This window comes from Salmo salar, chromosome 21 (genome assembly GCF_965601325.2).
Source record: "Salmo salar chromosome 21, fSalSal1, whole genome shotgun sequence".
Lineage (NCBI taxonomy): Eukaryota > Metazoa > Chordata > Actinopteri > Salmoniformes > Salmonidae > Salmo > Salmo salar.
In genome coordinates this window covers 15,180,315-15,241,262 of record NC_138311.1, presented here as the reverse complement: position 1 = coordinate 15,241,262, position 60,948 = coordinate 15,180,315, and the positions used below count along the sequence as shown (strand labels likewise).

Below are 60,948 nucleotides of genomic sequence, written 5' to 3'. Positions count from 1 at the left end.
TGCACCATTGAGAGCATCCTGACCAGACGTCCGAGCGCACCACTGGGGGCAAGCTCCCAGCCATCCAGGATGTACATGCCAGGCGGTGTATGAAAAAGGCCCGAAAAATTCCCAAAGACTCCAGCCACCTGAGACATGGACTGTTCTCCATGTTCCCGTCCAGCAGGCGGTACCAGTGCATCAAGGCTCAGACTAACAGACTCCTAAACAGCTTCTATCCCCTGGCCATAAGCCTGTTAAATGGCTACCCACTGGGCACAAACTGGTTGAATCAACAAAAATTTCAACCACAGGATTAGGTCCTCATTGTAACCAATTTTCAACATAGAAAATTATGTTGAATTTGTACCTTTTTTTTGAAACGATATCAGATCTTCAACATTATATCCACTATCAGAAAAAAAACAGTCTTGTCTGGACCTCCTACTGGACAGTTGATCTATCTATATTTATTAATTTGGTCTGCCATCCAGCCCTGCTTATCTTCGATATTTGTCACACACTACTACCAATGTTCTATCATGAGAATGATTCTCGAGAGCTCTTTTAATAACTACATATATTTACTGTTGCTATCAAAATGTAACCATACTTTTTATAAGTCGTATATCATCAGTGAGTCTATTTAGGCCTCTAAAGTATAGCATTTGCAAAGTCATCATCAGCTATTGTTTCAATTCAACCCAGGGTTCAACAACAAATAGGCAATTGTCAAAGGTGTCGTAAGAATTGGACTAAGGTGCAGCGGCAACGTGTATGCACATGTTCTTTACTAAATAAAAAGAAGGAAAAACAAACAAAACACGTATACAAACGCAACGAACGACACTAACAGACCTGTCAGGCGAACAGACACTAAACAGGCGACAACTACCCACAAATCCCAATACAAAAACACCCCTATACATAGGACCTTCAATCAGAGGCAACAAGGAACAGCTGCCTCCAATTGAAAGTCCATCAAAACCCTAAACATAGAACTAAAAGGACTAGACTAGAACATAGAAATAACTAACATAGAACATAAACCAACAAACCCCGGAACACATAAACCAAACACCCCTCTACCTAAATACATAGCCCGAACCACATAAAACAAACACCCCCTGCCACGTCCTGAGCAAACTACAATAACAAATAACCCCTTTACTGGTCAGGACGTGACAGCAATACACATAGGCCTAGGATTTCAAGCTTTGGTTGTCTTCAAGTTAATCATTAATGTTGGATTCACGTCTCCATCTCAACTAATAATTGAATTTAAAGAATAGGACTTTAAATAAAGTGCATTTAAAGTTTGTGGGGTTTTTTTTCTTCGATTTTTGGTTGATAGAGACGTGAATCTAACATACAGTTGATGTCGAAGTTTACATACACCTTAGCCAAAAACATTTAAACTCAGTTTTTCACAATTCCTGGTGTAACTGAGTCAGGTTTGTAGGCCTCCTTGCTCGCACATGCTTTTTCAGTTCTGCCCACAAATTTTCTATAGGATTGAGGTCAGGACTTTGTGATGGCCACTCCAATACCTTGACTTTGTTGTCCTTAAGCCACTTTGCCACAACTTTGGAAGTATGCTTGGGGTCATTGTCCATTTGGAAGAACCAGTTGCGACCAAGCTTTAACTTCCTGACTGATGTCTTGATGTTGCTTTAATATATCCAGATAATTTTCCATCCTCATGATGCCATCTATTTTGTGAAGTGCACCAGTCCCTCCTGCAGCAAAGCACCACCACAACATGATGCTGCCACCCCATGCTTCACTGTTTGGATGGTGTTCTTCGGCTTCCAAGCCTCCCCCTTTTTCCTTCAAACATAACAATGGTCATTATGGCCAAACAGTTCTATTTTTGTTTAATCAGACCAGAGGACATTTCTCCAAAAAGTACGATCTTTGTCCCCATGTGCAGTTGCAAACTGTAGTCTGGCTTTTTTTATGGCGGTTTTGGAGCAGTGGCTTCTTCCTTGCTGAGCGGCCTTTCAGGTTATGTCTATAGGACTCGCTTTACTGTGGATATAGATACTTTTGTACCTGTTTCCTCCAGCATCTTCACAAGGTCCTTTGCTGCTGTTCTGGGATTGATTTGTACTTTTCTCACCAAAGTGCGTTCATCTCTAGGAGACAGAACGCGTCTCCTTCCTGAGCGGTATGAGGGCTGTGTGGTCCCATGGTGTTTATACTTGCGTACTATTGTTTGTACAGATGAATGTGGTACCTTCAGGCGTTTGAAAATTGCTCCCAAGGATGAACCAGACTTGTGGAGGGCTACAATTTTTTTTCTGATGTCTTGGATGATTTCTTTCGGTTTTCCAATGATGTCAAGCAAAGAAGCACTGAGTTTGAAGGTAGGCCTTGAAATACATCCACAGGTACACCTCCAATTGACTGAAATGATGTCAATTAGCCTATCAGAAGCTTCTGAAGCCATGACATCATTTTCCAGATTTTTCCAAGCTGTTTAAAGGCACAGTCAACTTAGTGTATGTAAACTTCTGACCTACTGGAATTGTGATACAGTGAATTATAAGTGAAAGTATGTCTGTAAACAATTGTTGGAAAAATGACTTGTCATGCACAAAGTAGATGTCCTAACCGACTTTCCAAAACTATAGTTTGTTAACAAGAAATTTGTGGAGTGGTTTAATGAAGTGAGTTTTAATGAATCCAACATAAGTGTATGTAAACTTCCAACTTCAACTGTATAAATTATTAATTTTGTAGATAAACTGGATTTAATTGTTTGGTTGTCAATGCAACTACTGTAAATATCAACATTTGAAAGAGATGCATCTCCTGCTTGGATAGTTCCATCTGTGCCACTGAATTAGTCTGGCTTTAATTCCAGTTTGTCAGTCTGGCTTTAATTCCAGTTTGTCTACAAATTAATAAATTATATTTTGGATTCATGTCTTCATCTCAACCAAAAATATATTTAAGTTAAAGACTAGAACTTTGCAAATCTAATCTAATAAAACCTTAAATGCACTTTCAACAAAGTTTGATTTCGTCCTACTCTTTAACTTTGTTTCTTGGTTGAGATGAAGACGTGAATCCAACATGTCAATGATTAATTTGTAGACAAACTGGAATTAAAGCCGGACTAGGTCAGTGGCATAAAAGCTACATCTCCTTCATGCTAATATTTGGTTTCACCAAACACCATTCAATATCACTTTTGGAATACAGTAAATAGCCTATTAACTTGTCTACAAGTTAGCAAATATGTTGGATTCATGTCTCCATCTAAACCAAAAATACAAGTTAAACAATACGATTAAGCCAATGGTTCAAATGAAACTGTCCAAGCATGAGAGATCCTTTTAAATGTTGATATTTGGTTGCTTTGTCAACCAAACAATTCAAAATTACTTTTTAAATACAGTAAATAGCCTATTTTACAAACGAATGTAACCGTATTTATTCAACCTTAAAATGAGTTGCATATCCATGGCCACATTTTGAGGTTACTGTAACTATAAATGTCTTATGTAATCATAAAGCGTGCATGTTCAAGAGCATGCAAAGGTCACAGGTCTGAGATCTTCACAATTGCAAAAATAATCTGCACAGAATCTTGTACAGCATTGATCACTTACACCGTGTACTTTTAATGTAATCTCAACTGCAATCCAAGTCATCTGGTTGTGCTTTAACACGTTTAAATTTCATTTTGTTATATAAATGGTTGAAAGCGAAGTGATAACACATCGGGAATTCAACACAAACTTCTGGCTGTCTTTATGAGTGGGTGAATAAAGGTTGAAATCTCATTGATCGTCTCAACCAAATATTACACCGATTTCCACATTGAAATGAGGGGGTGTGCCCGGTGGGTGACAGCTACTGCTCTCCCTCTCCCACAGACTATCCTCACTGATTCTATGCACATCCACAGGTTTGTACCCAATTAGACACAACCTACGCTGTTGCTAAAATGATTATTTATTTGATGTATTATTCAATGTGTTATTATCAATACACACAGTCACTTCAAAGATACAGGTGTCCGTCCTAATTCAATTGCCGGAGAGGCCAATACTGGCTTGAAAACAGTTAGTCTAATGGCTGTGATAGGAGAAAAATTAGGATGGGTCAACAACATTGTAGTTACTCCACAATGCTAACTTAAATGACAGAGTAAAAAGAAGGAAGCCTGTACAGAATACAAATATTCCAAAATATGCATCCTGTTTGCAATAAGGCACAAGTAAAACTGCAAACAATGTGGCAAAGATATGAACTTTGTTCTAAATACAAAGTGTTATGTTTGGGGCAAATCTAACACAACACTTCACTGAGTGCCAAATCAAAATCAAATCAAAGGTATTGATATAGCCCTTCTTACATCAGCTGATATCTCAAAGTGCTGAACAGAAACCCAGCCTAAAATCCCAAACAGCAAGCAATGCAGGTGTAGAAGCACGGTGGCTAGGAAAAACTCCCTAGAAAGGCCAAAACCTAGAGAGGAACCAGGCTATGAGGGGTGGCCAGTCCTCTTCTGGCTGTGCCGGGTGGAGATTATAACAGCACATGGCCAAGATGTTCAAATGTTCATAAATGACCAGCATTGTCAAATAATAATAATCATAGTAGTTGTCGAGGGTGCAACAAGTCAGTAACACAAGAGTAAGTGTCAGTTGGCTTTTTCATAGCCAATCTTTGAGAGTATCTCTACCGCTCCTGCTGTCTCTAGAGAGTTGAAAACAGCAGGTCTGGGACAGATAGCACGTCCGGTGAACAGGTCAGGGTTCCACTTCATATTTTCAAGCATGGTGGTAGCTGCATCATGTTATGGGTATGCTTGTCATCGGCAAGGACTGGGGAGTTTTTTCAGGATAAAAAAGAAACGGAATGGAGCTAAGCACAGGCAAAATCCTAGAGGAAAACCTGGTTCAGTCTGCTTTCCACCACACTGGGAGACAAATCCACCTTTCAGTAGGACAATAACCTAAAACACAAGGCCAAATATACACTGGAGTTGCTTACCAAGATGACATTGAATGTTCCTGAGTGGCCTAGTTACTTAAATCGGCTTGAAAATCGTTGGCAATACTTGAAAATGGCTGTCTAGCCATGATCAACAACCAACTTGACAGAGCTTAATTTTTTTTTAAAGAACAGTGTGCAAATATTGTAGAATCCAGATGTGCAAAGCTCTGTCAATAATCGCGTCTATAATCGCTGCCAAAAGTCATTCTAACATGTATTGATTGACACAGGGGTGTGAATAGTTATGTACATTTTATTTTCTGTATTACATTTTCAATAAATTAGATTTTTCTGGTCTAAAAATATGTTTTCACTTTGTCATTATGGAGTATTGTGTGTAGATGGGTGAGAAATGTTTTTTCATTTTGAATTCAGATTGCAACACAACAAAACATGGAATAAGTGAAGAGGTATGAATACTTTCTGAAAGCACTGTATATCCTTCTACCAGTTACTTTTTGTATGTCTATACCCACCTCAGGCACTCCAGTACCCCTGCACATTGAATGAGGTACTGGCACTGACCTGTATATACTTGCATTCTCATGTTTCTAACTTGCATCATAGTTCTTGTGTGGTTTTTATTATATTTATCACTGCATTGTTTGGAAAGAGCTCTCAAGCTAAGAATATCACTGTGCTGTTGTGCACCTGTTGTGTACTGTGCACGTGGGGCGGCACGGGCACAAAAAAATTGTGACATTTGCGCAATCGGTTTTCTATTGCTCACTTGCTCGTCACATCAGTGATATCACATCACCGTGTGGGACTGTGGGTCAATTAACTTTGTCGAAGTGGGCGCCCTGATTCTAGTTTGTGAGTTAGGCAGGCTACTACCTGGGAAGGTCTCCCACTCAGAAGTACGAGATGGGGAGGGGGGCGGGGGTAGGTTGACCTCAGGTCTCCCCACTGGAAGCCCGAGGGAGCAGGGGAATCGATCAAATAGCACACATCTAACTTTGTACAGTACTAATGCGATTAGTAAAATCAGTCACACTACGAAATGCTACCAAATAAACCACAATTAATTCATAGAACTGGTGCATTTTTTTCTAGTTTTTTTGCAAAATCGTTAAGAATAACATATAACCAGTCTGCACACCACCAAGGTGAATTGGTTTAGTCTTGACTGTTGGCAGTGTTGGGGGATGGGTAATGTATTGATGCTCGAGTGCCAAATCAACACACATGGATTAATTCGCTTCCATTCGCTTCCACTTGTCCCCAGCAGGATTCTTCAGGTGTGTTTGTGTGCATCCCTGCATAACATAAACAAAATAAATAATTTCCCTTTTGCAAAGTTTTAAGTTTCCATATTGTAGGTAACAATGATGATTTTATTATTACTGGGTATGTACAGTGGGGGGAAAAAGTATTTGATCCCCTGCTGATTTTGTAAGTTTGCCCACTTACAAAGAAATGATCAGTCTATAATTTTAATAGTAGGTTTATTTGAACAGTGAGAGACAGAATAACAACAACAAAAATACAGAAAAACGCATGTCAATAATGTTATAAAAGGATTTGCATTTTAATGAGGGAAATAAGTATTTGACCCCTCTGCAAAACATGACTTAGTACTTGGTGGCAAAACCCTTGTTGGCAATCACAGAGGTCAGACGTTTCTTGTAGTTGGCCACCAGGTTTGCACACATCTCAAGAGGGATTTTGTCCCACTCCTCTTTGCAGATCTTCTCCAAGTCATTAAGGTTTCGAGGCTGACGTTTGGCAACTCGAACTTTCAGCTCCCTCCACACATTATCTATGGGATTAAGGTCTGGAGACTGGCTAGGCCACTCCAGGACCTTAATGTGCTTCTTCTTGAGCCACTCCTTTGTTGCCTTGGCCGTGTGTTTTGGGTCATTGTCATGCTGGAATACCCATCCATGACCCATTTTCAATGCCCTGGCTGAGAGGTTCTCACCCAAGATTTGACTGTACATGGCCCCGTCCATCGTCCCTTTGATGCGGTGAAGTTGTCCTGTCCCCTTAGCAGAAAAACACCCCCAAAGCATAATGTTTCCACCTCCATGTTTGACGGTGGAGATGGTGTTCTTGGGGTCATAGGCAGCATTCCTCCTCCTCCAAACACGGCGAGTTGAGTTGATGTCAAAGAGCTCCATTTAGGTCTCATCTGACCGCAACACTTTTACCAGTTGTCCTCTGAGTCATTCAGATGTTCATTGGCAAACTTCAGACGGGCATGTATATGTATTCTTGAGCAGGGGGACCTTGCGGGCGCTGCAGGATTTCAGTCCTTCATGGAGTAGTGTGTTACCAATTGTTTTCTTGGTGACAATGGTCCCAGCTGCCTTGAGATCATTGACAAGATCCTCCCATGTAGTTCTGGGCTGATTCCTCACCGTTCTCATGATCATTGCAACTCCACGAGGTGAGATCTTGCATGGAGCCCCAGGCCGAGGGATATTGACAGTTCTTTTGTGTTTCTTCCATTTGCGAATAATCGCACCAAATGTTGTCACCTTCTCACCAAGCTGCTTGGCGATGGTCTTGTAGCCCATTCCAGCCTTGTGTAGGTCTACAATCTTGTCCCTGACATCCTTGGAGAGCTCTTTGGTCTTGGCCATGGTGGAGAGTTAGGAATCTGATTGATTGATTGCTTCTGTGGACAGGTATCTTTTTACAGGTAACAAGCTGCGGTTAGGAGTACTCCCTTTAAGAGTGTGCCCCTAATCTCAGCTCGTTACCTGTATAAAAGACACCTTGGAGCCAGAAATCTTTCTGAATGAGAGGGAGTCAAATATTTATTTCCTTCATTTAAAATGCAAATCAATTTCTAACATTTTTGACATGCGTTTTTTTTCTGGATATTTTTGTTGTTATTCTGTCTCTCACTGTTCAAATAAACTTACCATTAATTATAGACTGATCCTTTCTTTGTTAGTGGGCAAACGTACAAAATCAGCAGGGGATCAAACACTTTTTTTCCCCCCACTGTATGTGGGATGTTCCACCACTACAAATGCTGTGAATAACGTGTGTAAACTAATGCCCATGTGCTCTCCATTAAAAATGCCTGTACTGTAGCAGCATCCCCACCAAATCCTGCTGCTGAGGATGAACCACTGTCTACAGACACTGTCTACAGACCCTGCTGACTGGGCTTCAGTTCTGACTGATTCGGACACAACTAGTTTGCAGAGGACCAAGTGAGCTACCCCTAACTTTGTTTTCCCAAGGAATGAGAGTGATGGAAGAAGTTGCCACCACCAGTATTTCAGGAAGACGTTGGTGAGAGGTGAAAAAATCCCTAGAAGTTGGTTGGTGTATTCTGAAAGAAACAACAGCCTCTTCTGCTGCAAACTCTTTTCTAAGAAGAAAATGAATTTAGCAAACTCAGGACTGATAGACTGGAAACATGCATGTTCTTTGCTGACTTCACACGACAACAGTCCAGAACACCAAAACTGCATGAAAACATGGAAAGAACTGGCAATGAGGATCAAAAAAGGGGAATCAATTGATAAGCATGAGCTGGCACTTATGGAGGCTGAGAGGACAAGATCGAGAGAGGTGTTGACACGTCTGACTGCTATTGTACAGTCTCTGGCAATTATAAATCTGGCACTAAGGGGACACACAAACACTGTACTCTCCGTCAAATGGAAATTTCCTCAGAGGTTGAACTGATGGCACAATTTGATCCAGTCATGAAAGAGCACCTTAACCGTGTCCAAAAGGGGACCTCGAGTCACACCACCAGCTACCTTGGCCACCAAATACAGAAAGAACTCATTGATTTGTTGAGTAGCAAGGTCATTTCAATAATGGTGAGTAATATCAAGCTGACAATTATTCTCTATCATTCTAGATTGCACCTCAGATGTCAGCCACACTGAACAGTTGTCAGTAGTGATTAGAATTGTCTCACTGAAGGAGGAGCCCCACATAAAGTAAAATGTCTCTGGGGTTTTTGGAGGCAGAGGAGTCCACGGGCCAATATTTGGCATCCCTGATTCTCAAAAGATTAGAGGAGCTAAAAATTAATTTTGGGGACTGCAGAAGACAGTCTTTTGATAATGGGGCCAAGCCAGACTCCTGGAAATGAATCCAAGAGCTCTATTTGTGCGATGTGTGGCTCGCACGTTGAACCTGGTTGTGGCGGATGCTGCTAAAAGTTCTGTCGATGCCACTTTGGCATCTTACCCAAACTGTACACCTTGTTCTCAGCCTCCACACAGGGATGAGCCATCCTGAAAAAACATGTGGACATCACTTTGAAGATGTGGACTGAAACAAGGTGGGAGAGTAACGTTAAGTGTCGAGCCACTGAGGTATCAGGCAGCAGCGGTGAGAGAGGCACTGATTGAGGTGAGGGATCAAACCAAAGACCCTGTGATGAAGATTGAGGCCCAGTCCTTGTCAGAGGAGGTGGTATCATACCGCTTCAGCATCTGTACAGTGGTGTGGTATGACATCTGGAGCCAGATCCAACATGTGAGCAAGCTGATGCAGTCTCCCAGTATGCATGTGGATGTTGCAGTCAGTCTTCTCAGAAAGACAGAGAGAGGTCTCAGTAACTACAGTTACTATAGTGTAATAATCAGTTTCTCTTCTTTGTAAGTGTGTTATTCTATTATTTGTGTGATAGGATTTGTGCAATTTCGTTTTATTTGTGTTTTTTTGTTAGCAATAGGGTAATAGTGTAATTCAATTCTCTTAATTTATTTATATGCTATTTTTTTCTTTCTTTATTTCTTTTTTATATTTATGAGTCTTATTTTTGTATATATTTTTTATAGTTTTAAATGTTATGATACATTTTGGTGGGGGGGTTCGCCCAGGGAGCCATACACGCTTTTTTTTTATATAGGCTTTTATCTTCGATGTTTGACTGGTGACAATATTGCTGTACTGCAGCAAGGCAATATTGTCTTCTGAAATACCCAAATAGGTAAATGAGAATGCAGCTGATTGTGGTGCCAGATGCAAAGGTGGGTCATCAGTCCTCACAAACATGTTTTAAATGTACTGCTATGATTTTTTGGGGGGAAAACCTTAACCCAAGCACAGGACAATTTATAAATGGTAAACTTATTGAATGTAGGCGCCAATTTTGGTTTATGACAGACAAGTGTGCTCCACGATTAAATGGTTGCTATTGACATAGGCTATAGAGGACAATTTATCAGACATTCGACAGTTAAGGGGCGTTCGTATCTCATTCGCATGTCTTTATCAGTGGGCTGGAGCGTTAATCCCTTTAAATTCCAGTCGACAGAGGCGGAGCAAATCACCCTACTGCGTATTCAGTTCTCTCTCTCTGGTTATTTAGAGTGGAGCAATGCGAAGTGTACACATGACGGATTTACCACGAAAGTAATGATTTACTCTAGAAAAACGGTATAGACAGGCGTCCGCGAACCAAGCAGATGGTGCTCCTCCGGCCATGACTCGTACCAGGCTCCCCACGGTTGAAGCGGCATTGATATTTATATCTGTCGCACAGCTGTGCACAGGTAGGCTATATGACAAACGTTCTCTGGGTTTCTTATTTAAACTGTGCGACCACTGCGTGTATCATGGGTTGTTTAGGCGGTAATTGTAGGCTCCTTTGCTGTGTCCTATGCTCAGTGCTTGACGGGCAGGAGCTCACCGGAGTACTGGCATCTCAAACGTTATACTGCTCGAGCTCCTGTTCCTTTTATAGAATATTAGCTCAAAAGCATTGTGCCACCCCTGCAACTAAATATAAACCGTACCGGCACCCAAAATTATCACCGGGGCCTATTTCAGTCCAAGTCGAGTACTGCTTATGCTTGTAACGTTCGTTATTTGGACTTCAAATGTACAGCCTGACAGTTTGAGTAGACTTAGTCATTTTGATGACGGCCGTTCATGTATGATAACAGTTCGCTACATATCTTTTTGTGAAAAAATGTTGTGCCCTGAACGTTATGCAATATCTACACTGTGTAATCATCTGAAAAATAGCTCGTGTCAAAAGATCAGTCTAAAACTTGGTTTATTTTGAATCAACGTGATAGACGTTCACAGGTTCATGTGCAAAATGACTTGTGTCCGTTGTAGGCTGCTATGTCATAAACCGAATTTACTCTATAGTGTTAAAATGAATTGTATTTTCCCGAGGCTCAATTTGTCCCACCTTTTGTAAAATGAACCAAACACAAATGCCAATTTGTAAGTCGCTCTGGATAAGAGCGTCTGCTAAATGACTTAAATGTAAATGTTAATAACTTTTACATGTTTATTTATTATTATTTTGTTGCTTTTAAAACGTTTTATTTACAGTACTATGATGAAAGTATATTTTCTATGAATGGGTAGATGTAATTTTAACTGTAATGTTTACATAAAACAGTTAGATATTACGCATTCATCTTCACTCATTTTCAAATACCAAACATTTTCAAAGGTTTTGGTTGGACCATATCCTACCACAATGTTGTATGGTCGGTGCCTTGATGGTGCCGACTGTTTAAGAGACTTTACAGAAGCTATGTCATATTATAGTGTAATATGATCTAAAAATCCAGGCATTGGCACTTATTCTGCTGATGGCTTTTTCGAAGAAGGGTCTACTTGAGTAAAAGACATCACGGTGTTTACGTGAAGATGTTTCTGAACACGTTTACATTTGTGTGGATGCTATCATCATGAACGATGAGAGGGTAAGAGGGACAAAGGTTAGCATGTTTGGTTGTAGCCTCTGTAACTTTCTCACTCATCATTATTAATGAATTATTCATAATTTTTCTTAATCATGGCATCCCCCATATAGCCTAACACTCACATATTTAGTTTTTCTTTTTTTGTGATTACTGATACTTTTTTTTACATTTATAATTAGTAGGTTTTATCTGTTTTAACAAACCATTTTTATTTTTGTACTTACATATTGAATATTGCACTGGAGGCTGATGAGGGGAGGACGGCTCATAATAATGGCTGGAACAGAGCAAACAGAATGGCATCAAACACATGGAAACCATGTGTTTGATGTATTTGATACCATTACACTTATTCTGCTCCAGTCATTACCACGAGCCTGTCCTTCCCAATTAAGGTACCACCAACCTCCTGTGGTATATATTTTTTTTTTTTGTGGTGTGGTTTTCATATAAACCCTTGGGCTTCCAACCACACCTTCACACTGTTAAAAAAAAATAATAATAATGTTTTGTCTGTTGTTTTATAACTTGTTTTCTTTTGTGCAAATAAGTTAAACTTAAAGTAAATACTAAACTTTTGACTACTTTAATACACTATAAGTGAATTTTGTCCAAATATACTTATATCTAGTCCCCCTATTTGAAGAAGTCATAAGTGCTTTCATTTCTAAACAGTAAAACAGATATGAATGAAAATACCCTCAAATAATAAATAAAATTACGTGTTTTGATCATTTTAGTATTTTTGTCTTCAAAATTATTCTTAATTGTTTCAATTACAATTTATATCAAATGTTTGGTCAGTGTCAGGTAGCCAGACCCATTTGATGCCTACTTCTGCAACAAAAAGCTTGCTTGCGCCCATTCCTGACAAAGCAATCTGGGAAACGGGCTCAAAGACTTTTGTGACAGTGTGTGTATATATATACATTTTTTATTTATTCATACTCTTATTAAAAAGTGAAATTCCAACTTAGTGATGGAGGAAGTCACCCAGGAATCTTGTAAAGGCATATGTAAAATATGGACACAACATGCATTTGGAATGGATTAGTCTATTCATCTTCCCATCAGTAGTGTTGGCGGACATCTGATATTCAGAGAAATCGAGCTTCGCTCAGACATGTAGCAGGGACCTGAGAGAATGATCTGAGAGATTCCCTACAGGTCCAACCAGGCAAACCTCTCTGCCCTTACAAAAGATGGACACCGACCGATAGTATAGACCTACCTCCTTATAAGTAGGAGAGCCATGCTGTCCTCATCGCTTTATCAAATCAGGACAGGAGTGGGTAGAATCTCCAAGAAGAGCACAAGATTATCTGGGGGTTAATATCTGGGTTCTAAATGAACAGGCATTATACTTGTTTCCCCTGCCACGGAATTGATAAAAAAAATACTGTTTTCCATGCTGTAGCTGAGATGGCTTGTCCTAAAACACGAGTTATACAGTAGTTCATGTTCTTCAGAAGCCTGGCAAGAAAGGCTCTAGAAAATCACAAATGTAGGAGTGTACTAAAATCAGACGTCTGGTGACGTCATCCTGTTGTTTCAGCTCTGAAGTGTGTGTGCCAGCTATGTGCCAACAACACCTGTGAGACGGGCGCGGACGGGGCCTGCTGGAACTCTGTGATGCTGATCAACGGGAAGGAGGAGGCCATCAAGTCCTGTCTGTCCCCGGCCGAGATGAGGGGACAAGTCTTCTGCTACAGCTCCCGGAACGTCTCCAAGAGGCACTGCTGCTTCACAGACTTCTGCAACAACGAGACCCTGCATCTGCACCCAGGTACTTATGAAGCTGTGGTAGTTAGTTTTATTTGTTATCGCTTTTGGTGTAATTTTTGCAAGTATGTGGTACATTTTCACAACTTTTAGTCAAATTCAAAACAGATAATCAGAAAGGCAATTTTCAATTGACTTAGTACAACACACAAAATTATACACTCACTTTTCACCACTGCTTTACTAAAATTGTATTGGCCAATACAGCACAGTACTACTGTAATATATGCCATTTACAGTCCACACATTTTGGTATGTGTCCCCAGTGGGAAAACTGGTGTTGCTAGTGCCATGCTCTTATGAACTGAGCCACGTACAGGACCACTACAATACATAAGTACAATAAAATACAATACACAATTACAATACAGGTGGAAGATGTATGATTGCCATCCCGATGAGCGTATCACCCTGCTTCAGGCCGTGGATGAGGCATGCAATGATTTCAATCCAAACCTACAGTGCCTTCAGAAAGTATTCACACATCTTGGCATTTACCACATTTTCTTATGTTACAGCCTGAATTTAAAATGGTTTACATTGAGATTTCTTTTGTCACTAAGCCTACACACAATACCCCATAATGTCAAAGTGGAATTATGTTATTAGATAAAAAAAAAAAAATGAACCTGAAGTGTCTTGAGGCAATTAGTATTCAACCCCTTTGTTACCTCGTCTCTGTACCCCACACATACAATTATCTGTAAGGTCCCTCAGTCGAGCAGGGAATTTCAAACAGATTCAACCACAAAGACCAGGGAGGTTTTCCAATGTCTCTCAAAGAAGGGCACCTATTGGTAGATGGGTAAAAATAAAAAGCTGACATTGAATATCCCCTTTTCTTTCTTTCTTTATATATTGTTTTGAGCATGGTGAAGTTATTAATTACACTTTGGATGGTCACTATAAAGATACAGGTGTCCTTCCTAAATCAGTTGCCGGAGAGGCCAATAGTGACTTTAAAACAGTTAGAGAGTTTAATGGCTGTGATAGAAACTGAGGATGGATCAACAACGTTGTAGTTACTCCACAATACTAACCTAACTGACAGAGTGAAAAGAAGGAAGCTTGTACAAAATACAAATATTCCATAACATGCATCCTGTTTGCAACAAGGCACTAAAGTACTGCAAAATAATTTGGCAAAGCAATTAACATTTTGTCCTGAATACAAAGTTAGAGTACCACTCTCCATATTTTTAAGCATACTGGTGGCTGCATCATGTTATGGGTATGCTTGTATTCATTAAGGACTGTGGAGTTTTTCAGGATAAAAAAGAAACGGAATGGAGATAAGCATAGGCAAACTCAGAGGGGAAAACCTGGTTGTCTGCTTTCAACCAGACACTGGGAGATTAACTTGCCTTTCAGCAGGACAATAACCTAAAACACAAGGCCAAATCTACACTGGACTTGCTTACCAAGAAGACAGTGAATGTTCCTGAGTGGCCTAGTTAGAGTTTTGACTTAAATCTGTTTGAAAATCTATGGCAAGACCTGAAAATGGTTGCCTAGCAAGGATAAACAACCACAAATTTGCCAGAGCTTGAAGAATTGGACAAATGTTGCACAGTCCAGGTTTGGAAAGCTCTTAGAGACTTACCCAGAAAGACTCACAGCTGTAATCACTGCCAAAGGTGATTATAACCTGTATTGACTCAGAGGGTTGTATAATTATCTAACCAAAATATAATAGTGTTTTATTTTCCATATACAGTACCAGTCAGAAGTTTGAACACACCTACTCATTCAAAGGGTTTTCTTTATTTTTACTATTTTATACATTGTAGAATAATAGTGACAACTATTTATTTATTTATTTATTTATATTTGAAATTCTTCAAAGTAGCCACCCTTTGCCTGATGACAGCTTTGCACACTCTTGGCATTCTCTCAACCAGCTGCATGAGGTAGTCACCTGGAATGCATTTCAATTAACAGATGTGCCTTGTTAAAAGTTCATTTGCGGATTGTTTTTCCTTCTTAATGCGTTTGAGCCAATCAGTTGTGTTGTGACAAGGTAGCAGTGGTATACCGAAGATAGCCCTGTTTGGTAAAAGACCAAGTCCATATTATGGCAAGAACAGCTCAAATAAGCAAAGAGAAACAACAGTCCACTCACTCACTACCGGTGAAAAGTTTTAGAACACCTACTCATTCAAGGGTTTTTCTTTAATTGGACTATTTTCTACATTGTAGAATAATAGTGATGACATCAAAACTCTGAAATGGCACATGTAGTAACAACAAAAAAAGTGTTAAAACAAATCAAAATATATTTTATATTCTTCAAAGTAGCCACACTTTGCCTTGATGACATCTTTGCACACTCTTGGAATTATCTCGACCAGCTTCATGATGAATGCTTTTCCAACAGTCTTTAAGGAGTTCCCACATATGCTGAACACTTGTTTTCCTTCACTCTGCAGTCCAACTCATCCCAAACCATCTCAATTAGGTTGAGGTCGGGTGATTGTGGAGGCCATGTCATCCGATGTAGCACTCCATCACTCTCCTTCTTGGTCAAATAGCCTTTACACAGCCTGGAGGTGTGTTTTGGGTCATTGTCCTGTTGAAAAACAAATGATAGTCCCACTAAGCGCAAACCAGATGGGATATCGCTGCAGAAAGCTGTGGTAGCCATGCTGGTTAAGTGTGCCTTGAATTCTAAATAAATCACAGACCGTGTCACCAGCAAAGCACCCCCACACCATAAAACCTCCTCCGTGCTTTACGGTGGGAAATACACATGCGGAGATCATCCGTTCACCCACACCGCGTCTCACAAAGACAGTGGTTGGAATCAAAAATCTCAAATTTGGACAGATTTCCACCTGTGTAATGTCCATTTCTCAGGTTTCTTGGCCCAAGCAAGTCTCTTCTTATTATTGGGGTCCTTTAGTAGTGTTTTCTTTGCAGCAATTCGACCATGAAGGCCTGATTCACACAGTCTCCTCTGAACAGTTGATGTTGAGCTGTGTCTGTTACTTTGGACTTTGTGAAGCATTTATTTGGTCTGCAATTTCTGAGGCTTGTAACTCTAATGAACTTATCCTCTGCAGCAGAGGTAACTCTGGGTCTTCTATTCCTGTGGCGGTCCTCATGAGAGCCAGTTTCATCATAGCACTTGATTATTTTTTTTTGACTGCACTTGAAGAAACTTTGAAAGTCAAGGGGCGTATACTTTCTGAAGGCATTGTATATCAGGCTTAGATCCGTCGTGACAAAAGGTTTTCCCTCAGGTTCATGAACAATGAGGATATTTACTGAGCTTTCGATGAGCACCTATGGCCAAATACTCAAGACAGGCTTGATGCAAACTAGTGCCTGCTAAATATTGTCGCTTTCATTTCTTTCATTTGATTACATTGTGAATGATTTCTTCTTTGATCACACATGGGATAGAAATTATGGAAATGTGATTTTCAGTCCAATTTTAATTGGTAGTGCAAGTGTATTGCCTAATGTGAAACAGTGTAATTTAGCATACTACATTCAAAGGGCTATTTTTAAACATGTATCTAAAAAATGTTTGCTTTTGGATTAACTGGTTGTTAAAAGAACTAAATTGAGAAGATATCATTACGTTGTGTTTTGGTGATTTAACCAATGTCCTCATCATATTTCCCAGTAAATCTATATTTTGGATCAATAGGTTGTGTGGTGAAAGATGTCTACAAAGTAAATGTATGCACAATGAAGGTTTTGAATGTAAGACTGGCTGCCTTACAAGTGTTACTTTGTGAAAATGGTACCAAAGCTATTAAAACAAACATTATGAAGTTATGATATTGCCAAATACTGTTCGAATATATTACCATATCATTATGGTTTCAATTCCTGCTCAAGGTTTTGAGAGATTGGGCAAGATACCCTGTGAGAAAAGACTCTGGCCATGTCCGAATACAGGTACTTGCGTTCTAAATAGTAGGCATTTTGGGAATGCAATTAAAAAAAAATGTATAGTATGTGAAATTTCGATTGTGCTTTATGTATTGTGCTTTAAATGCCAGGATGTCATACTCCTTTCGGATTTTCACCTAGTAGAATTCGCTGCACACTATTGAGGAAGAGAATCATATTTTGAGGCCCACGTCTGTCTGACAATAGTTGATAATCAGCTGAGGGGACGCTCTGTACCTAAATGAACGAATGGCGGGAATCGACGCAATTGCGTATTAATGACACATTCTCAGAAGGAGGAGCCTAGTATGCTGTTATTTATTGCCTAATGCATTAAATGTATACTAAACAGAATGTTATAAATGGTATGTAGTACGATTAGTACACAGTATGCATTTTAAGTAGTAGGCAAGACAGATTTTCAGAATATTTTTTTTCTCACTTTTTGGAATCCCTAAATAGCCCAATATCCTAGAATAGATCTTGTACTCTTCATATCTTCTGATTTGACATATCTGGCTTGTTCTGTACAAGTATTATATACAGTGAGTGTCATGAGGCGCTTAGAGTAGTTGAATCAGGTGTTTTAGTGCTGGGCTTGAACATCCTTTAGTTCTTCAGGTCCAGGGTTAGTAATAACTGCATTACAAGAATCCAATATACATGTAAGTACATCGCATACCAATTTTAATTTTAGACCCTGGTGTTTTATGTGAAAAATAATCAAACGCATAGAGAAAGCAACATTCTCGAAAGTAACATTCATCAATTGTTGATCCCCTTTGGCTATGAATGGATTGGATTAGGGTGTTGAATTGCCTGCTGATGTTTTGGAAAATAAACTGTACACTTGCTGAGGCCGCTCAATTTAAGAGATGTACTGACTACACTCTATCCTCTATTCATCAGTGCCTGTTCTCAGCCCTTAATAACAGTTCCCCTGGTTACCAGATTGATTATATGTGCTGAAGCAGAGCGGTCCAACTGCTTCCAAATTGCCCGAGCTCAGTGGCGACCCGTCATTTATTTATGTCTGTCCCTCATTTTAAGGTCAACCCTGTTATGTGAACTAAACGATCATTTTAATATATTCCTTTTTTAAAATTTTTTTTTCAAACGAGACTTTGAACGTCTAATAGTCAAATCATAGTGTTAATCAGGTGAGCTGATTCTACTCTTTTTGGTCATTTTCTGGTGCTTTGTGGTGGAAAACTGAGCGGGTCGAGCTTAACGTCAACCCTGTTACACATAAGCTAGAAATATTTGTAACAATTTTTTTTGTTAAGCTTGCATTCAATTGCCACTCCCTGTTGTACACAACAAGCTTCCATTCCCCCTGTCACAAGGGGGGTTTATGGCTGATTTTAAGATGAAATGGTCAACCCTGTTACCTTTATTTGGCACATAATAGGCACTTACTATAGTACATTTTGAGATGGGGAAAACTTGTTTTTTATGAAGTTGAACATGTTGATAAGCAGCTGCTTGCTAATGTTACAATTAGGGGTAGGTCTAGAATAAGGGTTAAAGAGGGTAAGTTTAGGGCTAGGGTTAGTAAATGGTTAGTTAAAATGTTACTATCCAAATAAAGTGTTACTGCTATGCAGTGTTGGAAAAGGTACCCAATTGTCATACTTGAGTAAAAGTAAAGATACCTTAATAGAAAATGACTCAAGTAAAGTGAGTCACCCAGTAAAATTCTACTTGCTTAAAAGTCCTGAAGTATTTGGTTTTAAATATACTTAAGTATCTAAAGTAAATGTAATTGCTAATATATACTTAAGTTGTAAAATAAAAGTATAAATAAATTCTAATTCCTTATAAACTCAGCAAAAAAACTAACATCCTCTCACTGTCAGCTGCATTTATTTACATGTATGTGTAAATATTTGTATGACCATAACAAGATTCAACAACGGAGACATGTGGAATAATGGAATAATGTGTCCCTGAACAAAGGGGGGGCGGGGGGGGTCAAAATCAAAAGTAACAGTCAGTATCTGGTGTGGCCACCAGGTGCATTAAGTACTGCAGTGCATCTCCTCATGGACTGCACCAGATTTTCCAGTTCTTGCTGTGAGATGTTACCCCACTTTTCCACCAAGGCACCTGCAAGTTCCCGGACATTTCTAGGGGAAATGGCCCTAGCCCTCACCCTCCGATCCAAAAGGTCCCAGATGTGCTTAATGTGATTGAGATCCGGGCTCTTCGCTGGCCATAGCAGAACACTGACGTTCCTGTCTTGCAGGAAATCATGCACAGAACGAGCAGTATGGCTGTTGGCATTGTCATGCTGTGATACACCGCCCCAGACCATGACGGACCCTCCACCTCCGAATTAAGCCCGCTCCAGAGTACAGGCATCGGTGTAATGCTCATTCCTTCGACAATAAACGCGAATCTGACCATCACCCCTGGTGAGACAAAACCGCGACTCGTCACTGAAGAGCACTTTTTGCCAGTCCTGTCTGGTCCAGCAACGGTGTGTTTTTGCCCATAGGCGACGTTGTTGCCAGTGATGTCTGGTGAGGACCTGCCTTACAACAGGCCTACAAGCCTTTAGTCCAGCCTCTCTCAGCCTATTGCGGACAGTCTGAGCGCTGATGGAGGGATTGTGCGTTCCTGGTGTGTAACTCGGGCAGTTGTTATGGCCATCCTGTACCTGTCCCGCAGGTGTGTTGTTCGGATGTACTGATCCTGTGCAGGTGTTGTTACGCGTGGTCTGCCACTGTGATGACGATCAGCTGTCCGACCTGTCTCCCTGTAGCGCTGTCTTAGGCGTCTCACAGTACGGACATTGCAATTTATTGCCCTGACCACATCTGCAGTCCTTGTGCTTCCTTGCAGCATGCCTAAGGCACGTTCACGCAGATGAGCAGCGACCCTGTGCATCTTTCTTTTGGTGTTTTTCAGAGTCAGTAGAAAGGCCTCTTTAGTGTCCTAAGTTTTCATAACTGTGACCTTAATTGCCTACCGTCTGTAAGCTGTTAGTGTCTTAACGACCTTTCCACAGGTGCATGTTCATTAATTGTTTACGGTTCATTGAACAAGCATGGGAATCAGTGTTTAAACCCTTTACAATGAAGATCTGTGAAGTTATTTGGGTTTTTACGAATTATCTTTGAAAGACAGGGTCCTGAAAAAGTTTATTAAGCAAACCAGTTGGCTCCATTTTCTTTTCTTTTTTTAAGTTACGGACAGCCAGGGGCACACTGCAACACTAAGACATAATTTACAAACTAAGCATTTGTGTTTAGTGAGTCCGCCAGATCAGAGGCAGTAGGGATGACAGGGATGTTCTCTTGATAAGTGTTGGAATTGGACCATTTTCCTGTCCTGCTAAGCATTCAAAATGTAATGAGTACTTGGAGTAGAAAGTACATCATTTTCTTTAGGAATGTAGTGAAGTAAAAATATAAATAGTGAAGTACAGATACCCCAAAAACTACTAAAGTAGTACTTTCAAGTATTTTTACTTAAGTACTTTACACAACTGCTGCTATGTTTATGGTTCTTATTGTAAAGAGTAGATCACATGACTGAAAGTGCAAAGGGCAGATGAGATGACGTTAGCCCATTACAGTTGGAATGTTAGACGTTTTATTTTATTAGGATATTTTTTAGCCCACCTAGGGCTGGTCTTCAAAGAGTCCTTTAGACATGTAAAAACATACAGAAAATCTATAGTAACGTCTCTGTGCGTGTAAAATACTGTATCTGTCTTGTCAGAATGACTGCCTCCATGTTGAGGCAAACCATTGGAGCCGTCTGTGTTTTGGGGAAAAATGAAACAAGGTACTCTTTATTTCAAACAGCTGACGGTGATTTCTATAAATGTGCTTACTTTCATGCCTTCTCATAAATATTGAGATAGAGGTATTGTGATTTGGATATGAACGTTTTGAATTTGTCAAAAATGATGAATGACTCGAGATTGCTTCCCGAACACATGCCGCCCCCAAAGTAGCCTCCCAACCTTAGACAAAAAACATTAGTGGCCTACTTAAAGCACATGGGGAAGTAGATATGTCCCAAGTGCATCCAGCTGATATGCACGTTGGAAAAACATTCCAGTATCTTTTAACCAGTAGAGCAATGGAGGTTAGAGGCTGATTTCCTGTTGTTTTGCACTTTTCGTTGAGTGATTTTTCTTTGCTCTACTGGGACATGTGGTAGAATAGGCTTTTAGGTAAAAGGGAAAGACGTTATGAAATACTGGACTTGGGTTGTCGACTTGTGTTCACATATCTGACTCTGTGTACAGTTCTCACTCTGTCGATGTTGCAAGACGTCTTACTAGATGAGGACACAAAGACTATTGCTGTAATGGGGATAGCTAAGACCACCAGGTCAAACAAACATGACACCACTTAAGCTTTCGCCTGGGGTTACACAAAGCAACGTCACACAATTTTAGTTGCATTTATTACCACAAGCCCTTCCTCCCCAGTTAAGGTGCCACCAACCTCCTATGGTTGCAAGTGACATCTCAAGCAACTTTGCTGTTACATGAAGCAACTCATTTAAAAAATGTAACCTTTATTTAACTAGGCAAGTCAGTTAAGAACAAATTCTTATTTACAATGATGGCCTACCGGGGAACAGTGGGTTAACTGCCTTGTTCAGGGGTAGAACGACAGATTTTTACGTTGTCAGCTCGTGGATTCGATACAGCAACCTTTCGGTTACTGGCCCAACGCTCTAACCACTAGGCTACCTGCCGCAACTCAAACGCGATTAAAATTGCATGCAAGAGCCAATCAAATTGAAGTTGCTTGTTTGAGAATTCTAATCTCACCCCATGTCATCTGCTGCATTACATTGTGGTTATTTGTTTATCCAACCATTTAGTTATTGTAACGGCAAGGATATATAAGACGTGCAGCCTGTAAAATGTTGCTAGCTAGCCAAAATGACATTGCAAACACTAAGACAGCTAGCTAGCTAGCAACAAGCTAACCAAACTAGCAAAGAACTAAGATGGCTAACACATTTAACAGTTCAATTAGCAGAATGTCAGCCAAAATCTATCTTCACCCATTGCCGGCCAGTGGGTTTCCTCTCACTACCACATTTGGTAGTGAGTGGAAACGCCAAGCGGATGCTTCACATCTATACATCCGGTGAAATATCTGTGTCATTGTTCTATCTGTGGTGCTAGTCTCTGTTCTGTCAACGCAGATCGTGGGTTGAGCTGCACAGCACTGACAGCTGTGTTGACATGACAACTTGGTCGAAATTCTGAACCTTCGAATGGATCATGTGACAAAAGAGTTTGTTTTGATTGGCTGTTGCTTGCAATTAGTTGCGCAAAGTTGAAGTTTCATCTGGATGCATCCAAGTTGCAGATGAGAAGCTTATTCGTGTCAGGGGGGTGTCTTGTTTTGCACGCCTTGTATAAAATGCAGTACGACAGGATCTTTATAAAACACACAGCTCTGTATTAGCTAGCTATAACTGGCATGTTCATGTTTCGGTCATGATCAACGGAAAATAACCTCATGACCTGGGTGGTCTTAACCAATCATAGCGCAGTATGATATGACGGTAGAATGCAACCAATTACAATTGAGTATGTTGACACATGAATATTACAGGGGGTGTTTCACAAAGCAATAAAAAAGAAACTCTGTTGCAAGCAGCTAAAATGACGCGCAAGTTGTGTAACAGCAGCTCTACGCTGAGTGCAGTTCCTGTATTGTTGATATTAAGCCTATTTTCAACTTTGAAAAATAACTGTTCAACATAGAAAGAATAATGCTTTAGTACATTATTTTCTATTACTTTATTATGACATCATTTTGTATTACTTTATTACACTAGTATCTCCATGGTAATTCTAACATTCTAATCTTATCAAATATGAGGTTTTGAGAAGGAGATGTTGTTGTTGTCTCTGAAATGGTTGTTTCTAACCAAATTGTCCCCATCCACCCACTGAACAAATCAAGGACCGTAAAATGTCAACTGCTCATTATTTAAACATAATGACAAGGTTAGACCTGCACTGCATTAGGATTATGTCTGGCAGTACAGACATATGTCTGGCAGTACATGGACGATTTCAGAGTCAAGATCCAGTCAGGTCCATAATTATTGGCACCCTTAATAAAGATGAGCAAAAAAGACTATCAAATAAGTAATATAAATACTGAGCTATATTGCATGCTCCAGAAAATTGGGAAATGATTTTATACTAATACAATTGCTCAGAGAAATAGATCTGGTTGAACAAGTAGCTTAATACAAAAAATATAAAAAAGATAGGGGTCAAAATGATTGGCAGCCCTGTTTTCAATACTCTTATCACCCTCCCCTTATTTTTCTGAGATTGGAGAACACATTGGGAGGGATCTTAGACCATTCCTCCATACAGGATATTTCCAGATCCTTCTTGTTATCCTTCGTCTGTGCTTATGGACTGCCATCTTCAATTCAAACCACAGGTTTTCAATGGGGTTCAAGTCCGGAGACTGAGATGGCCATTGCAAAATGTTGATTTTTGTGGTCAATTAATAACTTCTTTGTGGATTTTGATGTGTGCTTGGGGTTATTGTCTTGCTGGAATATCTACTTGCGGCCAAGTGTCAGCCTCCTGGCAGAGGCAACTAGGTTTTTATCTAAATTGTCCTGATACTTGGTAAAGTTCATGGTGGCATTGACCTTAACAAAGGCCACAGGACCAGTGGAAGCAAAATAGCCCCATAACGTCAAAGATACCCCACCATATGTGACCTTAGGTGCTTTTCTGCATATGCTTCCATTTTTCGACTCCAGACTCACCACTGGTGTGCGTGGCCAAAAAGCTCTATTTTCATGTCATCTGACCATAGCACCACCTGGAGTTTGATAAAAAACATTAGCACTTGGATTGGAAACGGTGCTATGGTTATCCTTACAAGGGGAGTGTGCTAGGGTTGAAAACAAGGGTGCCAATAATCCCCTGTCATGACGTTGCCCTCTTTGGACACTGCGAGCACCATCCCCCGACCTCTATACTTCTGACACCAGGCTCTGTAAGAGCGGTCGTAAATTCCTACGAGGAGACCCTCTCCTCATGGCCCCAGTATAGAGAGAACAAAGGAGTTATTCCACCTCACAGAACTGGAGAACCGAACGACATTTATGTTCTGGAGAAGGTATAAAAGATCGGTGAAGAATCCAGCTACGAACTGGTCCATTTGGTACAATATTGTGAAACTCATGAGAGACAATACCGCCACATTACCATAATCATGTTTATACAATAGCCTCAGCTATGAGACTTACATCTAAATGGTTGTATAAAATGAATGAATAAGGATGGAACTGTTTGTGAAATTGTGTAATGTGATTTTGGACTGTTTAATGAAGGAAACTCTAATTCCCTTTGGAGTCTTAACTAAATCAGAGGACCGCCCATGAGCACAGTTATGGTCTGGCGTCATGCGACAGGCCCTTTTCTGCTCTTCCGAAGAAAACCAAGGTGGGGGTTTTATATCACCAGACCGAGCTTACCTCAATTACGAGATGGCTAAAGGTTGGAGACCAGCTTACCTCGATAACGAGAGGGCCAAGGTTTGACCATGCATTCCTCTTTCTGAACTTTTAACCATACCACGTGGTTAAACTCTTAGACTATCGATACCGACAGAATAAGAACAAGTCTTTAATATTAATTACTAGTCTGCAGCTAGGAATTCAGTATCATTGAACGTGAAGACCGACAACCGCCGAAACATCTGCCCTATAACAACATTAATGAATGTCACTCTGAACTACCCATTCTAACCAAAACAGAGAGGGAGAGGGCGGACAGACTCCAACAGAAACAAACTTTTCAACAGAGACCCCGATGACACACTGAGCGTAAATATATATATTGATTGCAATTGTTCCAGAATGAGTGAGCGTTCATGTGCAAAAGATTAGTATTTCAATTGTTATAATTATCAACTCTGTAGTGCCTTCTCAGCTGACCCCCCACTCCCCTTTTGTCTAACAAGCCGCCATGCCGGTTTAGCCCACTAGGGCACATTCCTCTATCATTTCTTTGTAACGATATCTACTGTTTGTTATGCATTTCTGTGAATTACCTAGTTAGTAAATAAATGATTTTAAGACAATTGATGTATGGATGACTCATAGTGAAGACTGGGTTCGTGCAGATAACCAACAATTTACGACGTTTGGAATGAGACTGACGAGGTAAAGAATACGTCATTAATCAGAAGACTAAGTGATCAGATATTAAAATATCTGAAAGTTATATTAGGAAAATTATAACTTTGTAATCTGAATATTTTCCTTGGTGCCCCGACTTCCTAGTTAATTACAGTTACATGATTAATCAGGTTAATCGCGTGATAATAGAGTTATTTGATAAATATGTCTTCAGTTTAATGATGCCAAAGACACGACACCACTATATATATTTTTTTGTCTTTATCAAGGGTGCCAATAATTATGGACCTGACTGGACATAGCACCAAGATGCATTTTGAGTTGTCCTTTGCAATGCATGACTCCATGGTATGTATTGTTGGCAAAACAAGCTTCACCATCAGGATGCTCTGCTGTTCCCCCCCACTCGGTTTGGGTTTTCGTCCTCATTTTTATTACTTGTGACAGTGTACCAACCTGGGCGGTACTCGGTTTGGTCTACCAGTATTGCGGCGCTGAGGGTTTGTCTTAGTTGTCTGTGTAACTTGTCTGTCCACCGGAATCCTCCCAGTTATAGCCTTCGGGTTTGAGGACCGCGCCTACCCCGCAAGATTTGGAGACTATGTTTCGCTCCAGCAGGCTTGCAGTTCTCCACTGAGTGAACTAGGTGTCGCGAGGTGCACCACGTTTCATCTCTCACAGGGCGCAGCCATCTTGGCTTGACTCCTGTGTGTACCACGGTGAACCACGGTGAACGAGCTATGCAAAGTAGCTAGATTAACGAGAGGTGACCATTGCAGGACTAAGCACGGTTATAAACACACTTCCCCTTAAGTCTTGCCAACCACGTACAGGTGAAGTCGGAAGTTTACATACACTTAGGTTGGAGACATTAAAACCACTCCACAAATGTCTTGTTACCAAACTATAGTTTTGGCAAGTCGGTTAGGACATCTACTTTGTGCATGACACAAGTTATTTTTCCAACAATTTTCCAACAATTGTTCACTTATAATTCACTGTATCACAATTCCAGTGGGTCAGAAGTTTACATACACTAAGTTGACTGTGCCTTTAAACAGCTTGGAAAATTCCAGAAAATGATGTCATGGCTTTAGAAGCTTCTGGTAGGCAAATTGACATCATTTGAGTCAATTGGAGGTGTACCTGTGGATGTATTTCAAGGCCTACCTTCAAACTCAGCGCCTCTTTTGCTTGACGTCATGGGAAAATCAAAAGAAATCAGCCAAGACCTCCGAAAAAAATTGTAGACCTCCACAAGTCTGGTTCATCCTTGGGAGCAATTTCCAAACGCCTGAAGGTACCACATTCATCTGTACAAACAATAGTATGCAAGTATAAACTCCAATGGGTTCACGCAGCTGTCATACCGCTCAGGAAGGAGATGCATTCTGTCTCCTAGAGATGAACGTACTTTGGTGGGAAAAGTGCAAATCAATCCCAGAATAACAGCAAAGGACCTTGTGAAGATGCTGGAGGAAACAGGTACAAAAGTATCTATATCCACAGTAAAACGAGTCCTATATCGACATAACCTGAAAGGCCGCTCAGCAAGGAAGAAGCCACGGCTCCAAAACCACCATTAAAAAAGCCAGACTACATTTTGCAACTGCACATGGGGACAAAGATCGTACTTTTTGGAGAAATGTCCTCTAGTCTGATGAAACAAAAATAGAACTGTTTGGCCATAATGACGATCGTTATGTTTGGAGGAAAAAGGGGGATGCTTGTGTAGTAGAGTGATGTTGTTCCCCTAGATTATGCACCAAGTTGCACACAAGGACAGTTCAAGTAGGCCAGGTCAAGAGGGGATGTTAATAAGTTAACTCTTACATCTAGACGTTCCGCTAGCGGAACACCTGCTCCAATATCCAATGATGGGCGTGGCGCGAATTACAAATTCCTCAAAAATACAAAAACTTCAATTTTTCAAACATATGACTATTTTACAGCATTTTAAAGACAAGACTCTCCTTTATCTAACCACACTGTCCGATTTCAAAAAGGCTTTACAGCGAAAGCAAAACATTAGATTATGTCAGCAGAGTACCCAGCCAGAAATAATCAGACACCCATTTTTCAAGCTAGCATATAATGTCACAAAAAACAAAACCACAGCTAAATGCAGCACTAACCTTTGATCTTCATCAGATGACATGGCTAGGACATTATGTTATACAATACATGCATGTTTTGTTCAATCAAGTTCATATTTATATCAAAAACCAGCTTTTTACATTAGCATGTGATGTTCAGAACTAGCATTCCCACCGAACACTTCCGGTGAATTTACTAAATTACTCACGATAAACGTTCACAAAAAACATAACAATTATTTTAAGAATTATAGATACAGAACTCCTTTGTGCAATCGAGGTGTCCGATTTTAAAATAGCTTTTCGGTGAAAGCACATTTTGCAATATTCTGAGTAGATAGCTAGCCATCACGGCTAGCTATTTTGACACCCACCAAGTTTAGCCCTGACCAAACTCCGATTTACTATTAGAAAAGTTTGATTACCTTTGGTGTTCTTCGTCAGAATGCACTCCCAGGACTGCTAATTCAATAACAAATGTTGGTTTGGTTCAAAATAATCCATAGTTATATCCAAATAGCGGCGTTTTGTTCGTGCGTTCAAGACACTATCCGAAGTGTAAATAAGGGTCACGCGCACGACGCATTTCGTGACCAAAAAATTCTAAATATTCCATTACCGTACTTCGAAGCATGTCAACCGCTGTTAAAAATCAATTTTTATGCCATTTTTCTCGTAAAAAAGCGATAATATTCCGACCGGGAGTGGTGGTTTTCGTTCAAAGACGAAAGAATAAAAACATGGAGTCGACTCGTGCACGAGCCTCAGTCTCATAGTACTCTGACCGGCCACTATCCAAACGCGCTAATGTTTTTCAGCCAGGGCCTGCAAAGCCACGATTCAGCTTTTTGCCGCCTTCTGAGAGCCCATGGGAGCCGTAGGAAGTGTCACGTAACAGCAGAGATCCCTTGTTTTGGATAGAGATAATCAAGAAGGCCAAGAAATGGTCAGACAGGGTACTTCCTGTACAGAATCTTCTCAGGTTTTGGCCTGCCAAATGAGTTCTGTTATACTCACAGACACCATTCAAACAGTTTTAGAAACTTTGGAGTGTTTTCTATCCAAAGCTAATAATTATATGCATATTCTTGTTTCTGGGCAGGAGTAATAATCAGATTAAATCGCGTACGTTTTTTATCCGGCCGTGAAAATACTGCCCCCTAGCCATAACAGGTTAATAACAATAATAATTCAATGTGTTTTCTTTATTTAATTACAGCAGCATAGTTAATGTTATTTTTTGGTGTACAAACTTTTTTGATATCTATATTGTAAATACACCTAATTGTAAAAGTTTGTATATTTTGGTTTGGTCCATCGCGGGTTATCCGTACTTACATACCCTTTTATTGTTCTCTTTTGCCGGACCTTCAACTAGCAAGGTATGTTGTCCTTGGCGCCGTAATTTGTCAATATAAAACTGTGGTAAAGTTACATAAAGTGCTGTTACGCAACTATAGGTTTTGTTACAATGTGGACAATTATAAAGATTTATGTTAACAACTTTCACCAAGCTCGCTAATTAGGGTACCTATTGTAACTCGGGAGTATTTGGGACCGTGTTTGAGTGAGTTGCTATGTGTTCACGCAGGCGCCCGAGAGCTGTGACTGCACCGAGGGCTAACATATTGTGTGTTGTCTCTTCGTGTGCAGGTATGTCTTTTATTTTGTCCGAATATGTTGTATATCATTTTAATTGTATAGTATGCTGTTGGGCACTGAATGTATGTATGCAGTTCCCGCTCTTTTGCCGGACCTTCAACTAGCAAGGCGCCCGAGAGCTGTGACTGCACCGAGGGCTAACATATTGTGTGTTGTCTCTTCGTGTGCAGGTCAAATAAAAATGATTCAACCATCAGAATTCCAGTTGTGGCAGTGTCCTAAATAAAAGTACACAACGCAGAACGAACCACGCTACACTTGCAAGCCGAAGAACACCATCCCAACCGTGAAGCACGGGGGTGGCAGCATCATGTTGTGGGGGTGCTTTGCTGCAGGAGGGACTGGTGCACTTCACAAAATAGATGGCATCATGAGGATGGAAAATTATGTGAATAAATTGAAGCAAAATCTCAAGACATCAGTCAGGAAGTTAAAGCTTGGTCGCAAATGGGTCTTCCAAATGGACAATGACCCCAAGCATACTTCCAAAGTTGTGGCAAAATGGCTTAAGGACAACAAATTCAAGGTATTGGAGTGGCCATCACAAAGCCCTGACATCAATCCTATAGAATATTTGTGGGCAGAACTGAAAAAGCGTGTGTGAGCAAGGAGGCCTACAAACCTGACTCAGTTACACCAGCTCTGTCAGGAGTAATGGGCCAAAACCTATTGTGTGAAGCTTGTGGAAGGCTACCCGTAACATTTGACCCAAGTTAAACAATTTAAAGGCAATGCTAACAAATACTGATTGAGTGTATGTGACCCACTGGGAATGTGATGAAAGAAATAAAAGCTGAAATAAATCATTCTCTCTATTATTCTGACATTTCACATTCTTAAAATAAAGTGGTGATCCTAACTGACCGAAGACAGGGAATTTTTACTAGGATTAAATGTCAGGTATTGTGAAAACTGAGTTTAAATGTATTTGGCTAAGGTGTATGTAAACTTCAACTGTATATAGCAAGAAATTAGCTATAAACATAGCGTGAGTTAAAGCCGACCCACACATAAAGCAAGAAATAAGCTATAAATGTGTGTCATGTTCAAGCAGTTTACACTGTTGGCTTAATTATTTAGAAAAGCTACAGCCATTCATGTCTCCTCTCCTTCATTCAGATAGTGTGTGTGTGTGTGAGACAAAAACTGATACTGGGTCCATGATAATCTTTACTATTATACAGTATTGCACAGTGCTTACTGCAAACAGTATATTCAGAGCGGCTTGTTATAATCCAATCGTTGCAGCAGGCTCAACCGATACCCCGCCCATTTCTTTACAGACAGAAGAACTAGCCAATAGTTGTTTATAGCACACAGCACTTCACACTGAATGAAAGGAACATGCGTGCTGGCAGCTGAAAATCACGATCACGGATAATTACAAAACATACTTGTGTAAAAATCGTATTCGGAAAATTCTCCATATCCATTACTACTGTGTACTCATTTTGTCCGAATCCTCGGCACTCCCCTGCTGTACATGTAAACAGGGCTGAAAAGTGACTGGTCGCAGGAATATATACTGTAAATACTGTGCCTTCAAAGTATTCACACCCCTTGACATTTTCCACATTTTGTAGTGTTTCGAAGTGGGTTTCAAATGGATTTAATTGTATTTTTTTGTCAACAATCTACACAAAATACTCTAATGTCAAAGTGTATGAAAAATTCTAATATTTGTGAAAAAGAAAACACTAAAATACAGTATCTTGAGAAGTAATCAACCCCCTGAGTCAACACATGTTAGAATCACATTTGGCAGCGATTCCAACTGTGCGTCTTTCTTGGTAAGTCTGTAAGAGCTTTCCACACCTGGATTGTTCAACATTTGCCCATTTAAATTTTTTTTATTATCTTCAAAATTCTTCAAGCTCTGTCAAATTGGTTATTGATCATTGCTAGACAACCATTTGCAGGCTTTGCCATACATTTTCAAGCAGATTTAAGTAAAAGCTGTAACTGGGCCACTCAGGAACGTTCACTGTCTTCTTGGTTAGCAACTCCAGTGTATATTTGGCCTTGTGTTTCAGGTTATTGTCCTGCTGAAAGGTGAATTAATCTCCCAGTGTCTGGTGGAAAGCAGACTGAAACTGGTTTACCTCTAGGATTTTGCCTGTGCGTAGCTCCATATAATGTATTTGTTATCCTGGAAAACTCCCCAGTCTTTAATGATTACAAGCATACCCATAACATGATGTAGCCACCACTATGCTTGAAAATATGGAGAGTAGTACTCAGTAATGTTTTGTATTGGATTTATCCCAAACATAACACCTTGTATTCAGGACAAAATGTTAATTGCTTTGCCACATTTTTGCAGTAGTACTCTACTGCCATGTTGCAAACAGGATGCATGTTTTGGAATATTTGTATTCTGTATAGGCCTCCTCATTTTCACTCTGTCAATTAGGTTATTATTGTGTAGTAACTACGTTATTGATTCATCAAGTTTTCTCCTACCACAGCCATTAAACTCTAACTGTTTTAAAGTCACCATTGGCCTCATGGTGAAATCCCTGAGGGGTTCATTTCCTCACTAGCAACTGAGTTAGGAAGGACGCCTGCATCTTTTGTAGTGACTCTGTGTATTGATACACCATACAAAGTGTAATTAATAACTTCACCATGCTCAAAAGTGAATTGATCTCCCAATAAGTAGATGCCCTTCTTTGCAAATCATTGGAAACCTCCCTGGTCTTTGTGGTTGAATTTGTTTGAAATTCAGTGTATGTTGTAGACCCTATTTTATTTGTTGTGCCCACCATCGGTTGAGACACTGCATGCTCTTTAATACAGGGTGGGTGTCATGTTTTGTTTGATTTAATGTACTAAAATGTGAATAACATTTTAATTTCAACTTTCAAATAGTACCACGAAGATGGTTGGAGGTCAACACATCAGCCACTGTTGATTTGAGTGAGAATGTATATTGTTTTAAATTAAACTGTCAATCTTCCATAGGAAACCTTTTGAAATCATAGAAATATAGATAATAGAATCGACATTCCCATTCAAGTTTAAATTAAACAGAGGGTGGACCAGTGGCCATCTTTCTGGTAGTAATTAGGGGTTCACAGAAGTTATGAACCTATTGTTATTCTTAGATTATAATTTGGCACACAGAAACTAGATGCCTATGAGTTACTTGGTAAAAAAGAGTGGCACCGATTGGCCAATAGGTGGCGCTTGTATAAGCAGTCTCTCTTAAACCCTCATATCTGCCCGTGTAACCTAGAGACTTGAAACTATGTATGTAGGTGCGGAAGAAATTTGCATCAAGAACCCATAACGTCTATCAGGATAGATTTTCCTCCATCTTGGACATTTTGGAAAACCTTAGAAAAACGTCTTCTCATAAACCATAGGACCAAATGGCACCAAATTCTGAATGTAGACCCACTATACGTATTAACTTAGTTTGGGTAAAAAGATGGCTGACTTATCTACAAATCAAAAATCTGGTTTTTATGTGTCCATTTATATCCACTCCACAGTGGCGTATCAACTTTAAACGTATCATCGCTATCATGGACATCCCTAAGATGAACCACGCTGAATTTGGTATTTATGTAAAAAAAAAAAAAAAAGCAGGGATTAACACATTCTTTGCATATGTAACGCTAAGGCTGAAAATCACCATCATCTTCTCCTCCTGAACCATACGTCAGATTCACCACATATTTTGTATTTAGACTCACTAGATCAGTGTTTAATGGTTTTGAGATTTGTTTTTGCACATATGCTAATGAAAAAATGTATACTTAAAAAATCTTTCATGAACCATCAATCAGATTGACTCAATTATACTGAAAAATATATATAAACGCAACTTGCAACAATTTCAAAAATGTTCATGAGTTACAGTTTATATAAGGAAATCGGTGAATTCATTAAATTCATTAGGTCCTGATCTATGGATTTCACATAACTGAGCAGGGGTGCAGCCATGGGTGGGCCTTGGTAGCCCCCCCCCCCCGATGATCCCGCAGATGAAGAAGCCGGATGTGGAGGTCCTGTGCTGGCGTGGTCTGTGGTTGTGAGGCTGGTTGGACTGCCAAAGTCTCTAAAACGACATTGGAGGCAGCTTATGGTAGTGAAATTAACATTCAATTATCTGGGAACAGCTCTGGTGGACATTTCTGCAGTCAGCATGCCAATTGCACGCTCCCTCAATGCTGGAGAATGTGTGGCATTGTGTTGTGTAACAAAACTGCACATTTCAGGGGTGTCCTTTTATTGTCCCCATCACAAGGTGCATCTGTATAATGACATGCTGTTCAATCAGCTTCTTGATATGCCACACCTGTCAGGTGGATGGATTATCTTCGCAAAGGAGAAATGCTCAGTAACAGGGATTTAAACAAATGTGTGCACAAAATTTGAGAGAAATAATATTTTGTGCGTATGGAACATTTCAGGGATTTTTCATTTCAGCTCATGAAACATGGGACACTTTACATGTTCCATTCATATTTTGGTTCAGTGTAATTAGCCTCTAATGAATTTGAGAAGGATTAGTCGCTGCATTCAAAGTGGGCCACGCTATACACCACTAGATGGCACCATATCACACCAGGGATATAAGAACTGAACCGATGGACATGGGGACAAGAAATTTGGTATTGTAAACCTTATGTATATGTCCTTAGAAGCTGTGTGAATATAAATTCGCTGCAACCTTAGCTGCACCAGACCAGTTGGTGGCACTATAGATGTCATTGGCACCATAGGATACTATAGCAATAACTATAGATCAAGTAGACTTTGTCTCATGCAAATTAATGTTAGATTAAAATTATGCAGATGAACAATGTGAAACATTTTGAAAATAACACTGAAATATTTCCTTAATCTTATCATAAACCATTAGTCAAATTGACCAGAGAATTGGTATATAAACTCAATACATTAGAAGTAATGATTTGAACAATGATTACCTGCTAGACTAAACTTCACTAGACTTAACTTCACTAGCGTCATCCTTGTGGTATTGCGAGATAAACATGGTAATGCTTCCGCTGATTGTAAATAAAGGAAGGTAGCGCCTACATGCTAGAGTTTGTCCTTTCTGTCATCCTGTGAATCCTGTTCATTGCTACCCACAGCTATATTTAGAAGTTAACATTTACATTTAATTTATATTTCAATAGTGTACCGGCTAAATTGCAGTGGTCTGAACTTGGGATAGGTTCGTTCTACCGATGACGGGCACAACACGGACACCTCAGATGATGTAAAATAGGTTCTTCGCTACAACAAGCGTGTTTACACATTTTTTCGTAAAAAAAGATTTTTTGGTCGATTAAATTATACAACTGTTTGATAACCCTGTTTTGTAAGCTTTCAAATTATATAAAACTCAACTGTTTTTCAGTGATGACGACATGGATGTCGGGTGTGGTATGCAAAATGGTTCAACTTTGAGCGCCTCTATTTTGGTATTCAGGTCATTTGCATTGACCCATTTTTGCACTGACTCGATGCACACTCACTGGACTCTACCCACACACTCAGACATATTTACGCTGACACTCCAACAGACAAACGCACACTCACACATGCTCACACACAACACACACATGCATATTGACGTCACACACACACACACACACACACACACACACACACACTGCTGCTACTCTGTTTATTATCTATCCTGATTGCCTAATACATTTGAACCCTAACCTACATGTACGTATTACCTCAACTACCTTGTATCCCTGCAGATTGACTTGGTACTGGTACTCCATGTATATAGCCTCCTTCTCTATTGTGTTACTGTTTTCTATTTGCTAATTTTCTTACATTTGAAAAAGAGCTCGTAAGCATTTCAGGGTAGAGTCTACACCTGTTGGATTCGGCGCATTTCACAAATACAATTTAATTTGTTTTGGTAGAGATTTCAGCTTCACATTTTGATCACAAGCTGCAACAGCATGTAATGACTACATTATTGGCAGTAATGGGTTAATTACTAGTGGTTGGAAATCACCACTAGAGGGCATGGGAATAATGAGAAGTATTAGCCTATGTATGATTTGGGTTCAGGAAGTCTTTTTTTTTATCCCTAATGTAAAAATCCCCATCCACCTTTTTAAATCTTATATAACACATGTGTGGGCCATTGCACATTCATCTACTGATCAAGTCTTGTTATTGCATAAGACCCTCTGTTTCTTACATAGTGTGTAGTGTACTTACAGTATGTTGCTGTGTCTGTGTTGTGTAGGCTATGTAGAGAGGCCTTCGGAGGAGCCCGGCTGGGGCAGGCTGGAGCTGGCAGCAGTCATCCTGGTGCCCTCTACCCTGCTCTGTGTGAGCATCCTGCTGGGTGTGTGTGTGGTGCAGGGCCAGCCCTGTGCCTACAACCGGGCCCACAAGAATGACGTGGAGGAGCCCCTGGACGACCAAAGTCTTATGTCCCCCGATAAGTGTCTTAAAGACCTCATCTACGATATGAGCACCTCCGGCTCAGGCTACGGTAAGAGAGAGTCTATACGTGTATGGTTCAATGTACAGTCATAGGAACATAATCACTAGAATGGGTGTCCCCCATCAAGTCAATGGATCTCTAATGGTGATTCTATTTAGGCATGCACCAGAGGAGAGCAGGTAATGGTGCTCTGATAGATGGACCTCCATAACGAATTTAGCATTTTAAATCAATTTGATGTTTTAATATTGAAAATTGGGCAGCAAGTGAGAGTAACAACACACTGAGTTCAGAGTTTATAATTGGATTATGTTCCTGACAGAGCATTTGTCACTGATTTTTTTGTTTGTTTTGTTTTACAGGGCTACCACTGCTGGTACAACGGACAATAGCTCGGACCATCGTGCTGCAGGAGACCATTGGGAAGGGCCGCTTCGGGGAGGTGTGGCGAGGGAAGTGGCGAGGGGAGGACGTTGCGGTGAAGATCTTCTCATCCCGTGACGAGAGGTCCTGGTTCAGAGAGGCAGAGATCTATCAGACCATCATGCTCCGACACGAGAATATCCTGGGATTCATTGCAGCTGATAACAAAGGAACTTATTGACATATTTGGTCCAAATGGCACCCTATTCCCTATATAGTGCACTACTTTTCACCAGAGCCCTATATACTATATAGGGAATAGGGTGCCATTTGGGAGGCATCCTTGCTATAACTGCCCTTGATATGCTATTTTGACTATGTAGTGACTTAAGCAGGAAAAGCTCCTGGCCCTAACTACATTTCATGTCATGTACATTGTTTTAATGTGTGACAAGAAGCGTTCTCAAGTATGACTGTACACGTACACTAACCCCAGGTGTGTGACCATGCCCTTTTGCTGTCTTCTGCAGATAACGGCTCTTGGACCCAGCTGTGGCTGGTGACAGAGTACCACGAGCACGGCTCCCTGTTCGACTACCTGAACAGGTACACAGTGTCTGTGGACGGCATGATCGTTCTGGCCTTGTCCATCGCCAGCGGCCTGGCACACCTCCACATGGAGATCATTGGCACTCAGGGTGAGGTGTTGGCACCGCAAATCCTTTCAGCCTAGATCTTTAACTTCCCGTAATGGGAATTTAAGACGACTATCATTTTTAGATTCAGAGTGATTGATATAATGTAGAATATTGAGAGTCTCTGTATCCTACAGGGCCACAGATGTATACTATACACTACAAGGCTTATTTGTAGTGTGGTATAGGCTTCAATAACAATAGAAAACCTGTGTATCTGTCAGTCTAGTTTTGGACTGATGCCATTCCCACTTTAGATATTCTATTGAACATCCCACAGGATTGACATGTATTCTTGTAGTGGAAATAATGATTCACCAAATGTCAGAACTATAATTACAGGGACTTGGCGAGGGCCTCCTTTTTATAACAGAACAACCATAGAAAATCCTCTTTCTAATCTTAGAAAAGCTACTTTCCAAAGCACACTTCTTTGTGTTGCTAGTTACTTGCTGATGTGAGCTTGTTGCATTCACAACGATAGCCTTATTTCTATACAAATTGTTTCTTCTGAATTCTTTATTTTTTTTGTCACGTTTGCACAGCACTACTGTTAATCTATTGTTAGCATCTATTTTGCAAGGGCTATATAACAGTGACAACAAACATCTACCCATGTTAGCAAGTTATTGAATAGACATTAAATATAACCAGGGTTGGGGAGTAACAGATTACATGTACATGTAGTCCGTTACATGTAAGGAATTACAAAAAACTGGTAACTGTAAATATTGTAATCAGATTACAGATACTTTTGAAAAACTAGATTACTTTGAGGATTACTTCACGGATTACTTCGCCGATTACTTCTAAATTCGGAAAGGATGTTTGCGAAAAAAAATCTTTGACACTTCTCTGTTTTCTCAATGACATTCAAATCAGCATTGAAAGAAGGTCCAAGTTTAAATTTGTTCCATCCTGAGTGAGTCTGACCACAAGTCAGAGACCACTGTGATGACACACCAAATGTGTTTGATGGATCGTGGGAAAAGAGCAGGAATAGGCTTTTTTAGGCTACAGTCCATGCTATGTCTTCCAATGGTGCAACTGCTGTCGGCATCCAAAGATTATCCAACTTGAATAAACACTTGGAGGTAAGGATGACAGCAGTGGTGTAGTCTACGGCAATACGGATACCACTTATTATTGATATCTACATAGTGCATTGACATGAATCACACTGCTGCTCTGTCATTTAGCTATTTGCGACTTATGGATTGTGGTTGTCATGGATGGCTGTTCACAAATCTAAATGTGTATTTGAACCCAATAATGGTTGAATTCGAAAAGTTTAAGCTGCCTATCAATCATTGTTTTTGAAACCAGTGGACAGCCAGTGAAATATGTGCTCTTGCAACAGCTGCATAGTGTTGCATAGTGTGCATAGATCCCAGCCTATGGAATAAAAGTGGGGCTTTTACTACTCAATCTAATTCATGCTGATAAAAATCAATAATCCATAGGCCTAATGGACACATGCTCAAACTCACACACTTTTGATAGACTTAAAGGGGCAATCTGTAGTTGCTACATCCATTTTTGGACTTATAAATGATATATACATTACCAGTCAAAAGTTTGGACACACTCATTCCAGGTTTTTTCTTTATGTGAAGACATCAAAATGATGGAACAGTACATATGGAATCATGTAGTAACCAAAAAGTGTTAAACAAATCAAAATATATTAAATATAATATTCAAGGTAGCCACCCTTTGCCTTGATGACAGCTTCGCATACTCTTGGCATTCTCTCAACCAACTTCATGAGGAATGCTTTTCCAACGGTTCCCACATATGCTGAGCACTTGTTGGCTGTTTTTCCGTCACTCTGCGGTCCAACTCAACCCAAACATCCCAATTGGGTTGAGGTCTGTGGAGGCCAGGTCATCTGATGCAGCAATCCATCACTGTCCTTCTTGGTGAAATAGCACTTACACAGCCTGGAGGTGTGTTGGGTCATTGTGCTGTTGAAAAACAAATGATAGTCCCACTAAGTGCAAACCAGATGGGATGGTGTATTGCTGCAGAATGCTGTGGTAGCCATGCTGTTTAAGTGTGCCTTGAATTCTAAATAAATCCCAGACAGTGTCACCATCAAAGCATAATCACATTATGGATGGTCAGTCCTTGCATCCATAGCTCCGTCTATTAATCTGAGAGGGGTTACATTTCTCCAGGCCCATCCCTCAGCTTTTTACCAAAACAGGGGCGACCATTTTGTTATTGTTTCATCTGTGGATGTGCCCTTTTAAACAGCTGTACATTATCAAGATATCAAATTGTCACCAACAAATAGGTAAACAATAGGCCTATAGCATATGGCATTCGTTTTTTTCACATGTAAATAGCACTTTTCAGTAGTGCTCAAAGCATGCCATTCCATGAGGGCAGCATTATTTTTCAACCTGAATCAATGAGCCCAATCAGTCCTCCATGACAACAAAATCATAAAGAACAGAGTAGGGCTGGCTAATAAGTCCTTAGTTTTGGGGTCATGCTCAGGTAAAACAATTTGGATAATCTTTACTTCCATATTTCCAAGTCCTATTCTTGAAGATCAAGGGGTATAACATTTATTGGAATGACTGAAATTCTGATAGACTTTGGTTTTTAATGTAAATATAGAATTTAATCGTATTATTATATGTAGTAGAAAGTGATGGGTTAGAAGAAGCCTACATAAACCAACCCATAAAGTAAAATTTAACATCCATATATGGCCAGCTATGTAAACTTTAACATTGATTTATCCTGCAATAGATGTTGTTCAATTGGTAATATAAATGTTTGTCTTCTTCTAATGCCTCTTAAGGGGAAAGTCATCTAAAAGTAACTGAATGTAATCAGATTACGTTACTGAGTTTGGGTAATCCAAAAGTTACGTTACTGATTACAATTTTGGACAGATAACTAGTAACTGTAACAGGTTACATTTAGAAAGTAACCTATACAACCCTGAATAACTATGTTGTAATGTGTGCATCCATTCTTAGCACTAGACATGTATTTTGCAAGGGCTATACAACAGTGACAATAAACCCATGTATCACTTTAGCAAGTTATTGAAATTACATGTAATAAAACTATGAGTTGTGATGTGTTTTACAGGGAAACCTGCCATTGCCCACAGAGACATCAAGTCTAAAAACATTCTGGTGAAGAAGAATGGGACGGCTGTCATAGCAGACCTCGGATTGGCTGTGAAACACGACTCCAGTACCAACATCATTGATATACCATCCAATCACAGAGTAGGAACAAAGAGGTAACTAGGCAGCTTTTAACTGAGAGAAAAGAGCATGGGCATGTCTATTGGCCACTTTGATGGACCTTTTTCAATTATTAGTATTTTATCTTTTTATATCCTTTTAGAGAGATGGAGGGAGCAGTATTGGCTGACGATCAGGAAGGTCTCACATTGACTTTGAGTGTGTCCAAAATGCCACAGCGCTAGTCAGAAATGGCGCACTAGGGAATGGGGTGCCATTTGCGACGCATCCAAGTCTTCACATCTCCCTTGCCCTCGTTTGTTTATGAAATTGATGGCTAGCCGACAGGTATCCTCTTCCACGTGCCACCTTCATCATTCAGAGCTCCTGTTTTTAGGACACCGTGCGCTGTTAACTGTTAATATAGTGATGGGACCGCTGCTCACACGGAGCCCTGTCTTCTGTCTATATAATAATAATAACATGTCTGTATCTCTGTGTGCCTGCTGCCTGTCTGCAGGGTGGGAAATGAACTTTTTGGTCCAGCAGCCACTGGTGGAACATTCTTTTACTTGCCTAAATATGTTTTTCTCCATAATTACACCACAAATCACCCCCCCCCCCCCCCCCCCCCCAAAAAAAATGTATTACTACTAAGAAGTAATGGGTTATATTTCTTAATTTCATAAAATGTTTGTGACCTGCATCTTTTAAGCAATGTATGTTTAAAATGAATCATTTCGATCCAATAATAAAAACAGGTAAACAGTTCTACAACTGAACATCTAGAATCAACAAAGTGCCTGCCCTGCCACAAAACGCTGAGTGATACAGCTTATTTATTATTATAGTTCAGGGCTCAATGCTGACATTTTTTACAAGAAGTACATGATGTTCTCATAAGTAGAAATGTAGAAGCACAAAAATAAATCAAGGAGAGCAATGACTAAAGGTTAATGAATAAACGTTTTTTGGGGAGTGATCCATCCTCAATCAAGCACAGTCATTAGGTGAGACAAAAATGTTCAGCTGGCCCTTTAAGGGACCAGCTGTGGCAACTAAGGCACTAGCTTGTCAGTGATGGAAAAAAAAATCTCAGACTGCGATGTCTTCCTATGCAGCGGGCAGTTGCAGCAAACTCAAACTAACTTTGATAAACAACCTAGCATGTGAACAAAACGATCTAACTGTCCAAGAAACACAACGACAAAGTCACACTTTTAGTAGCCTTTCTTGTCAGTTCGACAAACCACTACATGTGGGCTTTGGATGGAGAAAAAAAACAGTTCCCAAATGCTCTGTGTGACCACCCGCCAACATGGCTGGTGAAATATAGCTATAGTACATTCTTACCCGCCGATGACAAACTATGCTCTCATTTGGCGGGTGGATGGTGATAATTTCCAACCCTGCCTGTCTCTGTATCTCTGCCAGGACATTGAGTGCCTTCAGATGCATCAGTGTTGACTCACTCACCCTAATACCCTGTTGGTTAGTAGTTAACGAGTTCTTCCTCCCTCGGCAGGTACATGGCTCCAGAACTGCTGGATGACACGATCAATATTGGCAGCTTTGAGTCATTCAAGCGGGCAGATATATACTCCCTGGGCCTTGTATTCTGGGAACTGGCACGGAGGTGTTCCATCAGGGGTACGTATTTTTTAAACTCTTAGTACAAAAGCAACCGGAAGCAAATACAATGGAAGGCTACTAGAAATGACAGTATTTAAAGCGGAAGCTAATATTGTATTCCCTGTATGCACTATAGGGTGCCATTTTGGGACACCTTCAAGTTATTTAACTCTTAGTACAAAAGCAACATTAAGCAAATGAAATGGAAGTCGGGAAGTCTGGTCTGTTCAGCTAATGCACTCAGAGAAATGACACTGGAGTAGTGATTGATGCAGTTATTGGTTTATTGGGTAGGCGATGAATATACTTTATTCAGTGATTCATCATTTAATGAATATTAATGACTAATTCATTTTACCACTGATATTAAGTAAACACAATTTCTCACATTGCCATGGAACTGATGACGGATGGTACATTTGTGCCAGGGAAATGAAGAAATGTGCTCGTTTTTCTCCCCCCACAGGACTTCAAGAAGATTTTCAGTTGCCTTACTATGATATGGTGCCTTCAGATCCTTCTGTGGAGGACATGAGAAAGATAGTCTGTGACCAGAAACTGAGACCTAACATTCCCAACCAGTGGCAGAGCTGTGAGGTGAGATGCATTTTTTGGGGGCTGTGATAGGGTTGAAACTTTCCCAGAAACCCCGGTTGGAAGATTCCTGGAATCGGTAGGGAATAAGCAGGAACTCTGTGAATCCTCAGAACGGGAAGCCTAGGAATTTTTGGACAAATTTTACAACCCTTGACTTAAAAAAATAAAATGTAGCTTCCAGTATATTGCCATAGGGCCGACTGAAGTCAGATTGGGAATACAATATACTTATTGTATGTTAGCTTGGTTAGCATTTAGAATTGTACCTCTGTAAATTGAACTGCTGTTTTTGAGGAAGGTTTTACTTGCAATGACTGATATGGGGCTGTCTAACCTACCTTATTTGAATGCACTTACTGTAATTCTAAGTTGCTCTGCTCTGGACAAGAGTGTCTGCTAAATAGCCAAAATGTACCTTTTTGACCTGTTGATTGAACATGATCCTTCTTGATTCACCAGGCACTGCGGGTGATAGGCAAGCTGATGCGCGAGTGCTGGTATGCCAACGCTGCAGCTCGCCTCACCGCGCTGAGGGTCAAGAAAACTGTCTCTCAGGTGACTGTACTCAAGGACATCAAAGATTAGCTAGCCCACTGGCTGGCGCACCTGAACGTCCTGTCATTGGTCTGGAGCAAAGCATCCTCAAGACCACACTGAAACAGGAAACGCTCAGCTGGGTCGTATTAATTAGAAACCAAAACAGAAGAGAATGGGGAGGGACTACCTAAACCTATCCAATAAGACATTCTCATTACAAAATGTTTTGTTGTGGTTAGTAAATGTAGGTTTTAGCACGATGTTCCAAATGCCTGTATCGCAAGAATCAAGATTTTTGTTTTGTTTTATGAGCGTTCATGTCTGCTTGTTCTCATGAAGTCTTTTTGGTCTCATCTCCTTCGCTCCTTCTGTGCTGTTTGCACCTTCCCACTTGCACACACACACACACACACACATACACCAAGCCTCTCCCCATGCCACTCACATCGAACATTAAAGATCACTTCTATTTGCATTTGAGGGTTGGTCCAAAATAATTGGTCACATGGACACCCAAACACATTGAGACATTATTTTACTGTAACAGAGGAGAAGTTACCTTTTCTAACGATACCCTTTTTATGTCTCGACTCCCAGACCCTCCTAAAACTGGAGTATCAATGAACATGATTGTGGAACATTTATGCACAGTTTCTGTCACACTGTGACAAAAATGCAGTACTTGGTACCAAGTACCGCTAGGAACATTTTATCCACATACTGTTAATGTGCTAGCTGTCTAGTCTGTGTTTTTGTAAATGTGCAATGAGCATAAGAAGCATTTTATAAGGTAGGCCACTTGATTCCAACATCTGAACAAAGTGGACAGGCTAGCATGCTGTTTAAACAGTTGGAGACGGACAGGGGCTTGTGTTCAGAACTGTTCTAGCTACCTTGCTAGCAAGCAAATTAAGAGAAGTTGGTCATTATTAGTGCATGGTTCGGGTAAAAAAAAAATAACAAAAAGGGCATTTTTATAGACAGACTTGAAAGCCAGATCAGTGATTATTGCAAACAAGCAGGTTGAATACTATTTGATAAAACAATGTAATTATTAGTGGGTGTTATGGTTGTGGAAGGCTTATACTTACCCATATGTATAACTTTAGAAGCCCTGAATTCATTTGATTATTCCTGACTGTTTGAAATGCGGTGTATTGACCTTTAATTGTGCAACAAAGCTTATTTAAAGAAAACATTTAAAAAAAAAATAATAATCAAGATGTATATCGTGAATCGGCCATAGGATCGGAAACATTTAGATGAGCTTTTTAGGCCATATCGCCTAGTCCTACATGGTGTGCGCTAATGAATACGACCCAGCAGTGAGCATGCTCAGCTTGTGATGCCAAAAGAGCCTGCTGCTGTTCAGCAGGGAACACTCCTGTCCTGCAGTGTGTGGCTGGAACTGGATCAACCAATCCAGAGGAACGGGACACGAAACTGTGACCTATCAGAAGAAGATGGATGATTTACAATGTACCGATTTCCTCTGCTACCTCAAGATGTTTTTAAGTGCCCAAAGCTTGAAGTTGCACATTGAACGCTTCGTGCCATATTATACTGTATGTAGTGCTAGGCAACATGCAAAATGACTGTAAATGTTACTGAGTAACGCACTCACTGCTATGCCTGATTTGTACAGGAAACACAAGGTCTATACCCATAAAGATAATTGTTACTTGAGAGCTGCTCCTCTCTCCCCCAACCTATTATATTTGTCATCTATAAATATTTTTTATATAAGACTTGAAAATAATGCCTATTTCAACTACACTATGTATTTAAGTCAAACATAGTCCAATATGTTGTATAAAAAAAGAGATCATATTTAAAGGGGCAATCTGCAGGTTTAACAATAACAAAGCCGGCACCCCACCGCTGTTTTTGTCAACAGCTGAGGGATGGAGATGGAGAAATGGAACTACTCTCCAATTCATAGACGGGTGTGGATGCAACGACTGATCATCCATGATATCAAAATGATAGTTTTCCACCATGTTTTGAGGCTGTACAATGCAAACAATTGCGTTGTTTACAAACAATGGAGTAAAACAAGCTTGCATTTTCGGTTCTGATGTGGTACGACAGTCTTACTAAGCTCATGACAAAATGTATAAATGATGTTCTTCAAGAGTCAATGGGTATATATCATCAACTGAATAAAAGTAAAAAAAACAACAACTCCGTAGCAAACACAGATTCTCTTTTAAACACAACCGTACACAAATAATGTATGACTTAGAAGTATTTTCCCTAACAACCGCATCTTCTCTGAGAAGCACAACTTTTGTTATATTACGGAAAAGAGAACTACACCGAACAAAAATGTACATGCCACAATTTCAAAGATTTTACTGAGTTAGAGTTCATAGTAGGAAATCAGTCAATTGAAATGAATAGATTCGGCACTAATCTATGGATTTCCCATGACTGGGATAATATATATGCATCTGTTGGTCACAGATACCTTGGGGGGAAAAAGTAAGGGCGTGGATCAGAAAACGAGTCACTATCTGGTGTGACCACCATTTGCCTCATGCAGCGCGACACATTTCTTTCGCATAGAGTTGATCAGGAAACATGAGGTGATGGATGAAGGGCAAGACAATGGGCCTCAGGATCTCGTCACGGTATTTCTACATTCAAATTGCCATTGATGAAATGCAATTGTGTTTGTTGTCCTTAGCCTATGCCTGGCCATATCATGACCCCACCGAAACCATGGGGCACTCTGTTCACAACGTTGACATCAGGAAACCGCTCGCCCACACAACGCCATACACGCTGTCTGCCATCTTCCCGGTACAGTTGAAACTGGGACTCATCTGTGAAGGGTACACATTTCCAGCGTGCCAGTGGCCATCGAAGGTGAACATTTTCCTACTGAAGTCTGTTACGCCCCCGAAGTGCAGTCAGGTCAAGGCCCTGGTGAGGACAAGGAGCACGCAGATGAGCTTCCCTGAGACGGTTCTGACAGTTTGTACAGAATGTTCTTTTGTTGTGCAAACCCACAGTTTCATCAGCTGTCTGGGTGGCTGGTCTCAGACCATCCCGCAGGTGAAGAAGCCAGATGTGGAAGTCCTGGGCTGGCATGGTCTGTGGTTGTGAGGCCGGTTCAACGTACTACCAAATTCTCTAAAATTACGTTGGAGGCGGCTTATAGTAGAGAAATGAACATTCAATTATCTGGCCACAGCTCTGGTGGACATTCCTGCAGTTAGCATGCCAATTGCAACGCTCCCTCAAAACTTGAGACATCTGTGGTGTTGTGTGACAAAACGGCACATTTTAGAGTGGCCTTTGTAATGATCATGCTGTTTAATCAGCTTCTTGATATGCCACACCTGTTAGGTAGATGGATTATCTTGGCAAAGAAGAAACGCTCTCTAACAGGGATGTAAACAAATTTGTGCACAGAATTTGAGAGAAATATGCTTTTTGTGCGTATGGGAACATTTCTGGGATCTTTTATTTCAGCTCATGAAACGTGGGACCAACACTTTACATGTTCCATTGTGTTTTATATTTTTGTTCAGTATATTTAGGTGTTTATGGAAACACTTATTTCATAGGGATATATTTATACTGTATATCCAAAGCCTTTAATTGAATGCTGCACGATGTAGAGACACTATGAAAGGCCAATGTGAAAATATATACATTTTGTACTTTATTTTAATATTTTTTTTCCTTTAGATCATTTTTTCATGCAGTACATTGTTGGTATAAGTTACTCAAGCAGTACACCCTTTACCCAAGATAATATACATGACTGAACATTTTCAAATTGTTCACATGAAATAGTTTAACTAGAGCTCTCGTTATCAACAAACACGGTCGCTTTTTATTGACATTTGTTAATCACCTGGAAAATGATGAGCCCCTTGTATGTTTTTCAGTCCAAAATGTGTTTTTAATTCATTGTTGGTTATCTGCTAAAGAGGGATTTTACATTGAGTCGTCAGCACAGCCGTAAGTTTCAACAAGGACTGTGTTCAGGCTGCTCATGTGAACACTAATACCACTGTGATACCTGGCTTGAGAAACCCTTGCCATAACAGGCTTAGGAATGGAAATATTGTGTGGGTGTCTACTGTACACCACATGGTAGGCCTGGTGCTCTGTTTGTTTAGGCCTGAAGCATGTTCAATCAGAATTACAGCACAGACATGTTGCCGATGTACATATGTATTGTCTGTGGTGTCATTACAGAGATTGTTTTAAGACGAGTGCTGTTTAGAATAATACACTTTACTGATCCATATCCACCCTGGCTTTTAATGACTTGTATGTAGATATACTCTTATTGTTGCTTATGCAACTAAGCTTTTCAACATGTTTTGTTCTGTCTGTGTAGTGTTGTGGATGGGATGGTGGCAGTACAGTATCTATGAAGCATGGTCAATGTAGCCTCTGTAGTTGCTTCATGGGTGTAAATGACCGGTTCGCTGCTCTGCTGCACATATAACTGTATCATTTAGTCAATGTTACAATGACATTTTGTATGTAAAAACAATGATTTGTTTCACTCAATATCTGTGTAATTATTTTACAAATTATGTAACAGAAAAAACTCATATATTGACATTGCAGTATTTAGTGCTCTGCCTGTATCCTGTGGACAAACAAATGTTATTTGTCTAAGTTGGAATTCAGTCATGCTTTTGTCATGTGTCGAGGCCTACAGTCGAGTCAGTTTCTATGGCTGAGTTTACACAGGCATCCCAATACTGATATTTTCTCCCACTGATTAGTCTTTTGACCAATCATATCAGATCTTTTCACATCGGCTGTTTTTCAGAGCTGATCTGATTGGTCAAAATACCAGTTAGTGAAAAAAAGATCAGAATTGATTTGCTTCTGTTAAGACCATCAGTCATTCCAAAGAAAATATCATCGTTTTGTAATTTCCGTTCAAATATCTTTTTTGAAGATTTTGTATGACACGATTGTACGTTTTGCCTGCTCTGGGAATGTGATGTTACTTTTATAAAGAACGATTAATACTGGGAAATGTCATCCTCCAATCAATTAGCATCGTTCTTTCTGTTGACAAGAGTAACTAGTAACTGGGGGCGGCAGGTAGCCTAGTGGTTAGAGCGTTGGACTTGTAACCGAAATGATGCTAGATCGAATCCCCGACCTGACGAGATAAAAATCTGTCGTTCTGCCCCCGAACAAAGCAGAACAACAATTTCACTGTTCATAGGCCGTCATTGTAAATAAGAATTTGTTCTTAACAGACATGCCTAGTTAAATAAACAACGATTTAGTGTTGTGAATTCAGATATGGGTCTCTTGTCAATATGATGTGTCATTGCATTGTCTTTCCGTCTTACACTATTTATTATAAATACGTGACAACAGTGAATCAATAAACAACTTTTCATTGAACATGAGATTTTTCTGAGTAGTTTAATATTTCATCATGTTTACCAAATGTAATTCCCATGACAGATTATGATAGAATCAGGGCATGATTTGATCTTCCTGAATGAGAGCATTTTCGTTAGTTTACCTCAAATGACAATTTATTGTGTATGCCATCTATTTTTCCCTGCAATGATTCATAATTGTACTGTGGTTCAGAAAGCATTACAGCGTACTTAACAATTATAGAGATTTTTGTCCGTTAACTGGAGGAAATAAGCCATGCCACCGTGGCTGTTTGCAGCACTACTCAGATGAGTCAGGCGCTCCTGAATGTGCTGTGCTTGGGTTTAACTGACTCTCCATTCGATTCTACGGCACAGTGACTGAGAACATGGACAGTCATAACGTGTTCGTTTTAGATGTGGCTTTTTAAAAAAAAAAAATGTTTTTATAGACATTTCAGAACTCAGGCTTGGTTTTTCTCAATGGTGAAGTGACTTACTGAGAAAAGTGTTAACGTGCTCAAAATAATTGATTTGAATGTTCTGCAGAGTTGAGATAAAACGGTGTCATAAAACCCTGTCCAGTAGTACACACTGTATAAGACTCCACTGCTCCAGTCTCACACTGAAGGGCAGGACAGGAGTGAATCTCCAACTAGGCAAGCCTATTTCAACAACTGACTGTAAACTTCCTACATTCTGATAATTGGTCAATTAATATCCCAGCAACTTAAAGCCGATCAGCGTCATCTAAAATTTGAAACATTAGTGAGGATATGTTGGGAGTTTTTTTTTTGTTTGTTCTACACATTTGTCTTGATGGTGAGGTATTGCAATATGTTATGGGTGACAACCATTATAATTACACTTCTAGTTGCAACTCATGGGATGCGTCGCAAATGACACCCTATTTCTGACTTAGGCTGCGTTTAGACAGGCAGCTCAAATCTGATTGTTTCCCCCCACTAATTGGAATTTTGACCAACCAGATCAGCTGTGACAAAGATCTGTAGTGAAAAGATCTGATGTGATTGGTCAAAAGACCAATAAGTGGAAAACAATATCAGAATTGGGCTGCCAGTGTAAACAGCCATAGTGCACTACTTTTGACCAGAGCCCTTTGGGCCCTGGTCAAAAGAAGTGCACTATATAGGGAATAGGGTGCCATTTGGGAAGATCTCCTTGTCTGTACACAGTGTTACAGTGGAGGGAGATTCTACTGGCCAGACAGTCCCGTGGGAGCTTGGTCGCTGGCACTGCTAAGGGCCACGCATGTTCAATGGGCCAGAGGGGAATGCAGTGAGGCAACACTGCTGTTCATTGGTCTGTTTCGTGAGGAGGGTATTACCAGGGGGTTCATATTGGGCCTGTCCCAAATGGAAACCTATTCCTTACATAATCCATTACTTTTGACCAGAGCCCGTCCATAGGGTGAACTTCATAGGGAATAGGGTTCCGTTTGGGATGGAGTTTTTTTTAGGTGTGGGACATTCTGATGTTCCTATTTGACTAATTCCTAATTCATTTGTTTTGTGTCCCAAACACAAAGTTCTGGGGTGCTTGAATGGATAAGTACTGTCTGTACGATCATAAAATACATATTGTTTATCTTGTAAAAAATACTTCTATCAAAGAACAATAGAAAAATTGTCAACACATCACATATCTGACATTGATTTTAGCCTTGACTGTTGGCCTGTGTGTGATTTCCTCTCGGATCAAACCACGTCCGATGCCTTCTAGCCATTGACCCATGCTGTGTGTTTGTAAAGCAAGTCTCTAGCCCCGAGCGAAAGCCTGCTTTTGTCTGTCCTCACAAGACAAATCTCTTTGCTTGGCGGACCAGAGAGGCTCAGGTTGACTCCAACCCATTCAGAAAACAGAAAGTGGAGTGAGGGGAAGCAGGTGCTGATGCTAGTCTAGACCACAGAGGTGGCAGTTTTTCATGCATTGCTGATTTCTGACAGACCATAAATCAAATCGCACAGACGGCACAAAAAAAAGGGGGCTGTTTGAAAAGAGAGAGAAAAAAAGTATGCCGATTTCCTTTTCCTGGCCACAGCAGAGCAGACAAACGGTACACAAGAAAAATTAAAAAGAAGGGTGGAAAGAAAATAAGCAAAGGGCTGTGATCCGCTAACACAGGAGCATCATAATCGCATGGTGTGGATTTCCGCTTTAGCACATTTATTTTAAGCTGCACAGCAGTGGCAGGGACACATCACATATACAACACATGCAGAGTTACTCTACTGTACTAGCTGTACCAGAGCTACACTATGGCGCTGTGAAGAGAGTGAGCTCCACTCCACCATGCAATCCACCATGAACTTCAATGGGCTCCTGCGACAGGGCAGCCAGGACAGTTACATTATGGAGGGCTCTCTGAGGAAGAAGGGTCATCTATGGTATCGGCGCTCTCTGAGGGGACACCATGACAAACCCAGTCAGAATGGGGGGACTACTCCCGGGACTCTGCCAAGAGGCTGGAAACAGGTAAGCGAGAAACCTTGGAGAGAAACAGGAAAGCGTTAAAAGTTTCACTGTATATCAATTGTCATGTAAGCTATAAGTATTCTTAGAGGTCATTGATGTTAGTAGAGACGACATAAAACGGTTTCAGAGTGGCATCAGAGAGGTTTGCATTAACATGTACTGTACAACCACAACAAAACCGAGAACGTGCGATGACAAAAAGCCTTTTGACAAATACATTTTTTTGGGGTTTACATAGGAGACAAACTAGTTCACTAGCAGGAAAAATACCTGGAAACGTAGTGTGATGTATATGTTTACGATGAAAATATGTCAAATTTCTTACCGAGAATATAAAGAGACTGATGTCCATCTAGTCTATTTTGCATGGAATGAAATACATGTGCTGTGACCAGATTGAGAATAGCTATTTTCAACTGTTGTATTCATAAAATATATACTGTACAAATATATGAAATATACATTTGATTTTCCAGTCCAACAGAACCCGCTCAAACTCCTTGGTGGATTACTGTGACCCTCAGAGGTAAATACAAGCCTTCTGTCATTTGTAATAACATTTACACTGTTAACACTATGATACATACAACATTTGTGCTTTAATGACCCAAGTTAGGACAAGTCTGTAACCCCATTTCTCCTGAACATATAGGACTACTGTTATAATGCAAAAACAAGACAATGAGACGTTTGGATTTGAAATTCAGGTAAGACATTTCATCCGTTTTCAAATTCAATTCTGTTTAGAATTTAAGAAATACGTTCTTCAACAACAACAAAAGTGCTTTAATCGCATTGTCAGTCCTGCCGAGTGACAGTGTGACTCCTCTTGTTGTAGACATATGGTGTACAGCTGAAGAACAGCACTGCGGTGGAGATGTGCACATTTGTGTGCAAGGTGCAGGACGACAGCTCGGCTGAGAGTGCAGGCCTGACCACCGGTGAGACACCCACCCACTTCCTCTCCCTATGGCCCAGACTCAGCTTCAACGCTGTGCAGTATGGTTTTCACACAGAGAGATGTCCTCGTGCCACTCATTACAAAACATCTAACTTTCACATATTGAAAAGGCCAACAAGTCGACGCCTAACTAATCACATTCTCTGTCTCTCTTTAGCTCTCCCACACACATTTATTGTGGTCGACGTTTTTCGTACAATACCTTTACCGAGAAATAATAATAAAATGCTGATTTTGGGTCAGTCAAACTCCCAGCACCGCAGCCCGAGATTAAGATTGGTTGTTTGCGTGTTAACCCTTTGAACATATCTCCCACGCTCTCGCTTTCTCTCTTTCTATCTTCCTCTCGCTGTCGTTGTGCATGTAGGTGATGTTATCGTCACCATCAATGGGGTCAGCATTGAGGGCTTGAGCCATCAGCACATCGTTGACCTGATTCGAAAATCCACCAACTTTCTACAGTGAGTAAAACCAGCGATGACACTCAAAACCAAAGGGTTACTGCCTGTAACTCCGAAGAATGTGAGAAAAACATTGGAACATAGAAGCATTTTTTTTATAAAACCTTGATATTGGCATTAACCTTGGTTTCAACCTTGGTATAGTATACTGAATAGCTCCCTCTAGGAAACATAAAGCTACTCTATTCTCTAGAAGGGTCAGTATTATGTGTAGGATGTGTATGTCTGCTTGTGCTCATCTTGCCTCTGTGTAATCCCAGGATGGAGACGGTGTGTGGGACGGTGGTGAAGAGGATTGAGCTGGAAAAGAAGATGAGCTTGCTCAAGGTATGTCTCTCTTACAGGGCGGATGTTTGGCTTCAATAACACATCATAGTGGGAAATATGGGTGGTGTGCACTGTGCAGTACCACATAACCCCACCCCACAAAAAAAAAAGCACACATTACAAAACTATAGACCGGTTCCCCATAGCTATTAATAAATTGGGTTGTGCAAGCCCTGAAGGCTGATTGGCTGAAAGCCATGGTCTATCAGACCATATACACCACAGGAATAATAAAAACATTGCTTTTTACTGTTCTAATTACGTTGGTAACCAGTTTATAATAGCAATAAGGCACCTCGGGGGTTAGTGGTATATGGCCGATATACTGTACCACACGTCTAAGGGCCGGATCCAGGCACTCCGCGTTGCGTCGTGCGTAAGAACAGCCCTTAGCCGTGGTATATTGGTCATATACCACACTCCCTGGGCCTTACTGCTTAAGTATACTACACAATTCCATGCACAAATCCTAATGTAGATGAATTGGGTCACAGGGAAACACTATAATAAAGGCTGTTAAGTACTGTTTAGCTGACCTCAATCATGTCTAATGTATAGCGGAGTCAATCATGTTTAATTGGCATGTCATTCTATGTTTTTTGTCCACACAGCATACCCTGGGAGAGAAATGGGTGGAGTTGCAAGCGCTCACATTACAGGAAAAACGCCTTACGCGAGGTGAGGGGTTTTGCCCAGCTGTGAAACCACACAACTTCCTGTCTCATTAGCTGATGTGAAAATGACAAGTAAAACGCTGAGCTGCATTAACGAGCTTCGTTTACTGTCTTTGTGACGCATTAACTGAGAAGTAATTGATATAAAAATGTCCTGTCAAATCAACCACATCCGTTACAGTGCACATGAATACGGCGTTTGTTGAAGTCAACTAACTGCCCTTCCCTGGTCTCCAGGTAACCTGAATGACAGTTCTCTACACCCCTCTATGGACTCCCTGATGTCTCTACTGTCTCCGTCTGGACACAGTGACCACTGTGGCCACCGTTTCTCCAGTGACAGTAGCTGCCGGAGTGGGATGACAGAGGACAGTGACCTGGCCAGTGTGTTTGGGGACCTGAGCTCTCCCAGCCCCTGCAATGTGGCCAGTCCAGATGATAGCTGCTTCTTCTCCACAGACTTCCCCCAGGAAATGCCCAGGGCCCCGGCCAGCCTCAGCCGTCCCCACAGCGATAGCCTGGCTGGCAGCAGTGGCTCCCTCTCCTCCCCTTCTTGGGACCCCTCCAGAGCCTCCTCCTCCCTGTTCGGGACACTCCCCAGGAAGGCTAGGAGAGCCAGCGTCCGCAAACACATCCTGAAGTTCATCCCTGGATTCAACCACTCAGTGGAGGAGGAGGACACCTGACCTGAGCTATGAACGAACACTTCAGTAGGTCTGTGTCTGATGTGATGTTCAATACAAACATTTCCTGCTGGGACTGAAGCATTGCCAATATGGACACCGTGCCCCTGGCTCAGGAGTAGCCACTCAATTAACATTATTGGGATGAGAAGCATTAGGAGGTAAAGAGAAATCTCCCTTTGACAAAGGCCTTCAGTTATCTATAGATACTGTATACGCGATGGACTGCTTATGTGGCTGACTGGCTGTTGCACAATTTCCATAATGAGAAAACAGCATTAATCCTTATAACGGTAACAATTATTTGTAATATAGAACACGGGGACTCCATGTGTGGGCAGACATGGCAACAAAGATTGTGCTTGCCATTTCTAAAAATGTTACCATTGTATGAAGGGTGATAACTATGCATGAAAAGCCATGATGTCCCTGAATTCAATATTTTGCTTGTATATAACTTGAAGTGTTATGCTTTGCATATTTGATACATTTTATTTTAATTTCACCTTTATTTAACCAGGTACATACATGCAATGAAAGAATTTACCAGCAACAGTTTGTCACCTAAAAAAAGTGTGAGGTCTTAACCAGGTAGCTAACTTCATAGTTCAAAACAGGATGTGGGCAGAGAAGGAGCTACTTTCGTACCCGTACCCAAGTTTCAGGTTATCTACAACTTACTTTCAGTCTTGATAGTTATACTACAAATAAGAACCGTCTTTGCTCTAATTCATGGTATTTTAACAGAGTGCCGTGGAATGTTACTCAACTGTTTTGAATGTATGCTTGATGTGTGCCATTTGCTGCTTTCATTGAGATTCAAAAAGACGTGTTTGAAATTCCCTGAAGACAAGTGACTGTAAAGTTTTACACAAATAAAAAAACGGTATATAGTGACAGTTTAGGAACCAACTATTTACATAATTCTCTCTCTCATACTGTTTTCTATTATTTAAGTACATCTGTGAGAGTGAAAAAAATAACTGATGAACAACCACTAGATGGCATTAAATGCTTAGGACTTTGAATTATATCGGAAGATACGGTACAATGCCACACTGTAAAAGGAGAATGAGGTTCACAATATCTTGCCAAATGTGATGCCAGTGGGGTTCTGAAGTGAGGCGGCAGGTATCCTGGTGGTTAAGAGCGGTGGACTAGTAACCAGAAGGTTTCTGGTTCGAATTCCCAAGCTGACCAGGTGAAACATCTTTCATTGTGCCCTTGAGCAAGGCACCGAACCCTATTTGCTCCTGTAAGTTGATGTTGATAAGTGTGTCTGAGATATAAGTAGGACAGTTGAAGGAAGTGTACATATACTGTTGACCTACACCAGAAGATTGGAATCCCAAAGCACAACATTGGGGCACTAAGGGGACTCGTCTGAAGGTAACCCCTAGTAACAAATAAGGGGTTAAATATGGAGAAAAAAAAAGTACATGTACACACACACACTTCCTGCGCTTTCTTCTATCTCCTAGATATTAGGACAGACACTTCAAAACCTTATTCCTTATTATTTGTTTTTGTTGCTATTTACGAATGTTATTCAATGCGATTCTATGGGCTATAGTAGTAAAGTCCAAATTATTTTAATCAAATAACTTTAAAAATAAAAAAATTGGGGGGGGCTAAAGGGGTCTTAAAATCAAATAACGAAATGATCCAATTCTATATGTTAACGTAGAATAGGTGGGAGGGCACTAACGGCTTAGACTGAGGTTAACAGGGAGGTCAGCGCTACAGCTCTATACTGAAAAAGACTATCCTTCCTTCTCTTATGTTCTCTGTTAGCTTGGAGAATGTAAATGTAAACCTTATATTCTCTTTTTACACCGCTATATGATAACATATCCCATTTAGCAGACGCTTTCATACAAAGCGACTTACTGTCATACGTGATATGATCTGATGCAACTTAGCCAGCAATGGTAGGTGTTCTTGTTGCCATCTCTTAAGGGACCCTTAAGCATGCAACATGTGCACTCTTAATTCCGTAGCTTACCCTGCTTTCCACTTGAGTAAACCTACAGGAGAACGTTCATCTGGTCTCAGAATGGCACAGGGAGGTGGTCACTCAGGATGGATTATACTAAACAATCAGTACAATCAGTACACTTGTCCAAGTCACACAGACAAAGAGCCATTTGTTGGTCCAACACAAAACCTCTGTTCTTCATTGGCTCAAACATGCTTAAAAGAATTACATCGCACACTAGCACAAAAAAGACAGCTCGGCCTCACATCATTGATTAAAAACGCAGGATGGTACTCTCCCTTACCAGCCAACGGGATAACTCGGAACGAGAATGAGTATTTTGATTGGATGACTGCGGTGGATGACCGCATTGGCCGGCTGAAGACGCTCGAACTGTCTGGCAACTGATACGACAAAATGCTCGTCGGGAAAAAAATCAAAAGAGGTGGACAATTGACGAAGTCAGAGAAGTCTGATTATTTCAGCACCACAAAAACTATTTTGAACAAACAAAAAAAAACATGGACAGAGAAAAGAACATTCCTCCTCCACTGGACCTGGATGGGATGGAGGGGAATACGAACAGGGTGGCATCCCAGGTGGCGGAGATCATCAGTGGGATGAGTCTGGGAGCCATCCAGTCTCTGGAGCAGGCTGTGGAGAGAGCTATGGAGGAGGAGGAGGGAGATGACTCTGTGTTCTATGATGAGGGTGATGCTCCATTAGATGGGGAAGGAAGGTCTTGTCCCTTGCTCCGTGGGTCCACAGAGAAATCAGCTCAACCACAGAATGGGAAGGTGAGCCTACTCAAGGCTGAGACAGCCAGTGTAGTCATGGAGAATGGAACAGGGAAAGATCCCATCACGGAGGGAGGAGACCGCCGGAGCGCTGCCCTTTCGGGCAAGGGTGATACTGGGTCACATCAGCACACCGACAGTGGCCTAACTAAGCCCCAGACAGTCCAGACAGAAACATTGGCACAAATCCCAACTCAAACACTTGCAGAGCCACAAAAACATACAGGACAGGACACATTGATGAACAAAGGTAAGGAAATCGGAATTATACGGAGAATATTCTATACAATCAAAGTAAAATTGTCAGTATCGATAATCCAGCATTCATTCCACAATGAATATTTTTGGTAAAATTACCATATAACCACATTTATAAGCAGATTTTACATTATTTAGTACACTACAATGAGAGAACTCAGAATATTAAAATTGTTCTGAGAACAAGTGACAAATGTGTACTTCTGCATTTAAGCTTCTGCTTCACACAAGATGGAGGTGAAAGATACACAGGAGCAGACACCTGTTCCCACGCCTGTACCTGAGGAGGCTCAGCTATACAGGGAGGCAGAGGCCCCATGCTCCTCTGGTGACGAGCCCAACAGTGCGAGTCAGGATGAGGAGGACACAGACAAAGGTTCCCAGGATTCCCTGGCCTGTCAGGGTACAAGTTCCCAGTCCTCAGAAGGACAGAAGTCTGGCCAGCCCCGTCATAAGAAATCCTCCGACTACAACGCCAGCTCCAAATATAGCACTGTCTCCTACAGGAAGATACGCAAAGGTAACACTCGCCAGAAGATCGACGAGTTTGAGTCCAGGATGATGAATCTATGACGTTACATCAAGTTAATATCTGAAAGATATTGCAGCTTTACTTCAACTGCATGGAGCTGGATGGGGACACGCTAAACCAGTCGCTATGCACATTGGAATAACAATCACCTGTCGTCATTGGTTGCGTCTCTGTCTAATACACAATCATAACAGATTTTCAGTGTATCATATTTCAAATGTTGACATTTCACTGTAACGTTAAGTCCCTGCTGAAGCCAAAAGAATGATTGACATGAAAAGAGTTCTCACAGACTTGGAATGACTACTGAGAGGAGCTCAATATGCATAGTAGTATTGTTATTTAATTTGAAAATTAGTGGGGAACATTTGAGTATGTAAGGCAGGTATTTGATAAGCAGATAAAAAAGAAAGGCTTGGCCCTAATAAGCCTACTACTAAACATTACAATTTGCATCCCCAGGGGCCCCTGGCCTGTAAAGATTTCAATACACTTCGCTAAGCACTGCAAGTATGAATTTCAGGTGATCAGCCCTATGTGTGAAGTTATGCTATTTAAAATATACACACACACACACACACACACACACACACACACACACACACACACACTTAGGCTATAAGAACTGAACCAACTAATAATGTTAACCCCAAAATGCTGTAACAGACATACCTTTCCATACTGTAATATTTCCATGAGTACAGTGTACATGTTCTCAATAAATCTGTTGCATAAATGTGGAAAAAGAAAGAATAAAAATTATCTTTAATATCTATTCATTAAAGGAAATTAAACATTGATGTGTGTGAATTTGGAGAAAGAAAATCCCATCGTTCATCTTTGGTATCAACAGTCCCCTCTATTGTTAAAGAAATGTACATACAGTACGCACTAAACCTACAACCATAGTAAAAAACAAAAAAAACAAGCAGCTCTTATTATACCAGTCGAGCCATATAGTGTAGGGTAAAGCTTCCCCTAGACACTGATCTTGGGTCAGTTTGAAATGTCCCCCACTAATCACTGAGGTTAGAATTGGGGAGGGGAAGCTGATCATAGATCTGTACCTAGGGAAAACTTCAACCCGGAGCTGACTCATAATGCAAATTAAATTTTTATCTCAATAAAGAAATATCAGATAGATGTCTTTAACAAAGCTGTGATATGTAATGCCTACACAGACTCATGCACACTGCATGCATTTAAATTTGTACATCAAATGATATTTCAAACAGTAAAAATGGTACAAGGACAGAACAGATCTATTTACATTAAATCAAAGTGGCATAAAATATCCAGCCATCTGGCACTGAAACAGGAAGAGATATGGGCAATTGTGCAGTCAAATGGAATGCTAAAATACAGTTGAAGTCAGAAGTTTACATACACCTAGGTTGGAATCATTAAAACTCGTTTTTCAACCACTCCACAAATTTCTTGTTAACAAACTATAGTTTTGGCAAGTCGGTTAGCACATCTACTTTGTGCATGACACAAGTAATTTTTCCAACCATTGTTTAGATTAATTCACTGTAACATAATTCCAGTGGGTCAGAAGTTTACATACACTAAGTTGACTGTGCCTTTAAACAGCGTGGAAAATTCCAGAAAATGATGTCATGGCTTTAGAAGCTTCTGATAGGCTAAATGACATCATTTGAGGTGTACCTGTGGATGTATTTCAAGACCTACCTTCAAACTCAGTGTCTCTTTTGCTTGACACCATGGGAAAATCAAAAGAAATCAGCCAAGACCTCAACAAGTCTGGTTCATCCTTGGGAGCAATTTCCAAACGCCTGAAGGTACCACGTTCATCTGTACAAACACTAGTACGCAAGTATAAACACCATGGGACCACGCAGCCGTCATACCGCTCAAGAAGGAGACGCATTCTGTCTCCTAGAGATGAACGTACTTTGGTGCGAAAAGTGCAAATCAATCCCAGAACAGCAAAGGACCTTGTGAAGATGCTGGAAGAAACAGGTACAAAAGTATCTATATCCACAGTAAAACGAGTCCTATAATCGACATAACCTGAAAGGCCGCTCAGTAAGGAAGAAGCCACTGCTCCAAAACCGCCATAAAGAAAGCCAGACTATGGTTTGCAACTGCACATGGGAACAAAGATCATACTTTCTGGAGAAATGTCCTCTGGTCTGATGAAACAAAAATATAACTGTTTGGCCATAATGACCATCGTTATGTTTGGAGGAAAAAGGGGGAGGCTTGCAAGCCGAAGAACATCATCCCAACCGTGAAGCACGGGGGTGGCAGCATCATGTTGTGGTGGTGCTTTGCTGCAGGAGGGACTCGTGCACTTCACAAAATAGATGGCATCATGAGGATGGAAAGTTATGTGGAAATATTGAAGCAACAGCTCAAGACATCAGTCAGGAAGTTAAAGCTTGGTCGCAAATGGGTCTTTCAAATGGACAATGACCACATAGCATACTTCCAAAGTTATGGCAAAATGGCTTAAGGACAGCAAGGTCAAGGTATTGGAGTGGCCATCACAAAGCCCCGACCTCAATCCTATAGAAAATCAGGAGGAATGGGCCAAAATTCACCCAACTTATTGTGGGAAGCTTGTGGAAGGCTACCCGAAACGTTTGAGCCAAGTTAAACAATTTAAAGGCAATGCAACCAAATACTAATTGAGTGTGTAAACTTCTGACCCACTCGGAATGTGATGAAAGACATAAAAGCTGAAATAAATAATTCTCTACTATTATTCTGACATTTCACATTCTTAAAATTAAGTGGTGATCCTAACTGACCTAAGACAGGGCATTTTTACTAGGATTAAATGTCAGGAATTGTGAAAAACTGAGTTTAAATGCATTTGGCTAAGATGCATGTAAACTTCCAATTTCAACTGTATATAGGACATCTGCAAGAAACAAATACTTGGTACAAGTCCTCATGTAAATAATCAAGGCACATTCGTGATTGATTTGCCAAGGCATGAGAATTCATTTTTTTGCAAAGCTGGTGAACATGCATGTAAAACCAAAGACCTCAAAAAGTGAGAGCAACAGTACACTAGTGAAAAGCATGAGCTGGCGCACACACACACAAAAGTTAGTGGAGGTGTTGACTAACGGCAAGTAAACTGTAGGCTATAACGCTAAAGAGAGTCACACCCTCTATACAAGCTCACAGTAATTTGAGTAAACCACAGAGCTTATATACACATACATATGTACACACAGTGCCTTGTAAAAGTATTCACCCCCTTGGCATTTTTCCAATTTTGTTGCATTACCTGTAATTTAAGTGGATTTTTATTTGTGTTTCATGTAATGAACAGACAAAATAGTCCAACGGAAAAGTGGTGCGTGCATATGTATTCATCCCCTTTGTTATGAAGCCCCTAAATAAGATCTGGTGCAACCAATTACCTTCAGAAGTCACATATTTAGTTTTTTTTTTTTTAAGTTCAACTGTGTGCAATCTGTGTCACATGATCTTAGTGTATATACAGGACACACACACACACACACACACACACACACACACACAGGGTTGGGTTAAAAGAAAAAAACGGAAACTTTGAACATCCCACTGAGCACTATCAAATCCATTATTAAAGAACACGGCACCACAACAAACCTGCCAAGAGAGGGCCACCCACAAACTCACAGACCAGGCAAGGAGGGCACTAATCAGAGAGGCAACAA

The 60,948-nt window shown here is 40.5% G+C and overlaps 3 protein-coding genes across 3 annotated transcripts; all 3 read left to right on the top strand.

Moving 5' to 3' along the window:
• The first annotated feature begins 10,186 nt into the window (after window positions 1-10,186).
• Window positions 10,187-43,940, top strand: LOC106581819 (activin receptor type-1C). The gene is made up of 9 exons (XM_082966980.1): window positions 10,187-10,472; window positions 13,201-13,431; window positions 35,484-35,735; window positions 36,050-36,278; window positions 36,579-36,748; window positions 39,857-40,013; window positions 41,483-41,607; window positions 42,056-42,186; window positions 42,646-43,940. Exons 1-9 carry the CDS (start codon window positions 10,403-10,405, stop codon window positions 42,769-42,771), a joined length of 1,491 nt encoding a protein of 496 aa, XP_082823106.1. The 5' UTR covers window positions 10,187-10,402; the 3' UTR covers window positions 42,772-43,940.
• A 6,392-nt stretch (window positions 43,941-50,332) lies between these two features.
• On the top strand, window positions 50,333-54,600 carry cytip (cytohesin 1 interacting protein). Its single transcript, NM_001141747.1, is given in 8 exon segments — window positions 50,333-50,597; window positions 51,074-51,123; window positions 51,250-51,304; window positions 51,436-51,538; window positions 51,926-52,019; window positions 52,280-52,346; window positions 52,958-53,024; window positions 53,258-54,600. Coding segments are annotated over 8 exon segments (1,068 nt in total). The 5' UTR covers window positions 50,333-50,414; the 3' UTR covers window positions 53,707-54,600.
• A 1,452-nt stretch (window positions 54,601-56,052) lies between these two features.
• ermn (ermin) lies at window positions 56,053-57,349 on the top strand. The gene is made up of 2 exons (XM_014164198.3): window positions 56,053-56,728; window positions 56,951-57,349. The coding sequence occupies exons 1-2, from the start codon at window positions 56,203-56,205 to the stop codon at window positions 57,307-57,309; spliced, it is 885 nt and encodes a 294-aa protein (XP_014019673.2). The 5' UTR covers window positions 56,053-56,202; the 3' UTR covers window positions 57,310-57,349.
• The last annotated feature ends 3,599 nt before the right edge of the window (window positions 57,350-60,948 follow it).

Excerpts from the sequence above, each read along its gene's own strand:
- LOC106581819 (XM_082966980.1), top strand. The coding sequence starts at position 10,403 with ATGACTCGTACCAGGCTCCCCACGGTTGAAGCGGCATTGATATTTATA. Across the intron at positions 36,749-39,856 it reads GGAGATCATTGGCACTCAGG|GGAAACCTGCCATTGCCCAC; the intron begins GTGAGGTGTTGG and ends TGTGTTTTACAG. Across the intron at positions 40,014-41,482 it reads CACAGAGTAGGAACAAAGAG|GTACATGGCTCCAGAACTGC; the intron begins GTAACTAGGCAG and ends CTCCCTCGGCAG.
- ermn (XM_014164198.3), top strand. The coding sequence starts at position 56,203 with ATGGACAGAGAAAAGAACATTCCTCCTCCACTGGACCTGGATGGGATG. Across the intron at positions 56,729-56,950 it reads GGACACATTGATGAACAAAG|CTTCTGCTTCACACAAGATG; the intron begins GTAAGGAAATCG and ends TCTGCATTTAAG.